The 72,089-nt window shown below is 35.2% G+C and overlaps 2 protein-coding genes across 2 annotated transcripts; both read right to left on the bottom strand.

The window, feature by feature from the left end:
- Nucleotides 1–8,597: 8,597 nt before the first annotated feature.
- On the bottom strand, nt 8,598–9,658 carry LOC131164039 (abscisic acid receptor PYL2-like). Its single transcript, XM_058120958.1, has one exon. The coding sequence runs from the start codon at nt 9,428–9,430 to the stop codon at nt 8,843–8,845; it is 588 nt and encodes a 195-aa protein (XP_057976941.1). The 5' UTR covers nt 9,431–9,658; the 3' UTR covers nt 8,598–8,842.
- Nucleotides 9,659–21,373: 11,715 nt separating this feature from the next.
- On the bottom strand, nt 21,374–28,538 carry LOC131164040 (ABC transporter C family member 8). The gene is made up of 12 exons (XM_058120959.1): nt 28,261–28,538; nt 25,783–27,734; nt 25,380–25,700; nt 25,145–25,231; nt 24,440–25,060; nt 24,171–24,335; nt 23,776–24,070; nt 23,479–23,693; nt 22,794–23,099; nt 22,579–22,642; nt 22,139–22,378; nt 21,374–21,949 (listed from the first exon to the last, which is right to left on the bottom strand). The coding sequence occupies exons 1-12, from the start codon at nt 28,283–28,285 to the stop codon at nt 21,825–21,827; spliced, it is 4,416 nt and encodes a 1,471-aa protein (XP_057976942.1). The 5' UTR covers nt 28,286–28,538; the 3' UTR covers nt 21,374–21,824.
- Between the last annotated feature and the right edge of the window lie 43,551 nt (nt 28,539–72,089).

Genomic DNA, 72,089 nt, shown 5'->3' on the forward strand with positions numbered 1-72,089 from the left:
TGGAGATTGCTGCACACCTTGGAAATCGCGATTCCCGGTCTCCTATCTCTAGTTTCTATAATAGCCACATCTCTTCCACATGGCACGGCCGACTCCCTACTGGGAACCGGAAGGTGTGAATCTCTTCTTCTGTCTTTGTTCCTCAGCTAAATTAATGTATTAAATAAACAAGTAAAAAGAAATAGTATGAAAAAAAAAATTAAGATTAATTATTAATTAATTAATTAATTAAATATTATTAGATTACCGAAGGATCAAAAGATCCTTCAGTTCAAAGTAATCCAACCCAATCTCTCGATGCCCTCTCTCCTGTGCCTCTCAGTCTCTCTTCTGCGTCCGTCCACTCCTCCGTCTCCGTCTCTCTCTCTTCTCAATTTCTTGATAGATATTCGGCTGATCGGAAAACAGAAAGAACCGTTGGGTTCTTAACTCCGCCACCGACATTTCTACTAGAGCGGATTTATCGTGAGAGCGGTGTAGGCACCACTCATGGGGAAAGGTATATTCTTCCTCTAAATCCTTAATTTCTCCTTAAGTATGTCGTTAAATCGACGATCAGACACCACCACGGGGTCTTAGTCGTGATTGTCGTCATTTTGGGGTGTGTAATTTTTCAATTGAGGTTTTTTAGGCCCCACTCCAAAGCGATAATAGAATTTGGGGAATTATGTGAATTGGTTATATTTGAGGGTATAACCATTTATTTGGAATTTATGGCCCTAGAAAATATTAAAATAGTACTTTATTTAGAGTTGATTTAATGGAGTTAGGATTTTTATTTCAGGACTCGGGTGAGCGCTTTAGGTATTTTTTCAGGGTTCCTATTGGCATAGTTCAAGAAACCAGGTAATGGGAAAAATATATATTAAATCAGAATTTTTATGAATTTAATGGAAAATGAATTGTATTACATATACGTGTATATGTCTCGGTATGGGTTTAAAATGCCAACCATTTAAATTATGTTTTTTCGAGTTTAGGGATGCTTATTAGACATATATATATGCGAAAATGAATTGATGAAAGTGGCAAAATATTTTCAAGATAATTATGTAAGAAATGAAAGGTATTTTCAGTATATAAACGTTAAATATTGGTTGGCTTATTTTATAGGCAATGTGTGACTTTTATTGCTAAATTGTGTGGCATGAGTAAATGTAAGTTCTATGCAAATGTATGTTAAATGTATGAGATGTAGGCTAAGTAAGTAAAGCATTAAGAATAAAATATGATATGAATCATGCTACTTGTGTATGTTAATGCAACCATGTAAATGTATGATAACTGAAAAATGTTGGGTAAAACAGTTCAAAGATGCTGGGTAAAACAGTTAAAAGATGCTGGGCAAACAGTTGATTAATTAATTAATTAATTAATAATAATAATAATAATAATAAAACAAATAAACTGAATAGTATTATAATGAAAAGAAAATTAAAATGGGAATAAAGATATATATATATATATATATATATAATATTGTTAGAATAGTATATATATATAAGTATAAAAGGATCCTGAAGCTTCTTCAGGATCCAATTTTCTTTCCAAAAAAAAACCCAGAGACCCCCCCATGGATTTCAACTCTCTCTCTCTCTCTCTCTCTCTCTCTCTCTCTCTCTCTCTCTCTCTCTCTCTCTCTCTCTCTCTCTCTCCTCAATTTCATGGCAAATTCTCGGCCGATTGAAGAACGAAAAATACCATTGCGTTCCATTCTTAGCCACCAACATTTTAACCGGAGTGGATTCATGATTAGGGCGTCGTAGGCACTACTCCTGAGATAAGGGTCCCGACTTCGATTCTGAGCAAGTTAATCAGAGCAAATTTTTGATTTGGGGATCCTAGACACCACTCCAAGGCTAAGGGTTTTGAGCTCCGATCGCCATAGGCATCGGTTTAGGGATGCTAGCAAACACCTTCTCAGTAAGCAGGAAAGGGGAATAAATTATATCTGTAATTTTTAGAAATTCAACCGGTTAAATTATAGTATGTGATTATTGGAATAATGTTTATAGTTTTCTCAATAATTTTTTGGGTATGAAAATTATGGTTGATTTATTAAATGTGTAATTGAGAAAAACCCTGGTATTATGTGTCTGAGAAAACCCTAGAAAAGGGTATACAATATTTTTAGAAAAATTTATATTTTTCTAGGGTAATTATTATATAAAGAATTATACTCAAATTGTGTGGCATGAGAATAACCAGCTAGAATATTCTATGATGATATATACAGTAGATTATGATTTTGTACAGAGAACAAAAAATGTTATGTATATGATTTTATATTGATTTTAGAATTTTACGAATGTGATGAAAGTATGATATGATAGTTTAGTATTGAGTTGTGAATTTATACTTAAATTATGACATGTTGAGAATAATGTGATTTATAAAAAGACAGTGTTATACCAATATGATTTATTGTTACAAAATGCACGCTGATTTACAGATAATATAATTATTGAGAAATATGAATTGATAAAATTATTACTATATCATGACTTGTGTGAAGGACCACAAAATGGGTTAATTGACCATATTATGCCTGTAGGGCCACGAAAGGGGCAAATTGGCCATGTTATATGTGAAGGGTCACGAAAGGGGTGAATTGGCTATGTTATGCGTGCAGGGCCACGAAAGGGGTGAATTGACCATTTTATGTGTGAAGGGCCACGAAAGTGATGAATTGACCATGTTATGCATGTGGGGCCATGAAATGGGTGAATTGACCATGTTATGTGTGAAGGGTCACGAAAGGGGTGAATTGACCATGTTATGCATGTAGGACCACGAAAGGGGTGAATTGGCCATGTTATGTTTTGCCGGTTAGAGACTGAGACAGTTATGTTATAACAGATGTGATATGATAGTTTAATTCTGTTTCCTGAGATGATAGACTTTGCGTTGACTTGTGAAACGTGATTTAATACCAAATTATGGAAATGACGGATTAATACCGCCTTATGAATGTGATGGTCTCATATGATTGCGTGAATGATTGGAAATTATGAAAATACTAGTATTGTTAAAGTAATTATGGAAAAAGGGTCCCGGGGGAAGGCGAGACGTAACGCCTCGATTCTTGGCGCTTAGCCTGAGGGATTACTAACGTGAGGGACGGTGAGATGTAACGCCTCAATTTCAGTGAATGTGAACTGTGAATGGATCATGTAGAGTGTAGATTTATTAAACTGCATCATATTATCTATGGTATGCTGTTATATATATAAATAAATAAATATATATATATATATATATATATATATATATATATATACTGGTAGGATTATTATGAACTACGATGATATATGTGTTATGAATTTTATAGTTAGTTACGTTTTAATTATATAGAAGTCATGTTTATTTAAGGATAACAGAAGAAATGTTTATAGATAATTGTTGCAGTAAAACTCATTTGTCACACACTGATAATAATTTATTTCGTCTTACTGAGAGGTGTCTTGCCCCAATAAATATTTCAACATTTCAGGACCGCAAGGGGATCGAGCCTAGAGCTACATGACAGGACATAGATAGTATTATTTTAAGTGTTGCTGAGATCGGTTATGTATATAGTGATATTTTTTATACATCTGGGGGTTGTATTGTAGTATTATTTTTGAAGAGAACCTCTGTAATTATGATGATATTAGTGCTCTTGTATTGTATCTGGGATATTGTGTATGATTCCGCTTGATGGTTAGATATATGTGATGGACAGGTCAGCCTGGTGCCCACTTCGGGTTCGGGATATTATAGTATGGTATCAGAGTTTAATATGTGGAAAAAAAATATATAGCAGAATTTTCAAGTCCTTATAGGCGGAGCTTCCAAATGGGAAGAAGGTGATAGGTCGCAAATGGGTATATAGGAAGAAGGAAGCAATTTCAGCAAAGGAAGGAGAGAAACTCAATGGACGGTTAGTGGCAAAACGGTACTCACAAAGAAATGGAATAGCTTATGATGAAATCTTTTCACATGTATATGTGGTCCGACACACTTCTATCAGGGTAGTGTTGGGGTTAGTAGCTCATTATGATCTACATTTGGAACAAATGGATGTGAAAACGACATTTCTAGCTCCATGGTAACTTGGAGGATAGTTGTGGTGGCTTGGGAGATTTGGAAGGAGGGAAACATAATTTTTAAGGAGCAGTCGAGCACGCTATCCGTTGTGGCCTCTAGAATTCTAAACAACCTGTTTTTTTTTAAACCAGGTAGCAATCAACTATTAGATTTAGAGTGGGGAGATTTCAAGAAGTGGATATCTATCGAGGGCAGTAGCAAGTCGTAACGACACTTCTATTATGATTTTTAGCTTGTAGAGTTTTATCAGGGAAGTTAGTTTGGGTTCTTTTGCTACTGATGTTGTACATAAGCTAGTATTTCTTGTATTATTCTTGGAACATGGGTTCTTCCATGTCAGTCGTTGTTTTGTTGTTGCTGCTATAGGAAGTGGAGTGTTCTTACCACAATTTGATGATGAAGAAGAAGAAGCACTCTATGGTATGGCTCAGAAGACGGGTGGGTGTTGAGAATTCCACTTGTGAGCTTGTCCCATATTGAAAAATTTGAGTGGATGATGGGTGCTTATATACATGGTTGGACCCAAGAACTAATAGGTTTAAACTTTTGGGTCAAGTTGGTGTTCACCTTTGTATATCAAGCCCACCCACGAGCTACTATGGTCCTAACAAGTGGTATCAGAGCCAATGGTTAGTAACTTTGGGTCAGCGACATCTTAAAAAGTCGAGATATGAAGTTGATTCTCCTGACGTGCTAATAGTTGGAGGACCAAGTGTGTGACTGAGGCCAGTAAGGATTATATAGATTGCGGATGGATCCAAATAGGGTCAAGATGTAAGAGGTAGGATTGGTTCAGAGGCACGTGGAATGCAATCCGACACACGTAAGGCGTCAGTGGTAAGGCCCACTTGAGTAACTGTTGGAGAATTGGGCGTACTCCTACAAGGGAGACAATTTCCATTCAAGGAGGAGCAGTTGGAACTCACAAATGAGGGATAGATTGTTGAGAATTCCACTTGTGAGCTTGTCCCACATTGAAAAATTTGAGTGGATGATGGGTGCTTATATACATGGTTGGACCCAAGACCCAATAGGTTTAAGCTTTTGGGTCAAGTTGGTGTTCACCCATGTATATCAAGCCCACCTGTGGGCTCCTCTGGTCCTAACATTCTATTAGCTCATGCTATAGCCGGCGTGCTACCTTTCTTCTTGTTTTAGGTGTTTCGACTTATGTTAGTTTGTGCTTGTTTATGTTGGTTTCTTTGTTGTGTTGGAGAGATGGGGAGCAGTGAGTAGGGAAGTCACATTTATTCCACTCTAGAACCTACAGAGCATGTTTAGGGATGTCGATTAGCTTTATCTATTTATTTTTATTGTTTGCTTCTTCTTTTGTAGCTTGGTCGCTGGTGTGCTTAAATCTATATGGAATTACATAGAAAAGACTATTTATCTCAAAGAGGTCTACTGAAAATTCTGAGAAAACGTTAACGACTGAGAGCTTATTTGTCAAAAAAAAAAAAAAATAGAATACGTTATAAATAATTAATTGGTCAGTTGAATATTCGGGAGCCAAAAATTCATTAATTTGAAGAGTCATTTTGAATAATTTGATTTATTGGATCTTGAATTTTGATGAACTTATATGGTGATGTGGCCTTGTTTGGTTTGGAATGTTTTTCCTATTGTGCTGGGGCTCAAGCCTCTTACTTGATTCCTATTTAGTTGATTTAATAAAATTTTCTATTTACCTGTTAAAAACAACAACAAGCTTTAAGCCCCACTTGGAGGGTCGACTACATAATTCCTTTTTATGTCAATTCATCTGATCTAGAGCATTTTTCTCTATTAGATTAAGATCTATTAAATCTTTCCTCACAACCTCATTCCAAATTATTTTAAGCTTACCCCTACCCCTTTTGATGCCAGAAACCATAACTAACTAATTCCTCCTCATAGGCACTCTGCTAGGTCTGCGTTTCAATTGTCCTAACCATTTAAGTCACTCTCCCTTATTTTATTTTCAACTAATGCAATTCCTAAATTATTGTGTATATGTGCATTTCTTACTCTATCTTTTAATGTTAAACCACTCATCCACCTTAACACATGCATATCAGTAACTTTCATTTTTTGTACATCTTGTTTCTTAGTTGTCCAACATTTTGAACCATAAAGTATAGTTAACCTAGCTTATAGTTATCTTATAAAACTCTCTTTTTTATTTTAAGGGTATTCTACGATCACGCAGAACATATGACACGCTCCCCCATTTTACCCAACCTATCTTAATTATATGTACTACATCTTCTTCAATTTCCCTTTCACCTTGCGTAATATATAGATCCAAAATATCTAAATCTGCCAGTGCTATTAATCTCTTGATTATCCAGTTTAATTTTCTCTTTGTTGCAACTCCTTATATTGTTGAAATTACATTTCATACATTAAGTTTTATTCCTACTTATCCTAACCCTCCATTTTGCTCCTACTTTCATTATTCAACACAATATCCTCAATAATTTCATCAATTACTAAAATAAAAAGATAATGACTCAAAGTAAAACCTTGATGTACACCAATTGTGATCGGAAACTCTGTAGAATCTTCGCCTATAGGCCTAACGGTAATCACTACTTTATCATACATATCCTTAATGGCCTCTATATGTCTACTGCAAACATGATTCTTTTCTAATACCCACCAAAGCACTTCCCTAGGTATTTTATCATATGCTTTCTCTAGATCAAAAAGCCATATGCAAGTCCTTTTTCTTTTCCCTAAATAACTTCTATTGTTGATCTCCCAGATATAAAACCAAATTGATTTTCTAAAATATTCATTTCTAATCTTATTCTATGTTCAATTATCCTTTCCCATAATTTTATCATATGACTCATAATTTTTATTCTACGATAGTTATTACAGTTTAAAATATCGCATTTGTTTTTATGCAAATGTACGAACGTACTTTTCCTCCATTCTTCTGACATTTTCTTGGTTTTTATAATATTATTGAATAGATTAACCAAATAATTCCTTTGACCCCTAAAAATTTCCAAACTTCAATTGGTATTTTATCTAATACTACAGATTTCCCACTTTTCATCTTTTTTAATGTCATCTTAACTTCAAGGGCTCTAATTTTGTAAATAAATCTCCTATTTTTAATCTTCACTTCGCTAATTAGTAGGACACTATTGAAAAATAAAATTAAATGAAAGATAATAAAAAAAAAAAATGCAAAAGATTTTGTGATTCAAACATATATGTCATATTTGGAAACATGAATTTTAGGTCTTGGATTTGAGTTTCGATGACTTTGAACAAATTTTGATCAAATGCAATGCAAATGTTAATCCAAACTTCTCCAAGGCTAGTCTACATCCATGGGATTGAGAAGTGTTAACATCAATATTACTTAATATTACTTAGCTCATCTACTAATATAGAGGTACAACTATGCATGCACATAGAGGACCATATAGAAAGACAATTATTTAAAGCCCCATTATACTTTTTCAAATATTTCAATTTAGAATAAAATATTTTAAAATATTTATCTTATCTCTACCTTTAAAATACTCACCCTCAAAATTATTATTATTTTTTTACTGCATTAATGTTAAAGAATGAAAAAAACCAATTGATTATATCTCAAATCTCTTTTATGCAAAACAAATGAAAATGAGTTATATAACAATACACAAGGGATATAAAATTAATACCACGTGGATGTAAAACTCTTGTTCTTTGAATATTAGGAGTGTTCATGAGGGTAATTTTGTCCAATTGAGGGAACTAAATTTTTTTTTTTTATTAAAAAAAAGGCCTTTTCACCTTTTTGAACAATAGAATAAAATAAAATAAAATGAATAATAGAAATAATAGCAAAGAACAAGATAATCAGAAAACAGATTATGTATAGATATGCAACTATAGAAATATGTACACATATATTCAAATTTATAAAAATAAAATTAATTCTTTGTATACAAATCTCATATAAATATAGTTTCTCAACTTAAGATGAAATATTTTAGAGATTTTGAATAATCAATTACCTTATAAACATCTCTAATCGTTGAAGACAATATCTAATATTGTTTGCATTTCATTTGCAAAAACCTAAAATAAATAAAATTTATTCAAACTTTAACTTTTAAACCGAATAAAATTTAATCCCTAAATTTCGGTATCCCAATGAGATTAAAATTCATTCATTTTTAATTTTAAATTTATTTTTTGATTCAAAAAATGAAAATTCATTGAAGTATATATGCACATATATATGGTATATACAATAAAAAATGAGAAGAGGTTGAATGAAAAAAAAATGGAACAAATTAAATGTCAATCTTATATATAAAAGTTTTATGTTAAAATTGGTACCCTCGACCTCCTCAATCGGGAGAACAAATTAAAAATGTGTACGTAGAACGTATTCATCACAACGTATTGTTGAGAACTTGAATCAAACTTACGCAACCTTAATTATTCTCATACCAAATTAATTATTTAATGAATAGAGTTTTATCAAGCATAGTCCCTTCACACTAATTAGATCCCACTGGATATAAACTATACCATGTATTTAATATATTTATATATAATATTATATCCACCAGCCCTAACAAAAACACCCAGCGTACCAATTAATTATAATTAATAAGAAATTTCCAATCAATATATATATATATATAATTACCCCCTACCATGCATGCATCCCGCCGATCATTTCCATCCACCACCAGCGCCATCCGGCCACCGTCCACCGTCCACAGTGGCCACTAGGTCGGTCGACCATCTGTACCGATCACTTCCCTTGATCTTGCTGAGTAGCCACGGCCACCTCCGCCAGCCTCTGGAGGTTGAGCTTCACCACCGTGTCCGCGAACATCTTGGTGTCCTCCCCTGTGTTCCCCTCCGGTATCTCCACTATGTACGACTCCAGCACCACCGTGTACGCCCTCCCACAGCCTCCGCCGTCGTCTGCGAACAGCTCGTTCACCGAGGTGACGGACTGGTAGTTGTTGAGGCGGTGCTCGCCGCCGACCACCCGGAAGCTGAGCACCAGGTTCTCGTCATCGAGGATATCGAGCCGCTCGGTGCTGGTGGAGGCGGGCAGCCCCGAGACGACCGTGAGGGCTCGGAAGCTGCCGACTGCGCCCGTGCCGCTGACCATCTGGCAGCTCTTGACGAAGTGCTTGTACTTGTGGGGGTTGGCGAAGTCGCGGACGAAGGGCCAGACGGCGGCGGCGGGGGCGTGGATGCGTTGGGCGATGAGGGAGGTGCAGGTGGTGGGGGAGGAGCGGAGGGTGTGGTGATTGCGGATCACCGAGGAGAGCTGCGCTAGTTCTTGGGGCGTGAGGTCGCCGGAGATTTGGGGGGTTGGGTCGTCCATGACTGACTGGCTGCAGGGTATGGTGGTGCTTAGGGTTTGACGCTGCTATAGCTAATTAACTATTGCTTTCGACTTGTTTGGGAGGGAGGGATGCATGTGAAGGGGTTTAATTGAAAAAGGAAGAAGAGAAAGGATGGGGAAAGGTGTGGAAATGAGGGCAAGGGAAGTGAGGCCATGCACCTTTCTTGTGAAATACGGTTTGCTTTATTATATAGTGAATATATATATATATATATATATATATATATATATATATATATATGGTTTTGTAATAATTTAATTATTTTTTAGGATAAATAATAATATATAGATGAAAAAGACACGAAGGGAGAGATGCAGAATGCAGGGAGGAGATCCATTACTGAAATCATGGGGTTTGGGAGAGGGTGCATGAATGAATGGCTGCAAGAGGGGAAAAAAAAAGTTGTGCGTGATGAAATTGCATTTCCTTGATAAGGAAAATGGCTAGTGGCTAGCTTGTCTTGTGAGTTGGACAAGATGAACCGTACATTTGACGCATATATTAATTAATGTGTGAAATTGAATACATTATATATCCAGAATGTGACCATTCATTTAAACTTGAAAAAGTCTAAAATGTCCAAAGTTTAGCTTAAAAAATGGAAACTCTATTTATATGGAGTTATGCAGGCTCTTCCATGATACAAGGGGTGGAAGCAAATTTTGTATTTTTGGAGGGTTTATCGGGATGTTGAATTATAATTGGGAGGTGTTAGATTATCACTTTACCAAAATATTTAAGCTGTTAGGTGTGCTGTGGAGAGATAAACACATGATAAATAGTAATCATAATAGGGAATGTAATAATTTTTTTAAAATTTCGGGCAACAAGACTAGAACCCAGAACCTTTGCGTAACCAACTCTGATATCATATTAGATTATCACTTTACTTAAAAGTTTAAACTGTTAGGTTGTAGGCCAACAATGTATATCAAGTTTTAACAGGAGGAAAGGATTTCTTGTAAGTATGTTATTTTGGGTATCATGTATTGAGTTTTAGTTTTGAAGATTTTAACTTTTAATGAAAGAAAGGTAATTAAGATTTTTGTATTTAAGTGGGGATGAAGAAAAGGACAAACATTATTTATGTTTAAATTAATACAGATGAACTAAGGGACTAATTTGTTAATCTAACAAACTAAACAATCAGATGCTCGTAATTTTATTGAAGAGTTCAATCAAGATGTGACAACAATCAATTTGGATAAAGATGTCTGGGGCATATATGAGTCAAGTCATATTCGAAATGTATTGTTTGGACTATTAATACTATTGTATAGTTTAAAATATTTGAGCAATACATTTACTATCACATTTAAGTATAGTATTTAATCCTATAATTGGTATTAGAGCCAAGTTGGCTCTACAAGTTCAACTCGATCTTGGTATCAATAGATAGTTACGATAAACTATAAAGTCTAAACCCAGCCCCATAGCTCGCTAGGCTTGATTCTTTGTATGTCCTAAAAAATGAATTGTATATCGCGGTGAGACACCTCTCAGTAAAAAAGAATAGATTATCATCAGTGTGTGGCTGACATGAGTTTTAGTGTAGACATAACATAACCGTTAATTTAACTTTAAAGAGACTGCGTTTATAATTGTAACTCACACCTATACGGTTTAAAATACATACTTCCATTTTCATTCATAAAATTCGGCCCCATAATTGGTCCCACTTACATATAATTTCACAATTATGAATAAAAGATCCTCCCTTTCTATATTAAAGACATATTTCACCCCCATGACGGGTTGTGCAGTCCGTAAATTGGACTTAGCCTCGCTGATTGATCAAAGCTAAATTAATTATATAATATCCTGTCTGTAAGTATGATTTGCCTACCTTAACATGGTCCGAACTCCAGGAGGGTACTCTACCCTTCTCTGAACAAATCGACTATCTCATAGCAACACTTTCACACCAGTGTGGCTACACTATACTTCCTCTAAGTAGCTACGGTACCGAACTTTCACATGCTCCGTACATCACCGTAACCATTTACTATGTATGCATTCTCTTTAAACAATTCTAGAAAACAGTGTGAAACCATAACGTTTCCGGTACAACATCATAAAAATCCCAACAAGTTTAATAAAAAAAATTAATCTCATGCCATATAGTTTAAAAGTTAAATCTTACTTTAATAAATTGCTCGGGAAATATCTATCATAGTATACTCGAATATGTTTCCCTGAAAATAAAAGTATGACCATCTCCATAGTTTAGATTAACTTAAAAATACATATTTTAAAAGGAAACGGAGATAATCAACCCTTCTCGCTTTAGTTTTCCTAGATATACGTATAATAAACCAAAAACCCTTATTTCTATATGTCTAATTCATTCAGAAAACCATGTATAATATTCATGTAATCACATACTTCATTTTAATTGGTTCATATTTCAAAACAGCTGACATATGTAATCTATTTCCCTTACCTTTTCCTGAAGATATGCCTGAAACATTCGGAAAAACAAAACCCTAGGTTGCTTCAACCTTGCAGCCAAGAGGTAACCCGGCAAGTGGAGAGGAGAGAGGGACGACTGGAGAGGGAGAGGACCACGAAGAGGGAGTTCGGTGAGAGAGAGAGAGAGAGAGAGAGAGAGAGAGAGAGAGAGAGAGAGAGAGAGAGAGAGAGCAAATTTTATGTTTTTCCCTAAACTTATAGCCTCTCGGCTGTCTAAAACCGTTGACAGTTTGGCCTGATACCAAACCAATATTTTCCGTATTCTTTTTTTTAGGTAACGTCCTATGTGTCCACGTCCGTTTTACTGTCCGTGACTAATCCCATGCCCCGTGGAGTGGCCCCACGGCACCATGAGGAGGGTAAATCAGGAGCTCAGTGGAAGAATTGAACCCGGGAGGCGCATTGCTAACCTCGTGAGAGGCACTCCCAGCATCCAACCTTAGCACTTGGTTGTTCAGGAAAATCGTCGACAGTTTTCCCTGAGCTTCTAAAATTGTCAACGGTTTGGTCCTTTGCCAAACCGTTTTCTTCTTTTTCTTTTTTTTTTTCTCTTTTCTTTTCTATTTTTTTTTCTTAGTTCGGTTCCTACACTTTTATGTAAATTCCACATAAATAAAATTTTGGTTTGGTATATAAACCTTATTTGCAAAGTAAATCATAGCCTCCTCTGCAAGCCATGTTCACTTTCTAGTAGATATAATTATAATGCATCAATTACTTGCAATTATTATATTAAAAAATAATTCTAAATAAAAAATCCAAAATCTCCTTCAATTAATTAAGTATTTCTATACGACAATATTTCCTAGTGAGGGTCCATGTTATTATATACAATGGCGTATATTTTCATCCTTATAATATATATATATATATATATATATATATTGATTTGTATTTCTATGCTAAAAGGACAAAAGTATATGTATTATAAATTTGTAGTATTTTTCAATAATGTTGTTATAGCCTTCCTTTCTTCTTTTGGGGAAAGTCCAATTTGTTTGCTTTGATCATCCGCAAAATGATGACGATTTTTTATAATGATCCTATGGAGTATTGGTCTAAATTCAAAGCTGGCTGATGACAAAGATATTTCAACCATCAACCAAGTGCATGCATGTACTATTATCAAACAAATTAAAGGTAAAATTGTGGACGCAATCGAAAACAAAAACCAAAAAGGATAAGAATATGATATATTTATATGACTCAAAAATAGTGTTTGAGAGTATAGATATTGGATCTTGAATTTGAATTTGGGTGGATTTGAATAAATTTCAATACGATTTTAGTACTACATTTTATCCAAATCCAGTATAGGTCTATGTCTCTCCAAACATAAGAAAAGGTAGGGGTGGCAAAACAGGTCAATCAATCCGAACCCGACCTATTTAATAAGTGGGCGTTTGAGTTGGATACCCGTTAGGTTACCCGTTTAATTATATATATATATATTTAAGAAGGACGGAACTTCCATTTATTTATTGATAAATTCTCACTTTTGGTAGAGAACACCGTGATTACAAAACAATCAAAGGGAGAAACAAAAGACAAAATTTTAAAGACCTCCCAAATAACAATACTAACATCCAGCAAAAATAGGATTACAAGTCCAATCAAAACAAAATAAAATAAGGACCTACAAAACAAACAAATGATAAACAACATAAAGCATAAACCAAAACCAACATGGAATCAGTTAAGCATACCTTATATAAGTCATACTCATCTTCTCCAATTTATACAACCCATTAATAACTCTAGGGAGTTGATTACTATTAGTAAACAAATTATTCATCCCCCTAACACCTTGACGAGTCAAGACATCTGTCACTTTATTTCCTTCTCTATACCAATGATTTATCGAAAAGTCTACTCCCTCCAATAAACCAAACAGCTGCTCCCAAAAATCCTATAAATACCACAAAGAGCACCTACTTGATCTTATCCAATTTACAACAATATTCGAATCACATTCCATATCAATACTAGTATGGTCCAAATGTTTGTAAATATTTATTTCTTCCAACACAGCTCTCAATTCAGCTTCATTATTTGAACAAGAATCAAAATATTTTAAAAAACCAAACACAAAAGAATATGTATGGTCTCTAAGGATGTCACCACCACCTATCGGCCTTGGGTTCCCCAAACTGCTCTCATCCAAATTTAGTTTCAACCTCCCTTGCCCCTGTTTTAGCCATCTCACACATTGTAGAGTTTTAATTATTTTATTCACAATTTGCACTTCTAGATTTTGCAATATCCGAAAATCAGCATCTCTTAACTGAGTCATTCCTATCATATTCCTGCTCAAAACTCATATTTATATATTACATTAAAAAAATATTAATTAAAGAGATGTATTATTTTCTACATTTTATGTTTTTTTTGTTAATATATTAATAAACAAAATAAAAAATGTTGTTTTTATAAAAAAATGTCACTTCATATGAAATGTTTTAAAAATTTTAAAAATAAATAAATTATATTTTTAAACAGGTCTTAACGGGTACCCGTTTATGACTTGTTTATTAAACACGCGAGCTTGGATTTATATGTTAGTCATCCATCAGTAAAAAGGATTAACCTGAACCCAAATCTATTTAATCCCTACTTGTTTATGATCCACCCAAACTTGACCCACTAACCCATTTTGCCACCCAAGAAATTTTTATTTATTTTTTTTTTTTGGGTAAAAGAGGCCGGCACCTCCAAGCTTTATTAGAAAACCTCTCACTTATGGCGGAGGAATATCGCGGTTCCAATCTTGAGACTTTGGGAAAACAAAAGCAAACTCCAAGATCCTAAAACTAACTTAACCAACATAAACCAAACCAAAAAACCAAAGACCAGCAACCAAACAAAAAAACTAAGAACTAAACAACCATAAGTGGAAAACAAACAAAGCTCTAGAAAATAATACAAAACATCATGAGTGCAAAGATGGAAAACCCAACAAATTCAATTGAATCATTTCCCTGACTTGCTAAGGAAGATCATCCTGACAACTATATGATCGAGAAATACCAGATTCAACCTGTTTGGCAAAAAAATCTGTACTTTTATTCGCCTTCCTGTAAACATGCTCCACTTTGAACTGTATGTCTCTCAATGCTAGCATAAGCTCTTCCCACAATTCCCATAAGTTCCAAACCTAACACTTCCCAGAATTTATCCATCGAACCAACAAAGTAGAGTTACATGCAATCTCCACTTGATCAAATCCGAGATCTTTGTACAGATTAATCCCTAAAATAATCGCCTTCAATTCAGCCATGTTATTTGTTCCATAACCCAATAATGAGGAAAAAGTTACTTTAAATAAACCTTTTTCATCTCTTATCACGCCTCCACCACCACAATTACCTGGATTACCTCTACAGCTCCCATCCATATTCAACTTAACCTAACTTATCCCAGGTTTACACCATCTAACTACACGAGGAAGACGAATCGTGAATTGATTCCATCCTGGCTCTACATCGACGAGTCCAAAATTTCCAAATGATGAGACTAGGTATAAGACCTACCAAAATGCCTAACTGTGAGGCCTGTCTTGCACAACTAAACCAGACATTAACTCTGCCTTTCCAAGTACTCGTTGCCATACAACTAACACCCAACGCAACTGTTGCTTTTTTTCCACACCTCCTAAGCAAAAGATCCGGTGCAAAACATATGTTCTAGAGATTCAATCTTGGCATTTGAACAACAATCACATCGAGAGGCCATCTGAACACCTACTTCTTTAATACGAGTATCAACTGAAAGACAAACGAACCAAAACTTCCACATACAAATTAACACCCTCTTTGGCAACATAGGATGCCAGATCCATTTTGCAATTGAGAATTCCTTTTTATGCTCCCTTATAATTTCCCAAGCACTTGCCATGGTCAATTTCCCATCTGTTGAAGGTTCCCAAATTACTGTATCTGGACCCACCTTGCAAGAAATAGCAGAGTTCATTACTTTCTCAGCCTGATCTTCACCCAACATATCCACTAATAAATCAACATTCCACCCATTTCTATCCCAACAATCTCGAGTTTGTAGCTTATGGTTACTGATGAACCTTAGCACAAAGGGGACCGGAGGCTAACCAACAATCAAACTAGAAAGAAGCCGACCCTTCTTTAATTCGAACACGGACATGCTCTAAAACTTCAAGAATCACACAAACAATCAATCTCCAAAATCTAGTTCCTTTATCTAGTTTCATTTCTCTCAAGTGGTGTTTCTTATACAAATACTTGGCTTTAAAGAATCGAGTCCACAGATTATCCATAGTTAACAATCTCCACACAAACTTCATATGTAATGATTTTTTTACCTCCTCCAAATCCCTAACACCTAAACCACCCTCACAAATAGGCTTACATATATTAGACCAGGAACACCAATTCCTTTTCCTTTTGTCATTTACTCCACTCCAAAAGAAATTTGATAACATAAAATTTATCTTTGTGAAGATAGTATTAGGAATGTCCAATACTGCCAATTGATGAACCACCATTGATGATAATACATGCTTAATTAAAATTAGCCGGCCCCCTTGAGAAAAAAGCTTAAATTTCCAACCCACTATCTTTTTCCTCAATTTATCAACTAGGGGCTCTAAAATACGGGCCGTAAGACGTCCTGATACCAAAGGAACACCCAAGTATGTAGCAGGGAAACCTCCTTTTGCAAACCAGTCGTCCTTAACAGAGATCTCTTCCGAGCAAAAGCAATTCTCTTTGACAAAAAAATACTTGACTTTTCTTTATTTATCAATTGATCAGACCAATCTTCATTTATCAATTGACCAGACCAATCTTCATACTTCTTCAGAATCTTAATAAGCATTCGAATGGAACTTCTCTTGCCATTGGCAAAAATAAGAATGTCATCCGCATAGAGAAGGTGAGATACCAAAGGCACCCCACGAGAATGATAGTAAGCCCCTATCTTATTCTCCATAAATAATAAATAGATAAGGAGATAGAGGATCTCTTTGGCAAAGCCCTTGAGAAGGTTTAAAGAAACTTTTATAAGTGTCATTCATCATAATGGAGAACCAAGGAGAGGAAACGCATTCCACCACTAAACCACAAAATCTTCATGAGAAACCAAGCTTTTCATAACCAAGTTAAAAAAATCTCAATCGACTCTATCATATGCCTTAGCTATGTCCACTTTGATCATTACATTTCCACCATTAGACTTCTTATACAATGAATGAACTATTTCTTGTGCCAAAGAAATATTTTCAAATATACTTGTACCAGGAATGAAAGCTCCCTTTCTAGAGAAATCAATGCAGACAATAAACCTGTCATCCTTGCAACAATATTTTTTGAAAAAAATTTGTAGATAACACTACATAGACTAATAGGCCTAAACTTGTCAAAACTTTGAGGATTCTGAACTTTTGGGATTATAACAATGTAAGATGCAGAATAAAATCTAGGAAAACGAGACCCAGCAAAAAAAAAATCTCTAGTTGCATCGATCACGTCTTCTTTTACAATCTCCCAGTAATCTTGGAAAAAAGCCAAACCAAAAGCATCCGGACCCGGGCTACTATTTCTCGGGATAGAAAGAATAGCATCCCTTACCTCCACCTCAGACAGTTCACGACAAAGATCAATATTCTCCTTTTCAGAAATCATAGGAGATATTATATCAACAAGGTTAGCTGTTCGACTGGGGCCAACATCTGTTAAGAAAGTTCAAAAATACCTTACTGCACCCTCATGAACAGCCTCCATAGAATCCAACACTTCTCCATTTGGAAGTTTCAATGAATGAATCATAGTCTTCTTCCTCCTTTGGTTCACAAATGTAAGAAAGAACTTTGTATTGTTATCCCTCGCCCCCAACCATTTATTTTTGACTAGCTGAGAAATACGAATCTCCTCTCTCTTTTCCCGTGCTTCCAATTTGAGTTTAGTAAGGAAAAAATCTTCCTCCATTTTTGGCGAATACCCTTCCTGAAATTGAGCCTCTAGAGCCTCCATACTTTCCTCCAATTTTTTAATGTTCTGTTGTACATGTCCAAAAATCTGTTTGTTCCAGTTTCAAATTGCAACTTTCGTATGTTTCAATTTACTAGCAGGTCTAACTAAACCCGAACCATGAGACTCCTCCCTCCAGGCTTCCTCCACGCAAGACTTAAAAGACTGGTGCATGCTCCACATATTCTGATACCTGAAGGGAGAAGGACTATACCGATGTAAGTTTCTATAAAATCGAATAATCAATGGGTTATGATCTGAAGTCTTCCTCTTTCCATACTCAAAATAAATATTTGGCAAAACTTGGAGAAGATTCGTATTATAGAGCACCCTATCCAGTTTTGCCCAACTCCGAGAATTATCACCGTGACCATTACACCAAGACATGTTATTGCCAATACCAATCAAATCCATAAGACCACAGTTGTCTAAGCAAGTATTAAATTCCTCCATAGCCAATAACGGCCTCATATGACCACCAACACGTTGCGAATCTGAACAGATGATATTAAAATCTCCCGCCACTAACCAAAGAAAATCATCCCTCTTTACAAACTCCAAATCATTCCAAGAAGAAAAAAAAAAAATCTCAAGGTAAAACCTTGAGATAATTTTCGTGAGAAACCAAAGCTTAGGATTTCAGTCCTTAACATCTGAATTGCTCAAAATGTTTTCATATATGCAACAAGGGGCCTAGTATAGAATAGATTATTTTAATTAAGTATATTTTAAATTCACATTGTTATTTATTTTAATTTAATTAAAAAGTATGAATAAAATGAGTGATTTAGTTCGCAAAAATAAATTCTACTTATTAAAATATTTCGAGCAATATTTTCAAGAAGGGTAAACATATTTTCAAGAACCTCATACAATATTTTATGAAGTACATATGACATCATGAAAAGAAAAAGGCAAGGTATCAAAATTCATGCACGGGCATATTTGTTCATGACCACATGAGTTAAATTTTTAGATGCAATTTTATTTTTGAACTTATTCAGAAATTTTCTTCTTGTTATTCTCTGCATACCCATTTTATTTCAATTTCACCTAAAAGATCGCTGACTCTATAAGTTAGATCTTACTGAATTTAGAGTAAGGTGGAAATTTGCAATCCTTTTGCCTCCTCTTATTTGACGCACATAATATTAAATAATTGTCTCATACATGCACCTGGGGCAAACTAATAGTGATTGTACTTTCCCCCATTGAAGTTTTCTAGAAGGCAAACATGAATGTAGATAAATTTTGAGAGTTACCCACTGAATTTATATTTAAGCTTCAATAGTGGAGTGAAGAACATGAAAAATGAAATATTAACATAATAATATGAAAGGAGCGATTAATGTCCATTTCATTCTTGTTTATGATGCATGGATGGATATTTTGACATAAAAAAAATCTCTTTCTAAGACTAAAATTGTCATTTCAACAAATTTAGACGATGGTATACTCGAGTTAATACCTCTTCGTTGATGATCAAGACATGTAAAAAGGGATGTATGCACAAAAAGAATTGAATTTCAAGAAAAGTAAATATATTTTTCAAAACCTCGAGGTGCCAATGATAAGAAATAATTCACAAATTGTCTCTACAATTTATCTTTATTCATGTATCATGCAATACATTTGATGTACTAACCTAAATCCAAATCCATTTAATCCCTACCCGTTTATGATTCGCCCAAACTCGGCCCACTAACCCATTTTGCCACCCCCAAGAAAAAGGTATTATATCCATGGAACTCCTACATCTCTCGTATTCTGTAGAATAAGATTATCTCAAGGTTTTACCTCTACTAATTACAATATAAATGGTGCATTTAAAAAATTTTCAAAATACCCTCGTACAATTGTGAGTGGATGTTGTACTTTGGCTCAAAAAAGCACAATACCTCGAGGTTCTTTAAGCCTAGCTCCACCTACCATGTGAAATTGGCCCTCCCATTTTTCGAAAACTTAGGGGTACAAATATATATATGCTATGATTTGAATGTAAGCTAGAGCTCAACAATATTTCACTTTTTAATTATTTCCTAGCTTAAATAATTAGTGGTATAATTTTGACACTTGTTATATATGCGCACACATATTATACATCTATACATATATATATATATATATATATATATATATATATATATATATATATATATATAAATCAAAGGATACAATGAAGACAAAGGCATTGATGAAGAAGGATGAGAGAAAGGCTCCATATTAGCCTTGGGTTTTGTTATAAGAAAATCTAAAAGAAAAAGACATAGGAAGCGAGAAGAGTATATAAATTATACGATTCAAAACTATGTCTACAACTATAGAACTTTTGTAAAATCTCCACTATATTGTCAATGAAAATTAGCTTAGGATCTCAGTCCTTAACATCTGAATCGCTCAAAATGTTTTCATATATGCAACAAGGGGCCTAATATAGAATAGATTATTTTAATTAAGTATATTTTAAATTCACATTGTTGTTTATTTTAATTTAATTAAAAAGTATGAATAAAATGAGTGATTTAGTTCACAAAAATAAATTCTACATATTAAAATATTTTGAGCAACAGGTTGTCAAAATAAATAATTGAAAACTAAAAAAAATATGGTTTCAATTTTATTCTTTTTTAAAACAACTAAAAACCAACAATGGAATAGAAACTAGTAACGAAATAAGTACATTATCATAATATTTTTTTACTGTACAGGAACAAAATAGAACAACTAAAAACATAAATAATACCAAACAAGGTGCTAAGCATGTTTAGTTTGCTCTTTAGACAACTACATAAGTAAAATTGACTAGTATTTATTGATTGCAGTTGCATTACTAGCGTGGCGGTCATATTTAATGAATTCAATGAAGAAGTATCAATTTGAAACAACTAGGGTAGTTGAGTTGATTGAAGGAACAAATATTTTGATCAAATTTCAAGTGTAAATGGCATGTTCTAGGTATATAAGCAAATAAATCCTTGGTTTAAAGTTTGTATCATGAGTTGCCAATACCATAATTGTTCTTGTTTTGAAATGAGACTATTAGTCTTTACAGGAGCCTGATACACATGGGTGAGCACCAACTTAATCCAAAAGTTTAAGCCTTTGGGGTCCTAGGCCCAACTATATATATATAAACACCCATCTTTTGCCATATTTTTTCAATATGAGACAAACTAACTAGTGAAATTTTCAATGTAGACTAGTTAATTATGAGCGAGAAAATGGTCCATCCGTGGGATGTATATGAAGCAACACCATGATTATAGGCATAAGGACGATGAAAGCAGTAAGAACTTCAGTTGGGAAGTTATAGAACTCCTAGCCAATAGCCTAAATCTCAATGGTCAAAATTTGAGCAAGGTATCTGTTCCTTCATTCTTCCATATAGGGCTTTGCACCATGCTCTGTGAGAGTATAAATTTCGAGTTTTGGAATTAAATTTGTGAGAAATTGGACAAAATTCAATACAATTTTTATTATATTTGGTTCAAGATTTGGCACAAATCTATATCATAATAACTTAGACCACACATTGAGGTCGCTCTTTCTCATTGCTGGGCATGAAATTTCCAATAGGATCCGAATTTGGATTGCTGCATATAATTTTACAGTAGGCAACTCTTGATGCTGATCATCAATATATCTGATATGAACTAATGAGCAAAGGGCAGCTTCTTCTTTGGATCATTAATCTATTCTACAATATTCCAAGTTGAAGCAACCAAACCTGCAAGCTAAGTACTCCAACCTTGTGAACACCGGAAAGAATGTGCCGGTGCTAGTGCCACTCACAGGTGATTATTACCTTAGAAGACTGAAGATGCCCTTTGTGTGCAGGTGTACGTGGTGGTTGCTTCCTCACCGACTCCATATTCTCAGTGCCATCATCATATATCTATTGCTAATAGTTTTTAAAATCCTGGAAGGAGTTCCTCCTGCAGCTGGCCCAATATTCAGCTACCAGCTTCGAAAATGAGGAGTTGGTCACCATCAGCTTTGAAGGTTCATCATACTCCACCAGGTTCCCTACATTTGCATAACTTGTCTTAATCTCAAAACCCTAGCATATACTTGCATATAATGTTTGTTTTAGTGTTCCCTGGTTTGCAGGGGAATGATCATGTACAGTAACACTGTTAATGGAGGTAATATCCAGTTAAGTGACTGTGAAAATGTTTGAGTGGAAGAAGGAAGGTGGGGAATTGGAAGGCATACCATAGGAGAGGACCATGACCATGTCACTGTCTATTACAGTTGGAACTCTGTGAGCTACTGTTATCACCGTGCATTCTGAGAACTCTTCCCTGATAACGCTTTGTAGCACAGCATCAGTTGCAGAATCAATGGAAGCAGTAGCTTCATCCAGCACCAAAATTCTGTTTCTCATCAAAAGAACTCTCCCAAGGCAGAACAGCTGGCGTTGCCCGGCACTCCAATTTTCGCCTTCGTCACTCACTGTCAAACCAACCAGGATGAAAAATTGAAACAATTATATTTGCTCTAAAACTCAGTTAAGAATTGATAATGGGTGCGTTTGAAGCTAGGCAGCTTCAATGAAGAAGTACTTCTAGAGTGTACTTTGAACGCTATATTATGTTCCAGTCGAGTATACAGATAGTTATCACCTTAGTTTTAACTTCTCAAATGCAACGCACCTGATGAGTCTAGCCGGTTTGGAAGACTACTGATTGTTGCCTTGAGCTGACATTTTTCTAGAGCCTGCAGATGAAATTGTAGTTAGATTTTCAATGAACTTATTGATATGAAACTATCTGATAGTTGCCTTTTTGGGTCCTGCAAATGAAGATGCGACCACATTTCAATTAAATTATTGATCAATCATTATTTCCAGTCTCATTGGGCAGCTTACCTTCCATATTTCATCATCAGAGTAGAGGCCAAGAGGGTCCAAGTTAGTTCGAACACTGCCCCTGAAAAGAGTCGGCTCTTGAGGGATGATGCTGAGCTTCATCCTCAAGTCCTTCAGACCAATCGAGCATATGTCAAGGCCATCGACTAGGATTTTCCCACTGTCGGGCTCTACTAAACGGAACAAAGCAGTTATCAGTGTTGTTTTTCCGCTTCCTGTTCTTCCAACTACTCCAACTCTTGTCCCCTCTTTGAATGTGCATGTGATTCCCTTGATAACTAGTGGGGCATTCGGACGATATTTTACCTGAAACCACCGAAGAGAGAATCATAAGGTTTAGCATTAGCCATACAGTCCCTGATTAGTACTATGCTGCTTTGGAGTGCAAAAGCAAGTGATTTCAGTGACAATGGCTTCTCAATTAGAAATGATTTGAGGGAGTGGATTCTATTTAGGAGGACCAACAGTGTCCCTTATAGTATGTTACAGCCACCACTCTGATTGCCTTTGGAATGAAATGGAATTTATGGTATGTTTCAACCATGTCTCCCAACTGTCTTTGGACTGAAATACAGAAAACTCCACTGGATAGAATTTCAGTGGCCATCAGAAATCAATCTTCCTGAAGTTTCTAAAGATCTCATCCACTAAGACCAATGAACTCAATCATAATGAACTTCCTTACCTTCAGATCCTGCAGCTCTATTCTACCCTTTGAGGGCCATGAAGATGGTGGCCTGTTGTCCTCCACAATTGCTGGAGGCTCCGATGGTATGTGCATAAACTGTTTTATTCGTTCAACAGAAATTATATAATTCGACAAGTTGCAATACCAACGAGTCACAAACACTTGGGTACCCGTTAATACCAGTGCATATGAAAGAGAAAGGCCCACCAATCCTGCAAAATCAACTTCTTTTAAGAATCCAATAATTTACTTGTAGTGAAAAGAAAAGGCATTGTGCAAACAAACTATATGTACCTGGACCTACAATACCCTTTGGCAATAATACAAGGAGAAGAGCAGCAGTGAACAGGGTCAGATTTTGAAGTGCTTCTATTCTTAAAACCAACCATTCCATGGCTGCATTGGAATGGAAGAAAAGTTTTGCATCAATGTCAACAAGGTTTAGGTAGTTTTGGAAGAACCTGTCCACCATGTTAAAAGCTCTTATCGTGATCACTCCAAGAGAAGTTTCAGCTGCATAATTCATGACGGGAGCTTTTGTTGTTCCATTAATCCTAATAAGTTCCCTCGCAGTTGCCAGGTAATACCCCTTTTAATCAAAATGAAAAAGAACAAACAATCAGTCTTTCTTTGTCTCCAATAGGGAGGAAAAGTAATTAAAGAAATTGATAAGTTTAATTTAGATTCACCTGAATGTATTTAGTACCTAACATGGCAAGAATTGCTACAATAAGAACTTGCCATGTGATTGACGCCATTATGCCGATGCTTGTCAAAAGCTCCAAGCCAGCAGCAAGAACAAATATCATGGAGAAGGGTATGTCAAAATCCAGCACACTTAAATCCGATGAAGCCTGTTTGACATGAAACAAGTGTTTGGCTTTAACAGTGCTAAACGAAGCATTTACCCGAAACATAAAATGATAGTCAGATTAACCAAAATAGAAGGTAGTCTTACTCGAGTGAAAATCCGCCCAACGGGGGTTGAGTCGAAGAAAAGCATGGGGGCCTTAAAAATTGCATTGGTGAAAGCTGAGAAAAAGGCTGTAGAAGCTTTTAATCCTAGATGGGCAGCAAAAAAAGACCTTAGATATACAAAGAAGGCACTGAATGTCGAAATTCCAGTGTATACTCCAATCAACGTGCCATTGCTGATTTTAGGAATTCGAATAGCTACTGCTAGCCAGTAAGTTGAAACTGCTTGGAGAGCAACGAAGCCACACTGGGAAAGTATACTTAAACATAGAAGAGGAGATGCCTTGGAGACTGAAAGATAATCAAAGAATGGCTTCCACCCAACATCACCAATCTCCATTTCTTCTTCCTCAGTTAGTTGCACCCCTGGCAGACCCTTCACAGATATCTCCCCTTCAGCAGTTTCTTTAGATGAGTAAGACCCATTGAACTCCTCTGGGCGATCTTTTTTCAGCCTTAGAGATTCACTTTGCTTTTCATTAGTTGAAGGTTCCAATGCTGTCATTGCATTTTTATGAGCATTCACAAGCTGTTCAAATGCCGCTCCAGCCATAAATAGTTCCTCATAGCTTCCTGATTGACTAACTTTTCCACCCTCCATGACCTACAAATGTACAAGACATATAATTTTCTCAAAGCATGCAATAGATTTGCAAGTACATTAAAGTTTACTTTCAAAAAATTTTACCAGAATTTTATCTACTTCTGAAAGAAACTCCACTTGGTGAGTTACAAGAATGACAGTTTTCTCTTTTAGAGCACCCATGACACAGTCCTGCAATTGCATCATTTAGATTGATTAAAAATACGAACTCTTTCTGCTCTATCTGTGTCTTTGTGTGCATATCTGTGTGTTTGTCTTAGTATGCGTAAGGCTGTAAATGTGGCAATATATACATTGACATTTTATTATGTAATCTTACATTAAAGAGAGTTGCAGCTGTATGTGCATCTACTGCACTGAAAGGATCATCAAGGAGATAAATATCCGCATCATTGTAGACAGCTCGAGCAAGTTGAATCCTCTGTTTCTGTCCACCACTCATGTTAAGGCCACGTTGACCGATTTCTGTGAGATCACCATGGGTGAAACTATTAATGTCCTTGTCTAGAGCACAAGCTTTTATGGTCTCCCAGTATCGGTTCTCGTCCATTGTTCTTCCATTCAGTATGTTATCACGAACTGTCCCACTTTGGATCCAGGACACTTGCGAAACATATGCAATGGATCCAAATACATCAACCTGGAGGCAAGCAACAAGACACTGACATTAGTCACTAGAATATAGTGCATAGTCAATGAAAATGGAATGTTTCTTTACTCACTGTTCCTGAAACTAGTGGTATTTCTCCAAGTACAGCATACAAGAGTGATGATTTTCCGGCTCCAACTGGTCCGCAAATTGCAATTTTATGCCCCCTTTTTATGTCAAGATTCAAATCTGTCAATGTTGGAATGGCTAATTCTGGATCCCAAATGAAATTTCCTGCTTTTATTCTTACACAGTCTCCCGTATTGTGCAGGGGGTTCATCCCTGTTCCCTCATTTTTTAGTTCATCATCAAGCAAAAAAGTGTTGAGACGGTCGAACGAGACCTTTACTTGTATCAAAATAGAAAGAGCCTCAGGTAACATTCTGACAGGCTCTCCCATACCCCGTAATGTCGCGAGGATGGTGAAAATGGTGCTGGCATTTAATGGGGCACTCTTAAAAAGGACACATCCAAGGAAGATGACTGAAGAAATTATCGTTGGAGAGCTCCAATAGAGTAGAGTGCCATAAGCCTTCTTAAACTGGGCTCTAGCTAACCATTTAAACTCCTTGTCACGGAGGGATTCAATCAAGTTCTTGAATTTTTCTTCCCATGACTGTAACTTGATAATCTTCATGCTGTTCAGAATCTCAGAGGTAGACCTGAGCCGCTCATCCTGAGCAATCATAAATTGGGATTGACACTGCTGTAATATCTTTGCAAATGGCACATTGAGAAGCCCGCAGATGAGAAGAGGAACTAAACCTGTAATGGCGCCAAGACCCACAACCCCAAAAAGGACACCAATGGACAGAAAGAGCTGCACAGCTAGACTCCATGTTGAATGGAACCACCAAGGAAATTCTCCCATTCGGTAAGCATCAATCGCGATATAGTTCACTATCTCCCCAGTCGAATGCCGCCTTCTTCCCAAACTAGAAAGTTTGAGCTGCTTTCGATATATTGCCACCATCAAAGCCGATCGCATCCTCATTCCAGACCTCCTCGAATCAAAGAACATGTGCCTCTGAGATAAAGATTCAACCACCTTGACAACTACTAAGCAGCCCACTAAAAAGAGACCATTGTATGAAGTTTCCTCGACACTATTTGAATAATTCACAAAAGCATAGAGTAATAAAGGAGAAACTACAACAGCAGCTGTCCTAAGAAGTGCACAAATTCCTACAAATACCATTTCTTTTGAGTAAACTTTCGCTACCGCCCGAATAACCAAGTTCCTACTACTGCTTGAGCCCTTCTCTCTTCGCAAGAATTCCCATGCTTCGGCAAGTTTCTCGTATGCAACATTGGCTTCATCTTCACTGGCCAGAGAAGGGATATCTTCAAGAGCCAATGATTTTGAGTAACCCAAGCCAAGTAAAGAATTAATCCAAGAAAATGTCAATTGGCTGAGAAAACCAGCATGACATAGCCCTGTTCGAGGTCTTACGGATTTATCAACTAATAGAGGCTCAGATACACTCTCATCCAGGGTTTGTTGAGGCACAAAGTGACTGAAGTTTCTGAAAGCACAGATGAGAAGCAAAAAGTTGACAGCCCAAGGCATGAGCTCTAAGATGCTGATGCTGTGTGTTTTAATTAGAACTTCAACAATTAGAGCCGAAACCAGTATGAAGAAGGACACCCACCAAAGAGATACAAGAGTTCTGATGGTTTTGGATCTTTTAACAACCAAGGACAGAGTCAAAGAAATCCAAATGAGTCCTTTAACGAGGAAAATCAACCAGTTGACATGATCAAATCCACCATTTTGGGATATTAGATCCCAAAGACCAGCAGCAAGATATGCAATACTGGTTATAGCACAGCATACCGAAGCAGCTACAGAGACCCAGTCCCTTCTAGTGTTCTCTCTGTTGTAGTGTTTTCTAGTAGAGTACTGCAGAAGTAACAAAAGATAGAAAATAGAGAGAAAGAGCAGATTTATGACATCTATGATACTTCTTTGAGTGCATGAAGAACCCAACTCAAGTTCTCCCTCGCAAATCCAAGAAAACCCTCCTGAAAATTCATTCATTAAAAAAAAAAAAACACAAACAAATAGCTGTCAGAATCATAAAACTCGTTACTCCGTCGATCCAAAATCCAAAAAGGAAAGAAAACAAAACTAACTTATGAAAGAAGAAAAGCTGAAAACACGACTTTAGAGTACCATATACTGAGTTAAAGGGAACAGCCACTAAAGAAAGACTACTCCATGCTTAGAACGGCTACTACTCAATGAGTTTTTCCAAGAGTATAACATGAGAGGAAAGAAACTACAACCTACAGATAAAAAGAAAAACCATGAACATAAACACAGGAAGAAAGATGGACAGCGATGGTAGTTCCTGTTTAGCTCCATGTTTCATTCACTATAAATCATGCAAAAACCTTGAACAGAAACCACAAAATTGAATAGCAAGAATGAAGTGTTTAAGTGATTAAGAAGAAAACGAAGAAGAAGACTCAAAATCCAATCTTAGTGAAGCAGAAAGGCAGAAAGCAGCTAGCACCACACACACACACACACACACAGAGATCATACCAAGTGGACTGCCCAAGGTAGCCATTGTTGGGAATTCTCTGGTTTGGCTTTGCAGCAAACCAGAGCTTGTACGATGAGCTTAAAACTGTTGATAACTGAGGAGAAATCTGAAAGAAGTCTATTGCTAGTCGCCAAACAAACAAACAAACAAATAAATAAATTAAGATAAACAAAAGCAAAGTCCATCACTGCATCTGCATGTTAGGTACCACGTACTAACAATAAAGTTCCCAAAGTCTGTGTTAAACATGATATGGATGGTTGGTTCACAACCTAATAGTTTAAGTTTTTAAATAAGGCAGTAATCTAACATGATATTAGTGTTGGACTTTAAGTTGCTTGACTTCTCTGTGGATTAGACTTCTCCTCGCCTCATTTCTTCCCATGGGCTCTCCTCACATCATTTCCCCCATGAGCTCGAGGGGAAGTATTAATGTACGTCCAGTCCCACATCGTCTCTATAAGCAGTTTCAAAGCCAGTATAATATCCTCTTAACCCTCTCTCCTTATTACCTAACTTTTGAGGATGAGCTCTCTAACATTGTATCAGAGTTGGTTACCAGGAGGTCCTAAGTTCTAGTTTTATTACTCGCAATTTAAAAAAAATTAATGCATTCCCTATTATGGGTGTTATTTATCATGTGTTTATCTCTCCACGTCCTGTCAGGCTGCACGTGCGGGAGAGTGTTAAAATTTGATGTATATTATTGGCCCACAACCTAACAGCTTAACCTTTTAGGTAAAGTGGTAATCTAACAATCTGCATTGGTCACTTCCAGTTCCCACATGCTATATACCTCTCTCAGTCATTTTTGTCCTCTATCTGTTTCATTTGCTCTTTCAACTTCTTCCCACCACCAAAACTTCAATTGTGAACATCAACATGAGTCATGTCACCTTTTCTATTCAAGTGTTTGGCTTATTAGAATTCTATGAATTTGAATTTGTGCCAATAGGGTTAAATTGCAATACAGAACTATATGAAGTTTTGTCAAAATCAATACAAATCCAAATTGAAACTTCTTTATGTTTCACTTGCTAAGTAATTTTAAAAAATGAGCGATTAATTATTTTCAAAAGTGGTAACCCCCGATTATTTTTACTGGGTCTCCTCTTCCTAGATTTTCTGCATCTTACATTGTTTTAATCCCAAAAGTTCAGAATTCCCACAATTTTGACAAGTTCGGGCCTATTAGTCTTTGTAGTGTTATTTACAAATTTTTTTCAAAATTATTGTTGCAAGGATGACAGATTTATTGTCTTTATTGATTTCTCCTGAGCAGAGAGCTTTCATTCCCAATAGAAATATATTTGAAAATATTACATTGACACAAGAAATGGTTCATTCTCTGCATAAGAAGTCTAATGGTGGAAATATAATGATCAAAGTAGACATAGTTAAGGCTTATGACAGGATCGACTGAGATTTTTTAAACTTGGTTCTGAAAAACTTTGGATCCTCCTAGAGATTATATGGTTTAGTAGAGGAATGTGTTTCCTTTCCTTGATTCTCCATTATGATGAATGACACTTATAAAGGTTTCTTTAAACCTTCTTGAGAGATTTGCCAAGGAGACCCTCTATGTAATAACCCGAAAAAAAATAATTAATTAAAATTAAAAGTAATTATTGATTAGTAATCGGTTAAATACTATTAAATTAATGTATTAAATAAACAAATAAAGAAAATAGAAAAAAATTATATTTAATTAAAATTATTTATTAGTAATTAATTAGTTAAATATTATTAACTTGAATTAATTAATGTAATTAAAATGGTGATTATATATATATATATATATATATATATATAAGTATATTTAAGTTAAGTTAAAGTAAAAGTAAGTTAAAAAAAAATTTGAAATAAAGATATATATATATATATATATATATATATATAAAAGGTTATTGTATAATATAAGTTAAAGTATATATATATAATATAATATTAAAATAATATATATTAAATGTAATAAGATCTCATCTTCTTCAGCCGTCTGCAACTCTCACTGTTCTCTCTCTGTCTCCGTTTCACTCTTTTGTCCTCCTCCTCTCTCTCCTCAATTTCATCGACCTAACGATCGCCGATCGGGAAACGGAAGGTGTCATTGGGTTCCTAACTCCGCCACCGATATTTCTACTAAAACAGATTTATTGTAGAAACGACTTAAGCACTGCTCCTAGGGAAAGGTAATTTTTTCTCAATTTTTCAATTTCTGGTTAAATCTACTGTTAAATCAACGATCAAGCACCACCACCGGGTCTTAATCGTCGTTGTCGTCATTTTTGGCGTAGATAATTTTTCAATTGGGATTTTCTAGGTTCTACTCCAAAACGAGAGTGAGATTCGAAAATTTTGACAATTTGACTAAATTTAAGAGTATAATTATTTATTGGGTATTTAAGAGCTTAGGAAGTATTAAAATAATATTTTATTTAGAAATAATTTATTGGAGTTAGGAATTTTTGATTCAGAGTCCGGGTAAATGCCGCAGGTATTTTTCGGAGTCCCTGTTGGCGTAGTTCAAGAAATCAAGTAATGGAAAAAATATATATTAAATCAGAATTTTTATGAATTTAATATAAAAATAAATTGTATTATATGTACGTGTATATGTTTCAGTATGGGTAAAATGTCAACTGTTTAAATTATATTTTTTCCGAGTTTAGGGCTGTTTATTAGATATGTATATGCGAAAATGAACTGATGAAAGTGGAAAATATTTTCAGGATAATTAAGTAAGAAATGAAAGGTATTTTCAGTATATAAACATTAAATGTTGGTTGGCTTATTTTACAGGCAGTGTATGAATTTTATTACTAAATTGTGTGACATAAGAATCTGTGCAAATATATGTTAAATGTATGAGATGCAAACTAAGTAAGTAAAACAATGAGAAAAAAATATGATATGAACAATGTTGTCTGTGTGTGTTAAATGCAACCATGAAAATGTAAGACAGCTGAAAGACAATCATGTTAGCAGATCTAGCACACTTCTATATAGACTAACTGATGACAGCTAAAAGGAGCTGTGTTAGCAGATCTAGCATGTTTCTACGTAGACTAACTGATGATGGCTAAAGACCAGCTGTAGTACGAAGTAATGAAATGAAATGTTATGCAATGAAATGACGATGAAATGACAATGAAATGAAATGACAAAGGTAAGTAATGTAAATGGGAAAGAGTCACTTAAAGTGAAACGAAATGCAAAGTTAAGTTATGAATAGGAATGAAATGAGAATGATTGAATAACAATGAAAATAATGATGTATTATGATATTAGAAGTATGTATGTACGTAAAACATGTTACGATTGGACGAGACGTACCTTTCTTCTAAAGGCTTGCTGAGTAAGGCGAGTGCACTAGTAGTTATAGATATAGCAGTAGCCGCATAACGTACTAGGGCAGAGAGAACCTCCTTGTATGGGCGGGTAGATTTCCCTATCCTTAGGGCCTTTGCCGGTAAGCTATTGTTGAATAGTGTGAGTACGAGATTAATTTAACACTTGAGGGCTTATGGAGTAAGGTGAGTGCCCTGGTATGCTTTAGCTGCAACCTTTGGGTTACAAAAGTATCAGAGCAGAGGGGTGCTACTTGTATGGGCGGGTAATCACCTCTATCCCTGGGTAATCTCGTGGGTTAAACATTTGCATGTGTTTGATTAGATTCAGGAAATAATTTCAGAAATTATGTTAACGATTTTCATATGTTAAATAATATGTTATATATAAACTCATGTTGGCCACACACTGTTTTAATATATTGTTTCTTCCCTTACTGAGATGTGTCTCACCCGAATATGAATTCATTTTTTTTCAGGATTTCTCAGGATCGAGCTTTGAGAGCTCGAGATTTTATAACATTTTTGGAAGATATAAGAAAAAAGGTATATTTTTATGTTAATTCTAATATTGTATATTTTATGTTTTATATCTTTATATTTTAACTTAGTTATGAAAGGATAGTTGTGAAACATACTGGTATTAAAGGATAATGTTTTGGAGACATGTATATATTTGAATACTGGTGGATGATTAATTTATTATGGTTGATAGTTAGAATTAGTAAACTCTGATATTATGTTATATGAAGATTATGGTTATTTTTCCGCTGCATATATTATGGATTATGGATTATCAAGAATTTTATCAGGTATAACGCGCTGGACCCGGGATTAAGGGTTCGGGGCGTTATATTGTCGTATCAGAGCAAATGTCCAACCGGAAGTGTGATTAGATTCACATCGCCTAGATAAGGAAATATTAGAGTATTAAGTTATGAATGATTTATACCAGAGTATAGGATTGAGTTGCGATAAGGATAGGAATTGGTATATTAAGATACCGTTAGGAATTCTGAGTTGTGTTTCGTAAGTTTGGGGGCAGAAATCTTTTGATGGTCTTCTATGTTTTTTCTGAAGAAGTAGCTAACTTTAGAAAATCATGGTAAATCCATTGATGGTGATGTTTCCGAGTAGAGAAATTCGAACTTGGGATTTGAATTCGATGGTGAAGTTAGTTGATTTTAGAGGTTATGGTATCGAGGGAAATCAATAGATACCACTAGGTAGAGGTGGACAAACACGTAGTTATACGATGGTCCTGGATGAGGCAGATGAAGCCAAGAGGGCAAGTATGAATTTATGTTAAAGATGATAATTTTATTTAATTCTTGATGATGTAAAAATTTATTTGGGAGATATATTTATTGAATGGTGTGAGGTATAGTAAATCATAGAATTATGGAGATGAAAGATTAGGTAACGAATTTCGAGGACGAAATTTTTTAAAGGAGGGAAGTATTTAATACCCAAAAAAAAATAATTAATTAATTAAAATTAAAAGTAATTATTAATTAGTTAATCGGTTAAATACTATTAATTAATGTATTAAATAAACAAATAAATAAAATAGAAAAAAAAATTATATTTAATTAAAATTATTTATAAGTAATTAATTAGTTAAATATTATTAACTTGAATTAATTAATGTAATTAAAATGGTGATTATATATATATATATATATATATATATATATATATATATATAAAAGTATATTTAAGTTAAGTTAAAGTAAAAGTAAGTTAAAAAAAAATTTGAAATAAAGATATATAAATATATATATATATATATATATATATATATATATATAAGGTTGTTGTATAATATAAGTTAAAGTATATATATATAATATAATATTAAAATAATATATATTAAATGTAATAAGATGGATTAGATTTCAATTTGAAATCCAATTCCATCGCATCTTCTTCAGCTGTCTGCAACTCTCACTATTCTCTCTCTGTCTCCCCGTTTCACTCTTCCGTCCTCCTCCTCTCTCTCCTCAATTTCGTCGGCCTAACGATCGCCGATTGGGAAACAGAAGGTGTCATTGGGTTCCTAACTCTACCACCGATATTTTTACTAGAACAGATTTGTCATAGGAACGACCTAGGTACTACTCCTAGGAAAAGGTAATTTTTTCTCAATTTCTCAATTTCTGATTAAATCTGCTGTTAAATCGACGATCATGCACCACCACCAGATCCTAATCGTCGTTGTCGTCATTTTTTACGTAAGTAATTTTTCAATTGGGATTTTTTAGGTCCTACTCCAAAGCGAGAGTGAAATTTAAAAATTTTGGCAATTTGACTAAATTTAAGAGTATAATTATTTATTGGATATTTAAGAACCTAGGAAGTATTAAAATAATATTTTATTTAGAAATAATTTATTGGAGTTAGGAATTTTTGATTCAGAATCCGGGTGAGCGCCGCAGGTATTTTTCGGAGTCCCTGTTGGCGTAGTTCAAGAAATCAAGTAATGGAAAAAATATATATTAAATCAGAATTTTTATGAATTTAATATAAAAATAAATTGTATTATATGTACGTGTATATGTTTCAGTATGGGTAAAATGTTAACTGTTTAAATTATATTTTTTCCGAGTTTAGGGCTGTTTATTAGATATGTATATACGAAAATGAACTGATGAAAGTGGAAAATATTTTCAGGATAATTAAGTAAGAAATGAAATGTATTTTCAGTATACAAACATTAAATGTTGGTTGACTTATTTTACAGGCAATGTATGAATTTTATTGCTAAATTGTGTGACATAAAAATCTGTGCAAATATATGTTAAATGTATGAGATGCAGACTAAGTAAGTAAAACAATGAGAAAAAAATATGATATGGACAATGTTGCCTATGTGTGTTAAATGCAACCATGAAAATGTAAGACAACTGAAAGACAGTCATGTTAGCAGATCTAGCACACTTCTGTGTAGACTAACTGATGACAGCTAAAAAGAGCTGTGTTAGTAGATCTAGTACGTTTCTACATAAACTAACTGATGATGGCTAAAGACCAGCTGTAGTACGAAGTAATGAAATGAAATGTTATGCAATGAAATGACAATGAAATGAAATGACAAAGATAAATAATGTAAATGGGAAAGAGTCACTTAAAGTGAAATGAAATGCAAAGTTAAGTTATGAACAGGAATGAAATGAGAATGATTGAATAACGATGGAAATAATGATGTATTATGATATTAGAAGTATGTACGTACGTAGAACATGTTACGATTGGACAAGACGTACCTTTTGCCTGAGGGTTTGCTGAGTAAGGTGAGTGCACTAGTAGTTACAGATATAGCAGTAGCCGCATAACGTACTAGGGCAGAGGGAACCTACTTGTATGGGCGGGTAGATTTCCCTATCCTTAAGGCCTTTGCCGGTAAGCTATTATTGAACAGTGTGAGTACGAGATTAATTTATCACTTGAGGGCTTACGGAGTAAGGTGAGTGCCCTGGTATGCTTTAACTGCAATCTTTGGGTTGCAAAAGTATCAAAGCAGAGGGGTGCTACTTGTATGGGCGGGTAATCACCCCTATCCCCGGGTAATCTCGTGGGTTAAACATTTTCATGTGTTTGATTAGATTCAGGAAATAATTTCAGAAATTATGTTAACGATTTTCAAATGTTAAATAATATGTCATATATAAACTCATGTTGGTCACACACTGTTTTAATATATTGTTTCTTCCCTTACTGAGATGTGTCTCACCCGAATATGAATTCATTTTTTTTTCAGGATTTCTCAGGATCGAGCTTTGAGAGCTCAAGATTTTATAACATTTTTGGAAGATATAAGAAAAAAGATATATTTTTATGTTAATTCTAATATTGTATATTTTATGTTTTATATCTTTATGTTTTAACTCAGTTATGAAAGGATAGTTGTGAAACATACTGGTATTAGTGGATGATATTTTGGAGACATGTATATATTTGAATACTGGTGGATGATTAATTTATTATGGTTGGTAGTTAGAATTAATAAACTCTGGTATTATGTTATATGAAGATTATGGTTATATTTTCCGTTGCATATATTATGGATTATGGATTATCAAGGATTTTATTAGGTATAACGCGCTAGACCCGGGATTAAGGGTTTGGGGCGTTACACTCTATCTCCTCATCTGTTTATTATTTTACAAGAACTTCTTTCTCGGCTTCTAAAGAAAAAATTTACGGAGAATAAGATAGGGGTTTGCTATCATCCTCTATGCGAATGACATTCTTATTTTTGTCAATGGTAAGAGAAGTTCCATACAAATGCTTATCAAGACTCTTAAGAAATATGAAGATTAGTCTGGCCAAATGATAAATAAAGACAAGTCAAGTATTTTTTTTGTCAAAGAGAATTGCTTATGTTCGGAAGCGATCCTTGTTAAGGATGACTGGCTTTGCAGAAGGAGGGTTCCCTGCTGCATACTTGGGTGTTCCTTTGGTATCGGGTCGTCTTACAGCCTGTAGTTTAGAGCCTCTAGTTACTAAATTGAGGAAAAAGATAGCGGGTTGGAAATTTAAGCTTTTATCTCAAGGGAGGCGCTTAGTTTTAATTAAGCATGTATTATCATCAATAGCGATTCATCAATTGGCGGTACTTGACATTCCTATTATTGTCTTCACAAAGTTAAATTCTATGTTATCAAATTTTTTTTTGGAGTGGAGTAAATGATAAAAGAAAAGGGAAATGGTGTTCCTGGCCTAATATATGTAAACCTATTTATGAGGGTGGTTTGGGTATTAGGGATTTTGAGGAAGTAAAAAAATCATTGCATATGAAGTTTGTGTAGAGATTGTTAACTATGGATAATCTGTGGACTCAAATCTTTAAACTCAAGTATTTGAATAATAGACACCACTTGAGAGAAATAAAGCCAGATAAAAGAACCAGATTTTGGAGATCGATTGCTCGTGTGATACCTGAAGTATTAGAGCATGTTCATGTTCAAATTAAAGAAGGGTCGGCCTCTTTCTGGTTTGATTGATGGTTAGCCTCCGGTCCCCTTTGTGGTAAGGTTCAGGAAATTAGAAACCATAAGCTACGAACACGAGATTGTAGGGATAGAGATGGGTGAAATGTTGATTTATTAGTGGATCTGTTGGGTGAAGAACAAGCTGAGGAAGTAATGAACTCTGCTATTTCTTGTAAGGAGGGTCCAGATACAGTAATTTGGGAACCTTCAACAAATGGGAAATTTGCCACGGCAAGTGCTTGGGAAATTATAAGGGATCGTAAAGAGGAATTCTTAGTTTCAAAATGGATCTGGCATCCGATGTTGCCAAAACGGGTGTCAATTTATATGTGGAAATCTTTGTTCGCTTGTCTTCCAGTTGATACTCGTATTCAAGAAGTGGGTGTTCAGATGGTCTCTCGGTGTGATTGTTGTTCAAATGCCAATATTGAATCTCTAAACCATGTGTTTTGCATGGGATCTTTTGCTCAAGAAGTATGGAAACCAGCAGCAGTGGCATTGGGTGTTAGTTGTATGGCAACGAATACATGGAAATTCAGAGTTAATTTCGAATTTAATTGTGCAAGACGGGCCTCATAGTTAGGCATTTTTGTAGGTCTCATACCTAGTCTCATGATTTGGAGACTTTAGACTCATCGATGTAGAGTTAGGATGGAATCAATTCATGATTCGGTGAGAACTGTGTGACTTAATATTAAATATTGGTTGAGATCTATTTCGGACAAGTTAACTAAATGTGCACTTGCTTCTTACACGATATTGCAGTCCTTCGTGCTTTGGATACTCAAGTAAAAAATGTGAAGGTTCGTCTTCCTCGTGTAGTCAGGTGATATAAACCTGGGATAGGTCGGGTTAAGTTGAATGTAGACGGAAGTTGTAGAGGTAACCCAGGTAATTGTGGTGGTGGAGGTGTGATAAGAGATGAAAGAAGATTATTTAAAGCAACTTTTTCCTCATTACTGGGTTATTGAACCAATAATATGGCTGAATTGAAAGCGATTATTATAGAGATTAATCTGTGCAAAGATTTCGGATTTGATCAAGTGGAGATTGCCTGTGATTTTGCTTTGTTGATTTAATGGATTAATTCTGAGAAGTGTTCGGTTTGGAACTTATGGGAATTGTGAGAAGAGCTTGTGTTAGCATTGAGACACATACATTACAAAGTGGAACATGTTTAGAGGGAGGCGAATCAAAGTGCAGATTTCTTTGTCAAGTAGGGTGAATCTGGTATATCTCGATCAAATAGTTATCAAGATGAGCTTCCACAGCAAGTTAGGGGAATGATTCCATTGGATTTGTTGGGATTTCCTTCTTTGCGCTCGTGATGCTTTGTACTAGTGTTTTTGAATGTTGGAATGGTTGGTTTATTCCTCGAAATCTTCCGGAGTATTGTTTGTTTTCCACTTATAGTTGTTTAGTTCTTATTTATTTGTTTGGTTGTTGGTCCTTAGTTTATTGATTTTGAATAAATTGGTTAAGTCAATTTTAGATTATTGGGGTTTGATTTTATTTTCCCCAAGTCTTAAAGTTGGAATCACGGTATTTCTCCGCTATAAGTTGGGGTTTTCTAATAAAGATAGGAGATGCCGCCCTCTTTTTCAAAAAATAAATAAAATTTAAAAAAAAAAAAAAAAAGCAGAACATGCATAAACTGTCTGCCTACTATTATTGGCTGCCCTAAATTTGGAACCTAGCCCATTGGTGCCATGCCTGCACATTTATACCCGCGGATCCACATGGGCTTGTGTCTTGATTAAAGAAAAGGGTAGCTGACACAGCATATTTCTATGGGTCTATTTGATATTATTTTTATTTTTGCATTCGGAAGAAATATATTATAAAAATGTGTTTATTTAAGTTGTCAATTTCATGTTTAGCAAAAATATTTAAAACCAGTTTTTATAGTTTTAAATTGTTTTGAAAACATGTTGTTAGAAATTTTAATATTCAAAAATAAGTTTTTTGAATTAAAATCATTTTTTACATTTAAAATTAAAATTAAATAATAAAATGAATTTAAATATAATTGAAATAAAAATATTTATAAATTTCAAAAAATAATAATAATAATAAAGTCACTTACAAAATATTTTTACTTTTTTCAATTGTCATGCCCAATAAAATTTTTATTATAAAATAAATTGTGCAAGTATAACAATTAAGGAAAATAATTATAATTATTTTTATTTTTATTATAATATTTTTTAATATGTATTATTTTGCAATTTTTTTTATTTTAATCATATTTTTTATAATATTATTTGATTTAAAAAGAAAATGAATATTTTTTTAATTTATTTTAGTTTGGTAAATATTAATCAAACAGACTACTAGTTTCTGGTTTTTAATTTCTATTTCTGATTCTTGGTTTTTATTTATGATTTTTTAGTTTTCTATTTTTTGACAGTAATACCGAATGGCCCTAAAGTTTCAACAAATTGTACTTCATTATTTGAACATCAAATTGTGACAATGTGATCCTCGTCTTATATTTGGAGCTCAAAATTTAAGTTTATATAAATTTAAGTATAATATAACAGAAATTAGTTGAATTTTATCTAAATTGAAACAAAATTAAATCCAAGATCTGAAATTCTTGTGCCATACATAATCTAAAAGTTTCAATATCATTTTGATGAGATTTCTACTAAATAAGAACTAGGTTACCAAAAATGGAACCATCACATTTATAGGCTAGTACACTTTACTAAAAATTTCATAGTTTGGAGTGTAATTTATTTTAACACCATCTTGGTGAGTTTGAAATTCAAATCTTGAACTTAAATTTATATAAATTTAGAAATATAATACAAAGTTATATTAATATTGTTTAAAATTTATACCAAATGGATGGGAGTTTTTTCGATTTTTGATTTTATTTTTTAATAAAATATTAAATAACAATCCCAAACAAATCTCGCTAGATGGTCCACTAAGATTTAAGTGACAAGCGTCAAAACATAATTGGTCTAGCCATTTAAATCTCGTTAGATGGTCCAACGAGATTTACACTGCATGCAATTTTTTTGTAAATTAAAAAATCCTAAGTATTCCATTCTCTTTTTATCTTTTTATCTTTTTAAAATTTTGAACACTTAATTTGTGTTTTAATGTGATAAAAATGAAGAAAAAAATTATTCATTAATTTGTTCAATATCTTTTTTTTTTTTTTTTGGTCAATAGCTAAATATAAAAAAGTGGATTCCTTTTCTTTTTATTTTCTTTATATTTTTCAAGCTACAAATGGGATTACTTTTTTTGCTTTATTCTAAGAAAAGTAAAAAATAAAAAAAATATAAATTTTTAAAGTTTTAAAAGTATTAATGTATCATTAATATAATTAAGAATTAAGAATTAAGAAAAATTAAATATAAATAGTATATAAAATTATATTTTCTTTGTTCTTCTTTCCTAAAAATTTTCAAGTTTTAAAGAAAGCAAAACTTTGTTACTGCTAATTTTCATCCCCGTCAAAAGAAGTCCGAAATGTGATGATAAGTGTGTGGGCCATGCTTTTTTTAGTTATTTTTTGTTGAGTTGACATCGTGTCTATTCTTGCCTATAATGTTGTTGTTACTTTGAAGGAGGAAGAGTCAAGCATTCTTATAATTGTTGAAGGGGAATGTGGATGGATTAGATTGGCATATAACTAAATGAGCATTGTTTTTTCCATTTGGTTTTCCCATGTATGTGATTTTTTTTTCCACTATTGCCAATTTAGGATCAACGCTCTCTGGGATTGCTTATGGAGTTTACTTTTTCATGACGACACTTGTAAAAAATTTATTTTAATAATTTTAAATATTAAAAAATATAATAAAAAATAATTTTTCTTTCTTGCACATTCAAAGTATTGAAAAACTGTAAAAATTTCGACAGAGTCTCCTTTTTAAAATGACCATATTCATCCAGGCACCTGTTCAAAAAGAACATTTTTCCTGAACAATCAATACCAATATGTTCACAAATTTCATTCATAACGTTCATAGACGTTCAAAGTATCGAATTACTGTAAAAACTTTGGCAGTCTCCTTTGAAAAATGATCATATCCATCAATGCACATGTTCAAAGAGAACATTTATCCTCGACAATCGATACCAGTATGTTCATGGTAAGCTCGCCAAGGCTTGGGTTCTTTACTATCAAAAATAATATTTATAAAAACTAACTAATCCCAAGTTCAGTAAAAAGTGGGGGAAGTCGGGTGTCGATCTATAGGGACTAGAAGTGCAATTATCAAACCACTTCCAAATCATTTTATTGTAACCTCATGTAAAAGAAAAGTAAAAAGGTGGTATTTTGCAATGAGTGTGCTAACGAAAGCAAATAAAATCTACATTACCCTACTCCTACAAATCGATGTTTAGATATGAATCAGACGCTGCACGCTGTGCCTCTGACTACATTCAACCAGATATACATAAGAGTACTAACCTGAGATTCTCATGCCAAAGCAGGAGAGGGTCATTCGAGGGCACAGGGTAGCAAAGGTGCACCAACCGTCCGAAGTACAGTCGGGAACTAGAGTATACCATGTCTCAACGATCACATGAACACCTCTACAGATCCGTAGCCAACTACTTCTACCTGACTGAAACTACAGTAGTGTTTATCCTTATATGCAGCCTTTCATCACACACAAAGCAAAAAATCAAAAACAATTAAATGAAAGCATTAAAAAGAAAGCAATAAAGGAGAAAGCAAGTTAAAAGATCATCTCTTTAGTATTCAAAACGTCTGTCACTAACATAGGAAGTACAAGTGAATGATCGTGTAATATACACGAAAAGCACATAAACGCCGCTGGTTGTCACAGGCCGTCAAACACTTCATGCATAAACCGAAAACAAGAATTGAAATCTAATCTACTCTTACTCTAACTTGGCTCTCAATGACGTCTTAGGTCTCTCACTAACCTAAAAGAGGCCAAAAAGGAACCTAGAGCTCATGTTCGTAGCAAACACTTAAAGGCTCTAGGGTTTAAAAAATTTGCTTCACAGTTTAGGAAAGTCTACAGCATATTTCGCATAGAAGATCGTCATTGTCAACCAAGTCACTCCTATGCTCCCCATGCATGCGCCCTGGTCTAGACTCATGGGAAATAAGGAATTCGAATCTTCATTGTCTTTGACTAAGTCACACTTCAGGGTCTTGTGGGTCAAGTTCTTGATCGAGATTTGCAGGATCTTGATCTTCAGGAATTCTCAGGAACTCAACATAGTCGCCCCTTAAGGTCTCTTGGTCAATCACTTGTTTGATGCTCTCGGTATTTTTAGGCTCAGAAGACTTCAGTATCTCGCCTTAGTCGCCCTTGAGGGTCACATGGTCGAAAATTTGGTTGACCCTTGCAGCATTTCAATCTTAGTTTGAACTTTGGAGTCTGCAGTGGAAGACAAGGTTGCTCCTTGTGTTGCTAGTCGCATCACTTGGTCAAACAAAGACTTCCTTTTCTCTGATGATCTAAGGCTTTGAGAGTTTGGTTGAACATTTGACTTCAAGCTTTGTGTACTCCAAATACTCTGTAAGCTTCTCGTATGCCTAACTCTTTGGTTTTAACCTTTTTTCTTGAATAGACCAACAAATTTTGCATAGCTCCGAACAATGATAACAGTGGGTAAATACTCGATAAAATAAGGATAAACAAAAGTAAATGAGGGTCTAAAATCATGCATTTCAGGGACTCATCACAACCCCCAACTTACAATTTGCTAGTCCTCGAGCAAAGAAAAAACTAAGAAAACTCTAAAATTCTATTTACCTCCTCTTTCACGAGAAACACGGTTGCATTTACCATATACAACAAGGCTTTAAACCTCTAGGTTGATCCTAGTGGACGAGTTCTAGTCTCATGAAGGTTTCTAGGTCGTTACCCACAAACACTAATTCCAATAATCATTAAAGACGTATGCAGCCCTGTCACACCCTTTCATATACAAATATATCACATATTTACACATAGACACTTTCACACATGACTCTACCACGCTCACAACTCCAAAGCAAATCACCCATGCAAGTATTAGCACAATATAATTGTCAGGAAAAGCTTGACTCACAAATAATCAGCCAGTAATTGCAATTCAGGGTTAATAGAGTCATGTAAATCTAAGTGTAGATAGGTAATATCACAAGGCATGTGTAACGTGCATGATCTATCACACTCAAGATACCCTTGGGCACCTACAGAACGGTCGTTTTGACTCAGTCTCACTGGTATACCCTCAAAAACACTCTAGAAGATGGGTTCACTTGTTATATAGAAAGAGGAGTGTCATGATCAAACATCCCAGATACTTTAAGGAACAAACATTAAAAATATGGAGTGAACTAGTCCTAAAAGGAATCCAACTGTAACGACCTAAAAAAAAATTATTGTCATTAATTAAGAAAATTAATTAAATTAAGAAATTTGAGGATAGCGGGTATATATATAAGTATACATAAAGTTATTATATAAAAAGTATAAAGTAAGGATAAAGGAAAGAAAAAAAAAAAGGAAAACTTAGTGCTTAAGTTTCCTGAAGCAAGCAAGAAGAGAAAAGAAGAAGAAAAAAAAAAACTTCTTCTCACGCACAGAACATGAAAGAAATGGAAAAAAAAAAAAAATTCTCTTAGTTCACGCTCTCCACTCATTCTCTCTCTACGATTTCATGGCGGATTCTCGTCCAATTGAAAATCCGAAAATATCACCGAACTCCATTCTCCACGTGTCACCATGCTACCCACCAAAGTGTACAAATTTTTCCTCATATGACCCTTCATTGCTACTAGTGAACCTCTAGCCACTTTCAGCACACCATCCCTAACTGAAAAAGAGAAACCAATACTGTCCAAAGAGTCTAAGGAAATCATATTCTTTTATAGATCTAAAACATGCCTCACATCCCTGATGATTCTAACCACACCATCAAACATCCTGATTCTGACCGTTCCAATACCAGGAATACCACAGGAAGCATCATTACCCATCAACATCGTCCCTCCAGAGATTAGTTCATATGAGTCAAATCAGTCCCTGTATGGACACATGATATGAGCACACCGAATCCAAAGTCCAGGTATCGGCTAAGTAACGGGAACCTGTAGTAATAGCCAAAAAATCCCCATCAAAAACTAATGAACTGCTCTCCACTACAGTAGCCTGCTCAATCTTCTTCCTATTCTTTTCTCTAAATCTCTTTTCTTCCTTAAACCGTCCTTCTTCATACGCCTTTCTTTACCATAATAAAAACAACCACTCCTTTAGTTCCCACTCTTACCCCTGGACTTGGATCAAGATTTCCCTCGATTCCAATTACCCCTACTAGAACTCCTGCCCCGCTGTTGGCTAAACTCACCCTTAGCCACCAACCCTTCTCCATGTCTTGGATGATCTGGTTTGTGAAAATTCTCACTCTCCAGAATGACAGTAGTCACCTCAACAACTGTAAAAGTCTCCTTACCTAGCAGTAGTGTGATTTTCAAAGTATCAAGTGAACTGAGAAGTGAATACAACAGAATCAATGTTTTCTCTTCCTCCTCAATTTTTACGTCAATACTTAGTGATTGCGTGATTATCTTAATGAAATAATTGAGGTAGTCTCTAACTTCTGTGCCCTCAGTCATCCTCAATTGATACAACTGTTTCTTCAAATACAGTCTATTAACTAAGGACTTGGACATATAAATATTCTCCAATTTTTTCCAAAGCTTAGCTAGTGATGTTTCATTCAACACACTGTATTTAATTTCTGAAACTAAACTTAAGTGAATGGTACTTACCACTTTCATTTCCAGCTCCTCCCACTAATCATCTGACATGGTCTCCGGCTTCTTGTCTTTCACATACAGTTCCTTAATCAGTCCCTGTTGGACCAACACATCCTTCGCAGTGCTCTGCTACAGACTGAAATTATTTTTCCCATTTAAGGGCTCCACCTCGAACTTGGTCGTTGAAGTACTCGCCACTAAATTTTTTTTTCTTCTCTCCTCTGACGTCAGCACCTGTCAGGATGACGTCAGCAACGGCGCTTATGTCAGCGTGACGTCAGCACTCCACGTGGAGGATCCGCTCCTCTACCCGTGCTCCAACCCGATTTTGAATTTGGATCTATCACCCAATTCTGGCACTGTCCATCATGTTCTTCATCCACGAATTTTTTTTTTCCTTCCGAATTTTTTTTGTACACTTTCATTTGAAAAATGATCCTCCTTCAATTGAAAATTTTCAAAATAATTTTCCGGCACCTAATCTAAATCTTCGCATACCTTAATCCGATATGAACAAATCGCTCTAATCTTGAGCACTCCCACGAAAAAACTTTAGATCCAAAAAAAAAAGTTCTTTTGATCTAATCTAATCTATCAAATATGCACCCAATCGAAACCGTGCTCTGATACCACTTGTTGACGTGCAACGATTTTAATCTCCCAATCAATAAAATAAATCACAGAAAGAACATTCATAGAAAATTGGAGATGAGAGATTTTACGTGGTTCGGTAAGGTTGCCTATGTCCACGGAGCATGCACCTGGAGAAAAATCCACTATGAAATGATGACAGTACAAAATCTGATGAGTTTTTCCCTAATCCCAGATCCCCTGACCACCCTCTCACCCTCAACTCGTTGAAGAAAAGTTCTTCTTAAAGATAACTCCTCTCTACCTCTACTTGCACAAAATGACAAGCAATTCCTATATTTTTCCATGATTTACAAACGTATATATGACACCACACAATCGTTGGATTTAGAAACGATCCAACGACTGTGATAAAAGCCACAATATATAAATAAAAATAAACATATTTTTTAACAATTAAGATCAAATTTTTGTTCATTGATTTGATATATCTATCAATAACAAAAGAAATGAGACTTAAACATACACATTTATAACAAAACAACATTTAAATACAACTACATTTACCCTAAATTATTAGTTACATTTAAATGTAAATTATTAGTTAATTCAATATATTTATTGCTAAAAAATAATATGATTATACATTTATGTCAATGATAATAATCTTAAGTAAATTAGCAATTTTAACTAATATTTCAATGAACATAATTTAGGTTATTAGTTTTTCAAAATAAAAATAATTTATTACAATACGTAATAAAAGTAATATATGGTTATTATTTTGCACCAATATTAGTATTATTACCTGAATTAAATTATTTTCTAAACAATGTAATTCATCATTATTGTCTTGTAGTTAACAATATTATTAATTTTTGTTAATGGTATTTTTAATTAAATTAGGAGTTTTAATTATTATTTTCTACTTAATATAATTCACTTTATCACTTTCTAATTAACAACAATACATATCATATAGTGAATTAACATATGATTACGAATTTTTTTAATAATATTTCAGTAGTTTTAATTATTATTTTATAGTTAATATAATTCATATTGTTATTTTTTAATTAAAAATAACATATTATGATGCATATGTTTTAAATTAAAATGTACTAAAAATTTTTCTGCTCCTATAAAGATTTGGAGATAAGAATTTTCAATCAAATCATCAAATATATTCACCTAAATTAGAGTTCCAAATCATCAAATATATACAGCCCTAACTTCAAAATTATCTAACAGCAAATTAACCAACAATATTTACACATTAAATATACAACAATTTCAATTCAGCCAAATACAAATAATGGAATGAAACCCTAACCTCAAATTGAGGGTTTTCGGATGCAACTTCCAATCATAAAATCGAAAACATTGAATACTTTTTTATAAATCCAAAATAACAAATCTTCAAATTTTTCAAATTAATCTTGAATGAAACCAACAACTCTCAATAAAACCAAAATAGTTTTAGGATAAGAAAAATACATACCTCATTTCCCCTTTCTATAGCTTACTTTCCAACGATCTCGTCCACTCTCAAACGGTCATATGCTACGAGTTGTCGAACGGTCACCTGCGAATAGACCTGCTGCTACTGCTGCTGCTGCTGTTGCTTTCCTCTCCTCTATGCAACTCTATGCTCTTTGATCTCTCTGCTCTATGCGTTCGCAAGGAAAATGAAGGAGAAATGAGACTTGAAGAGTCGAAACAAATCTCATTAGATGGTTCAGCGAGATTTGTTTATCATGCATCAACACATAAATGGTCTAACCATTTAAAACTTGTTAGACCATTCAACAAAATTACATAAGCATCAAAATGAGAAAAATTTTCCCATTCACACTATTATTTAATATTTTATTAAAAAATAAAATCAGAAATGGAAAAAACTCAAATGACTGTCACTAGAATTTGTCTTGAACGTTGTGCCTAACTTAATGATGGTTTTGATTCTTACAAAATAATCATTGAGCAAAATGCAATGATGATTAGCCTGTTTGGATTCCTCACATGGCGTGGGTAAAATGGTTTTTCAAAAGGTGAATTGCTTTTAAAATGCTTTAGAAATGCTTTCACCACATGCATGTTAATATATCCAATTAATAAATAAGTAGTTTTGGAAATTTCAACGTTTTAATAACTGTACTTTATTCCTTTATAATTGGTGCTCTGCACATGACACATTGTTTTGACATTTATTCCGTATTATTATTTTATTGATGGACTTAGGAAAAGCATTAGTACAATATTTGGAACTTGAAAAATTTTAGAGAAAGTAAATAGCAATATGAAAGAATTCAATTTTTCATATTTCTTTATCGAGGAAAGTAAGAAAGAAAATAAAAAATATTTCAAATCAATGAACAAAAATTTGATCTTAATTGTTAAAAAATATGTTTATTTTTTTTATATATATTGTGGCTTTTATCACAGCCGTTGGATCGTCTCTAAATCCAACGGTTGTGTGGTGTCATATATACGTTTGTAAGTCATGGGAAAATATAGAGATTGTTTGTCATTTTGTGCAAGTAGAGGTAGAGAGGAGTTCTCTTTAAGAAGAACTTTTCTTCAACGAGTTGAGGGTGAAGGGGTGGTCAGGGGATCTGGGATTGAGGAAAAACTGATCAGATCTTATACTCTCATTATTTCATAGTGGATTTTTCTCCAGGTGCACGCTCTGTGGACATAGGCAACCTTGTCGAATCATGTAAAATCTCCCATCTCCATTTTTCTATGAATATTCTTTGTGTGATTTATTTAATTGATAAGGAGCTTAAAATTGTTGTGCATCAACAAGTGGTATTAGAGCATGGTTTCGATTAGGTGCAAATCTGATAGATCAGATATAATCAAAAGAAATTTTTTTCTTTTTTTATCTAAAGTTTTTCCGTGGGAGTGCTCAAGATTAGAGCGGTTCGTTCATATCGGATTGAGGTACGTGAAGAATCAGATGAGGTGCTAGAAAATTATTTGGAAATTTTTCAATTGAAAGAGGATCATTTTTCAAATGAAAGTGTACAAAAAAAAATTCGGAAGGAAAAAAAAAATTCGCGGATGAAGAACATGATGAATAATGCCAAAATTGGGTGACAGACCCGGATTCAAAATCTGGTCGGAGCACGGGTCGAGGCGCAGATCCTCCTTGTGGAGCGCTGACATCACACTGATGCAGGTGCCGTTGCTAACGTCATCCTAACAGGTGCTGACATCAGAGGAGAGAAGAAAGAAAAAATTAGTGGCGAGTACTTCGACGACCAAGTTCGAGGTGGAGTCCTTTAATGGGAAAAATAATTTCAGTTTGTGGCAAAGCACTGCGAACGATGTGTTGGTCCAATAGGGACTGATTAAGGCACTGTATGTGAAAGACAAGAAGGCAGAGACTAGATCAGATGATCAATGAGAGGAGCTGGAAATGAAAGTGGTAAGTACTATTCGCTTAAGTTTAGTTTCAGAAATTAAATACAGTGTGTTGAATGAAACATCACCAGCTGAGCTTTGGAAAAAATTGGAGAATATTTATATGTCCAAGTCCCTAGTTAATAGACTGTATTTGAAGAAACAGTTGTATCAGTTAAGAATGACTAAGGACACAGAAGTCAAAGACCACCTCAATTATTTCATTAAGATAATCACGCAGTTGCTAAGTATTGAGGTAAAAATTGAGGAGGAAGATAAAGTACTGATTCTGTTGTATTCGCTTCTCAATTCACTTGTTACTTTGAAAACCACACTATTGTTAGGTACGGAGACTTTTACAGTTGATGAGGTGACTACTACCAGTCTAGAGAGTGAGAATTTTCACAATCCAGATCATCTAGGACATGGAGAAGGGTTGGTGGCTAAGGGTGAGTCTAGCCAACAGCGGGCAGGAGTTCTAGTAGGAGTAATTGGAATTGAGGGAAATCTTTATCCAAGTCTAGGGGTAAGAGTGGGAACTAGCGGAGTGGTTGTTTTTATTGTCGTAAAGAAATTCATATGAAGAAGGACTGTCTAAGGAGGAAAAGAGATTTAGAGGAAAAGAACAGGAAGAAGACTGAGCAGGATACTGTAGTGGAGAGCAGTTCATCAGTTTTTGATGGGGATTTTTTGGCTATTACTACAGGTTCCAGTTACTTAGCCGATACCAGGACTTTGGATTCGGCACGCTCATATCATATGTGTCCATACAGGGACTGGTTTGACTCCTATGAACCAATCTCTAGAGGGACTATGTTGATGGGTAATAATGCTTCCTATGGTATTCTTGGTATTGGAACGGTCAGAATCAAGATGTTTGATGGTGTGGTCAGAACCATCAAGGATGTGAGACATGTTCCAAATCTGAAAAAAAAAAAAAAAAAAAATATGATTTCCTTAGACCCTTTGGACAGTAATGGTTTCTCTTTGTGAGCTAGGGATGGTGTGCTGAAAATGGCTAGAGGTTCACTGGTAGAAATGAAGGGTCATCTGAGGAACAATTTGTACACTCTGGTGGGTAGCACGGTGACAAGTGGAGCTGCAGCTAGTACCTCTTCAGATATAGATATAGATGATAATACTCTGTGGCATATGAGGTTGGATCACATGAGTGAGCGTGGTTTGCAGGAGCTACACAGGAGGAACTTACTGGGAGGTAATTCTTGTTGTAAGCTTAAGTTTTGTAAATACTGTTTGTTTAGTAAACAGCGTAAGGTGAGTTTCAGAACAGGAAAGCATATGAGCAAGGAGGTGCTAGAGTACATTCATTCAAAATGTATGGCGTCCTATGCAAGTACAGTCTCATAGTGGTGCTATTTATTTTATCTTATTTATTGATGACTTTTCCAGGAAAGTAGTGTGATGACGTGCTTAATTTCCACATTTTTTCCATAATATAATAAAATCAAAATCACAGAACCCAGAAGATCATAATCCACCTGGACCCATGGGTACCAGGGATACATCAAAACATATAACGGAAGCGCAGGAAACATACAATCATTTACATCTCATTATACCGTATATCACAATACCAAAGTTACTACAATCACTGTATTTATATACACACAGTACACAACCCAAAAGATATATTAGGGTCATCCCACAAAATACATCCAACCCTATCAAAACACTTACCCTTTTGGAAAGGCAGATCAATCGTACTAGATCAGCGGGGCTTTACCCGCTCTCCTATCAGGGGCTCCTGAAATGTTTATGAAATTCGAGGTGAGACACCTCTTAGTAAGGGAAATAAACTAATACTAGTGTATGGCAACATGAGTATTCCGTTTTATACACATATCATATAGAAACATATTTAATAAACTGTCATGTCATATCTGGGAAAACGTATATATCATCATAGCATGGCAGAAAATAATGCATTTTCACAATGATATTACATCTTATTAAATATAATACAAAAACATCCTTGGTAGGTTAGCTGGTTGTTGTCATGTATTATCCCAACATGACTGGGTTGTGTGGCTCAAAGGCGGGACTTGACAATGGTTGGCCGACCACTACCAAGTCAAAAGTATAGTCTGTAAGTCTGATGGGTTTGTCAGACCTAGTTCGTACACCAGTGGCGCTCACACACTTCTTAAAAACCACATCGACCATCCAATCTCACACCACTCTGTATAGCGGCGTTAACACAAATATCATGATCATGATGACCATGGACACATAGTAATGGTACCGTGCAAATGCTAGCCTAGACCAAGCCAACCATGTTCTGATATCATATAACATATACTAAAACTGTGATACATGGATATTTCATATCATTAATTATCAAATCAATCATATCATTTTACATATATACGTATATCATGAAAATCATCGGCTCGTACGACGGTATTTCACATTTTACCATAGCTCGGCCCGTACGCCAGAAAATCATATCCATAGCACAACCCGTACACTGGAAAATTGTTTTCATAGCTTGGCCTATACGCCGACAAATCATACACATAGCATAGCCCGTACGCTGGCAAATCATTTCCATAGCTCAACCCGTACGCCGGCAAATCATACACATAGCTTGGCTCATACGCCAGCAAGCATATATAAAAATCTCAGCCCATACGCCAATTTTTCATTATAAAAATCTGTATCATAACCACATTCTCAGAAAACAGTATTTCATAACAATTTCTACTCATGCCACACTAAATAGGTTTTTCATATATTTAACATACCATCATTTTCAACAATATTTTTTAAATATAAATCATATATAAATATATTTATTTCCCTGAAATCAAATGATATAATAATATACATACTTTCCATAAAAATACTAGTTTAATTTATTCCCTTACCTGAGTCCTGAAAAGTCCCTAAGAGAAATACTCCTGCACCCTCAGCGTTTCCCGCTCAACACCCTAAAAACAACATTCCCCAGAACTAAAGTTCAGTATTTTTATACATACTACACTTTCTACAACTGTCAAATAACCAAATACTGAGTAGAAAGTCTTACCCTGGATTTGGGATAGTTTCCAACTCAGCCCCACCAACAATCCACTCCGGCAGACTTGCCGAAAACTTTCCCAAGAGCGTCGTGGTAACTTCAGATCGTCAAACCGGAAAAAAAAAATCAGCCCAAGATCTTAGAGAGAAGGAGGAGAAACTGAAGGATGAGAGAGAGAGATATTCTGCGTAGAAAATTTTGGCCAAAAATGGATTTTAGACCTATTTAAACTGTGGCCTTCATCGACGAGCCACATCATCTCGTCAACGAGGTCATGAAGAAGACTCGTCGATGAAATTTCTCCTCGCCGACGAAATTCAGAATCACTCAAACCCTTGCACGGTATTTTCCCGTCGACGAATTCGGTCCTCGTCAACGAGCTCCTCTTATACCCTCTTCAACGAATCCCTTGTGTTCGTCGACGAGGCCTGGAGAATTTCTTGGGGTTATCCCATCTAAAATGCAATGTCATCAACAAAGTCGGCTACCTCTTTCTGTTCCTGTTTCCATTTTTCTTTTATTTTTATTATTTGAAATATCATTATTCTTTGTGTCGTTACAGTATGGGTGTATTTTTTGAAGCACGAAAGTCAGGTATTCAGTAAGTTCAAGGAATGGAAAGCTCAGGTAGAGAAGCAAACAGGGAAACAGGTGAAGTTTTTGAGATCTAACAATGGACTGGAGTACAAAAACAGCTAGTTTATTGACTTTTGTAAGGAAGAGGGGGTCACTAGGCACTGTACCAGTAGATTACTTTGTGTTGAGAATATTTGGTTGTCCATCGTATGTGCATGTGCAAGAACAGTATAGATCAAAGTTGGACTCTAAGTCCAAATCGTGCGTATTTCTTGGTTTTCAAATAGGAGTGAAGGGATACCGGTTGTGGGACCCTATAGCACAGAAGGTGGTCATTAGCAGGGATGTGGTCTTCGATAAGGAAGGCATGTTGAAGGAGAATGCTGATAAGAAGGTGGAGTCTGATTCAGCGAGAGTACCTATTTAGGTGAAGTTGTACAGTATTCAGAATTCATGTATAGGTAATACTCAGACTACTGTTGTTGATTCTATTGCACAGGATACAGTGAGACAGGCAACAATTCTTGGGAAATTCCTCAGATAGGTGATAGACATGAGCATACAGGGCTAGCCACTGGCGGAGAAAGGAGGAATGTTAAGCATCCGGTCAGGTATGGGTTTGAGGACTTAGTTGCATTTGCTCTAATCACTAATAGTTGATATCCTTCTAATTTTCAAGAAGCAGTTCAGAGTTCTAAAAAAGATAGTTGACTTGCAGCCATGGTTGAGGAGATGGAGTCTCTTCATAAGAATGACACTTAAGTGTTGGTTCAGAAGTCCAAGGACAGGAAGCTTATTGGTTGTAAGTGCAAAAAGAAAGAACCTACTTCAGAATTAGAAGGGATAAAATATAAGGCCATGTTAGTAGCAAAAGGATACAAATAGGAAGAAGGTGTAGATTATAATGAAATATTTTCTCTTGTTGTTAAGCATGCTTCTATTAGATCCTTGTTAGCATTGGTTGTCATGCATGATTTAGATCTTGAACAGATGGATGTAAAGACAACTTTTCTTCATGGTGAGTTGGAGGATGATACCTTTATGGAGCAACCGGAGGGGTTTGTGGAATAAGGTAAAAAGCACCTGGTATGTAAGTTGAATAGGTCTCTTTATGGTTTAAAGCAATCCCTTAGGCAATGGTATAATAGGTTTGATTCTTATATGTTGAGGATTGGGCATGTTAGAAGTAGTTATGATAGTTGTGTTTACTTCAGATTACTTAACAGTGGTGTATATGTGATCCTTATGCTATATGTGAATGACATGTTGATTGCCTCTAACAGTACTAATGAGTTGAATGTGTTGAAAGTCAGGTTACAGGATGAGTTTGAGATGAAGAACTTTGGTGCAGCTAAAAAGATCCTTGTCATAGAGATCAAGAGGGACAGACAACAAAAGAAGTTGTGGTTGTCACAGGGTAAGTATATTAAGAAAGTGTTGGAAAGGTTTAACATAGATAAGGCTAAACCGGTAAGTACAACTCTCGCTGCTCATTTTCAGTTGTCTGCTAAACTGTTTCCTTCTACTGATGATGATAAGTTGGATATGGCTAGTGTGCCTTATGCCAGTGCAGTAGGGAGTCTGATGTATGCTATGGTATGTAGTAAACTAGACTTGTCATATGTAGTTAGTTTGGTAAGAAAATATATGGCTAATTCAAGTAGAATACATTGGAATACGGTAAAGTGGATTTTCAGATATTTGCATGGCACTTCTGATTATGGTATCCTGTTTGAAAGTACTGATGATTGTAATGTTCAAGGTTATGTGGACTCCGATTATGCATGTGATTTGGATAAGAGGAGGTCTACTTCTGACTTCAATTTTACCATGGATGGTGGTTCCATTAATTGGAAGGCTATGTTGCAACCTACTACAACTTTGTCTGCTACAGAAGTTGAATACATAGCTTTGGCAGAGGCAGGTAAAAAGGCTTTATGGTTAAATGGATTAATTCAAGAACTTGGTGTTATGCAGGATAGGTTACATGTATTCTGTGATAGTCAGAGTGTGATCCACTTGGCAAGGAATCGGGTTTACCACTCTCGCACGAAGCATATTGACGTGCGGTACCATGCAGTTAGAGGTTGGGTTGAAAGTGGTAAGATCCAGTTATTGAAGATCCACAAAGATGGAAATGCTACAAATATACTCACAAAGCCTATTACATTAGCTAAGTTCAAGCGTTGTCTGGACTTAATTAATGTAGTTTCTTGTTGATTGTTGACAGAGCATTCCAGAGCATGGGGATGGAATATTGTGTTTGGCTATGATTAAAAATCAAGGTGGAGATTGTTACAAAATATGTTATGTTTATTTTTATTTATTTATTGTGACTTTTATCACAGTTGTTGGATCGTCTCTAAATCCAATGATTGTGTGGTGTCATATATATGTTTGTAAGTCATGAGAAAATATAAGGATTGCTTGTCATTTTGTGCAAAGATAGTTAGAGAGGGGTTCTCTCTAGGAAGAACTTTTCTTCAACGAGCTGAAGGTGAAGGGGTGTACAGGAGATATGGGATTGAGGAGAGACTGACTAGATCTTATGCTGTCATTGTTTCATTGGGGATTTTTCTTCATGTGCACGCTCCTCGAATGTAGGCAACCTTGTCAAACCACGTAAAATCTCTCATCTTCATTTTTTCTCGTAAAATACGAGAGATTTTATTTTAAGAGATGAAAAAAAAAAAACTTGGGAATATATTCAAACAAATTATAAAATTTCACTCCACATAAATTATTTTCACATTTTGAAAATCTCCAAAGAAAGATAAAAGGGATCATTGCTTTTCTATTTTGAAGGTATCCAAAGAAAGACGACATGATTCCAAACAGTGCAGTGATTGGTTGGTGAGAAAATGGAATTTGAAGGTCACTTTCACTTGGCTAGTTACTATTCAAAGGGAGATTTTATATATATATATAGGTTGGTTGGTATAGAAACAAACATAGTAATGAAGACCCCAGTGCACAGCGAAACGATGGTACCAATTAATGTGCAGTTGTTTTCCTTCTCATTTATTTAGCATGTGTTGCAGCATTACAGTTGTGTGGACCTTGTCTTTTCATTTCTTTCTTGGAATATAATAAGATGCGTAAACTATATTACAATTTTTTTTTTCAAATTTTAATGATTTATAGTTCATTTCTGAAGCTTTAGTTGTGAAATGTACTTAAGTCATATTTAAATTTTAAAAAATCATAAAGAAAGAAAGGAAACATAAAATAATTAACTTTTTCATGGTTGTTATGAATAAAAATGAAAAAAATAAATAAAAAAATAAATAAAAAATACATATAATGAATGAACATATAAAATTTTGGTTTACACATCCGCCGCATTTAATTTTTTCGAATTGAGCTGCAATTCTAAAAATGACATGCCTTGAAATGAGTTCGCTTTAATGGCTCCAAGTCGAGTCAAATAGCACATAAAATGGCTGAGGTTGAGCTAATAAAATCATATGCACAAGGTAGGTGACCCAAAATACTCTTGAACAAAAAAATTTAGTTCAAAAACTCGGAAGTTAAAAAAAGGGAGCAACCGATATAGCCAAGATTAATGGGGCATGTTAATAAGAGACCACAATCAAGAGACCACCATTTCTCCCCAACATAAATACACTTAAATTAATTTATAAACCCCCATAAACAAAATAATTCACTCATAAATACTAAATTAAATAAGGGCATGCCTCCACAACTCTAAAATGGGTACTCTGAGAAGAGGTAAGCATCTCATTCTTATCTATTCTTTCTTACTATTGCAATCTTATCCTCCCACACTCCCTGACTTAGGTATCGAAGCAATCCCCCCGAGCACACACTGGGTCCTTCAAGCCTATCATGTTCGATTTCTTACATGTACGTAGTCAAGGTCAGAGATCCGTCTACATTAACTAGCCAATTTTTGGCAGCAATACTATTAAAAATAAAATTTTGTAAATAAAATTTTATTCTTGTACAATAAATAAAAATCAAGTGTTAATAATACATAAAATTAAAATATTATTTATGCATATATATTTTATTTTATTTTCAATAACCAAACACGAAAATACAAATTTGATTTTTCGCATTTTCTTTTTCCTTTCTTAATGTTGTCAAGTTTCAAACAAAGTCTTAGAACTCTAATTTACAACTTTAATGAGATTCTTAAATTATAAGAACTCGAAACCAAATTAGATATGAAACTTGAAATTGAACAATCTCAATTTAAACTTTAGAGTAAAGTGGATGGGATGAGATCCTTACGATTGAAAGTCTCAGGATAATGCCCTATTATGCATGTGATATCCTATGGCATAAGGACGATAGAACAATATTTTGTAAAAATTTGTAGGAGAGAGGTGATTTGGCTTAAATAATAAAAGGGAAAAAAGAAATAGAATAGAATTGGGTAGATCATGATAAAAGAAGTATTAAGAGAGAGCTAGAGAAGGATAAAACGGCTCTACAGGTTGCTTGGCATTAGGCTAATTATATTGATATGGTGAATTGGTTGAAGGTCTTACCATACTAGAAATTACACGTATTTATATACCCTCTAGATCAAACATTCATTAATTCTACGGTTACAAATTAAAAATTCAAGGCATTAATCTTAATAATAAGTCTGTGATGTTTCTAAACATTAACCGTAATCATAAAAATTTGAATCGTTAAAGTACCTAATTATTTTAGTTAATAAAACTTTCATGTGACAAATGGTTATGTTCAATGTTTAACTGCTCTTTTACCTAGATGACTTCTTATTTTAATATCTCAATTGGATGATTATCATCGTATTTTAAATAAGGATGCAAATAAGTCGACCTGTGGCGAGCTCAAGCTCGGCTCATTTATTTATAAGCGAGTTTGAGCTGAGCACAAACTCAGCTCGAGTTTAAAGTTTTCTATTTAAATTCAACTCATTTAACATATATAAATATAATTCAATCTCGATTTAACTAAATCTTGTTTCAAATATAAACAAGTTGAGCTCGAGTTGGAGGTCAAACTCAACTCGAATGAAAGTCGTTTCAAACTAATAAATGAATTAAGCCATTAAGCTTATTAAATTAACTAATAATTATTAAATATAATTTTAAATGTATATATTTTAAAGTAAAAAAATTAAAATTAAATATTTAATATGATTAATATTAAGTTTGTTAACGAATCTAAAATCAAGTTAGTTCACGAATTACTAACAAACTAGTAAATGAGATGGCTCACGAGTTGTTAAGCAAGTAAGCTTGCGGGTCTAATAAGTCGAGTATTAACGAGTTCAAACTCAAGTAGTTTAGTTGATGAGTTTAAATTTGAGTTTAAATTTAACTCGTTCAACTTTATAAATGAGTTCGAGCAAGTCATTATCAAATTAAGCACCAAATATCTAAGGATCAATTCGGCTCATTTGCGGTCCTAATTCTATGGGCGTGTACAAATATTGCCCACGCTCCGGTTAATAGCAGACTGGCAGTTCCCAGCTGGAATGGCAGCTCATCTCTCTGTTTTCAAAAACATTTCCACTTGCCAATGAGTTGTTTGTCTCAAACTTCGTATTCTGCAAATGAAATGGCTTTCGCCATCTCTTTCCATATATCATTCTATATATATGCGTTCATAGTTCATTTTACACCGCTGAATCTGTAATGATTATAGGCCACACTTTTCATGCATAATCCAGAGAACTCTACGCCCTCCATCACAAGTTGGCGCCACAGCTAGCTGACAACACCTTTTTCTCATGTTCTTATTTTTGTTTTAGTTTTTAATTTTGCAGCAGTCATGCTGTGTGAATTACATTATGTGAATGCAGCAGCTGGCAGCTGCCCTTTAGTTAGTGCAGTCATGAGGATCAAATTATTATTACGATTAATGGAAAAGTTGAACTCAAGTTGGACACGTCTCCCTCCAGCAGACCCGTGTTGCAGTGCGTGAATTTGTTCTCTCTCTCTCTCTGTCTTTTGTGAATGAGTAACAAAAGGGTTAGGGTTGCCCGATGAAATTGCTTTTTTGCTGAAAGGAAATATACATTTTTATAAATTTCTCGTGTCAGAAAAAGAGGCCATGCGAATCCACACGGATACTCTCCAGATCCACACAAATCTCTTCTCACTGAGAACTCCCATCCTGATAAAATGTCAATCATGCACTGCCAGTGTATATAATATATCTATATATATATAACAAGATTGAAGGCCAGCCCAAGAGAAAAGCACGATTTGTGATTTTTACAGATTCAATTCTCCCTGAGATATTATATTGATGAATTTTAAGGGTGACATGTGTGGCTTCCATCCATTTAAATTTGATGTCGCATCATAATATCCAAAGTGGTACGATAGTAGTTAGACTTCCAGATTATCAAAAAGACTAAAGGTATAAAATGTAATTTATATAATATGAGGAGAAATTTTGAAAATCAGATAGACTTAATAATTAAAAAGTAAACAGCACTTGTATATTTTAATACTTTGGATCTATTATGAAAGTAGGATAAATTGAAGAGGATGTGGTATATATAGTTAAAGCATATTGAGTGAAATGGAAGAGTGTTTCAAGCATGTTATTGTTGGGAGAGATATAAATAAATAATCATAGCGGAATAATTCTTCTCCCTATATACAAGCAAATATAGTGTATCTTTACTTTTATACGTGCTAAAAATAATAAGAGAAATAATCAATCACACCAAGCCACAAGAACACAAGCAGTTTTAACATGAAAAACTTCCCCGGTGTGAGGAAGAAAAACCACGGGACCTAATCCAGTTAAAATCTCCACTATCAATCAAATAATAGGTACACAAAGTCTTCTCTAATCGTAATTAGAGGATACAAAAATCTCTCATCAAGATATCTATAATCTTGACAAATACAAAGAGAATTGGAAGGAATATACCAAATTCGCGGTTACTGTTTACGGGCAAAAACTCCAACTCCCGAGCTTCAAATCCAATCTCCACCGTTCAGATTGTAGCTCCTTGAGTCGTGAACCTCTCCTCCAAATTTCAGCTCAATCAGACCACAGACGAAGCATGATCGGAGTCTTGATGAAATCTGGGCAGCATGAGAAAAAACCACGTTTTTCTCTCTTTCTTTTGAGAAGTGATGGCTCCTCTCTTCTCCCCTCTCTTTTTACAACTTCCTTTAGGTTTTCCACACTAAAAGGGCTGGGCTTTAGTCTTTTAATAAAGCCCACTTGGGCTTTCCTCCACATGGAAGGAAATAACCCAATAAATCTCCCCCTTTCCGACTATGTGGAGGGAATCGTCATCCCGGCGATCGAACAACAAACTTCAAGCTTCTCCCTTGATAGTGTCTTTGTCAACATATCAGAACCATTATCATCAGTGTGAACCTTCTTAAGTTCCAATAACTTATCGTTCAATGCATTTCTGATCCAATGGTATCGTACATCAATGTGCTTCGATCTTGCATAGAAACTGGAATTCTTAGCAAGATGAATAGCACTCTAGCTATCACAAAACAACACATACCTCTGCTACTCGAAACCAAGTTCTCTCAAGAACTTCTTTGCCCATAACAACTCTTTAGTCGCTTCTGTTGTTACAATGAACTCTGTCTCTGTCGTAGAAAGAGTAATGCACTTCTGAAGTCTCGATTGCCAAGCTATAGCCCCACTTGCAAAAGTTATCAAATAACCCGAAGTAGACTTACGAGTGTCCACATCCCCAGCCATATCTGCATCTGTGTAGCCAACTAACAATGGTTGTCTATTTCCCAAACCAAATATCAAACTGGAAGTGCCTCGAAGATACCTCATGATCCACTTCACTGCATTCCAGTGCTCTCTTCCCCGATTTGACAAGAATCGGCTAACTACACCAACTTCAAAGGCTATATCTAGTCTTGTCCAAACCATTGCATACATCAAACCTCCTATTGCTGAGGCGTAAGGAACTCTTTCCATGTCTTCCTTTTCCTTATCTTTAGAAGGACATTCCTTTGTACTTAGTTTGAAGTGGGTAGCAAGAGGAGAGCTAACCACTTTAGCTTTGTCCATATTGAACCTCTGAAGCACTTTCTCAATGAACTCCTCCTATGACAAATACAATTTCTTAGCACTCCTGTCATGACTAATTCTTATGCCAAGAATTTTCTTTGCTGGCCCCAAGTCCTTCATAGCAAATGACTTACTCAATTGCTTCTTCAACTGGTCAATCCTTGAAGCATTCCTGCCAACAATTAGCATGTCATCCACATAAAGCAGTAAGAAAATAAAATCATCATCAGAGAATTTCTGAACAAATACACAGTGATCTGAAGTTGTCTTCTTGTAGCCTTGCTCCTCCATAACAAACTCAAACTTCTTATACCACTGTCTCGGTGCTTGTTTCAAACCATATAGGCTTTTTTTCAGCTTGCACACATAATCCTCTTTCCCTTTCGCTCTGAAACCCTCTGACTGCTTCATATAAATCTCTTCCTCCAAATCACCATGAAGGAAGGCAGTTTTCACATCCATCTGCTCAACTTCCAAGTCAAGACTAGCTGCTAAGCCGAATACTGTACAGATCGATGACATCTTTACAATTGGAGAGAAGATCTCATCAAAATCAATACCTTTTCTCTGACCAAACCCTTTGACAACCAATCTAACTTTGTACCGTAGTCTTGAAGAGAACTCATTTGGCTTCTTCTTGTAAATCCACTTGTTCTCCAAAACTCTTTTTCCTTTAGGCAGCTTCACTAACTCAAAGGTTTGGTTATCATACAATGACTACATCTCATCTTGCATGGCCTCAACCCACTCTGTCTTGTGTTCATCTTCCATGGCTTCGGCAAAACACTGGGGCTCTCCCCCGTTAGTCAATAACACATATTGTTCTGCTGAATACCGAGTGGAAGGATGTCGGTCTCTGGCTGACCTCCTGAATGGAATCTCTGGTGGAGTCTCTGGCACTATCAATTGCTCATCAATCTCAACATCTCCCTGAACCTGTAAGGGAACATCCACATCACCTCTACCCTGGTGGTCATCTTGAACATCATCCTCAACTTGAGAAGAAAAATTCTTCAAAGGAACTAGATCCACATCAGTTAAACTGTCACCCTGCTCAGACATAGGTTTCTCTGCCTTCTCAATATCCTGAATCGTCTTATCTTCTACAAACACGACATCTCTGCTTCTCACAATTTTCTTCTCAACTGGATCATAAAGCTTGTATCAAAATTCATCTTAACCGTAGCCAAGTAATATACACTGTCGCGTTTTCTCATTAAGTTTGGACCTTTCATCTTTTGGAATATGCACAAATGCTTTGTACCCAAAAACACGTAAATGATTATAGGAAACATCCTTACCTATCCAAACTCGGTCTGGCACGTCAAACTATAGAGGAACACAGGGTGTAAGATTCAACACATGAACTACAGTGCTCAATGCCTCCCCCCAAAAGGATTTTGGCAACCGGGCTTGTGAAAGCAAACATCTCACTCTCTCAAGCAGTGTTTTGTTCGTTCTTTCTGCTATGCCAGTCAATTGAGGAGTTTTTGGAGGAGTCTTTTGATGCCAAATACTTTGCTGTCTGCAATACTCATCAAATGGACCAGAATACTCTCCACCGTTGTCAGTCCGGATGCACCTCAGTTTCTTCCCAGTCTGTCTCTCAACTAGGGCTTGAAATTTCTTGAACTCAACCAACACTTGGTCTTTTGACTTCAAGATATATACCCACAACTTCCTTGAATGATCATCTATGAAGGTCACAAAGTATATGGAGCCACCAAGTGTTCTCGTCTTCATAAGGCCACACACATCCGAATGTACTAAATCCAATATCTCTGACTTTCTCGAATGAGGGGAATTCTTGAAGGAAAAGTCCACATAGTAGACTTTTCTTCCCAAGTAGAGCTAATCCTTTCTCACTCATATGAGCCAATCTCTTGTGCCACAACTTGCTATACCATTATCCTCCATCGCATTAATAATGTCGTTGGAGATCTTTGCTTGCAGAATGTACAATGCAGAGTGCTTCATGCCTCGAGCCACAACCATAGCACCCCTGGTGAGCTTCCACTAGCCATCACTAAAAGTGCTGCAGTACCCTTCGTCATCAAGTTTACCTGCAGAAATCAAATTCAAACGAATGTGAGGAATATGCTTCACATCTCTAAAAGCTAAACTCGTGCCATTATTTGTCTTCAGATACACATCCCCAATTCCAATGACTTTAACCAAGCCATCGTTTCCCATCTTTACTGTTCCAAAGTCACTAGATCTATAGGATGTAAAGAAATCCTTCCGAAATGTAGTATGAATGGAGGCACCACTGTCAATCACCCAACTGGTCTCATGATATGCAACATTCATCATCTCATCATCATAAACAATGAGGAATTCTGCAGGAGTGGTAGTAGCAACTCTATCATCACCATCTTTGTCATCGCCATTCTTCATTCCCTTCCCTTTCTCATTCTTGTTTTCTCTCTTCAATTGCCTGCAATATTTCTTGATGTGTCCCTTTTTCCCGCAATGATGACACTCAACATTTGCAAACTTGTTGGACTTGCTTCTGCTGTTATCTCTGTTCTTCGGACCTCTACTCTTACTTCTCCCCCTCTTTTCTGTAACCAAGATCTCTGACTGTGAAGAGGATCCCTGTGTTTTTCTTCTCATCTCTTCATTTAGCAAACAGCTCTTGGCCATATCCATTGTGATTACACCTTCTGAAGCAGAGTTAGACAATGAAGTTCTAAGCGTCTCCCACGAGTCCGGTAATGAACCAAGCAACCATAACCCTTGTATCTCATCATCAAACTTAATACCCATTCCACCCAACTGATTAATAATTCCTTAGAATGTATTCAGGTGATCAGATAAAGGAGTCCCATCTTGGTACCTCAAAGTCATCATTTGTTTAATCAGAAACAACTTATTATTTCTAGTCTTTCTAGCATATAACTGTTCAAGCTTATTCCATAGAGAACGTGCATTTGTTTATCCACTAATATGGTTCAAAACATTATCATCTACCCATTGCCTGATATACCCACACACCTGTCGATGTAACAAAGTCCATTCCGCATCAGACTTTTTTTCTAATTTTTTAGCACTAAATACCGGTAGGTAATAATCTTTCACATAAAGAAGATCCTCCATTTTTCCTTTCCATATGTGATAATTTAAACCATTGAGATTAATCATTCTACTAGTATTTACTTCCATAACTCGAACTGCCAACCTGACAATCTGGAAACCGTGCTCTGATACCACTTTGTTGGAAGAGATACCAATAAACAATCACAGTAGAATAATTCTTCTCCCTATATGCAAGCAAATATAGTGTATCTTTACTTTTATACGTGCTGAAAATAATAAGAGAAATAATTAATCACACCAAACCACAAGAACACAAGCAATTTTTACGTGGAAAACTTCCCCGGTGTGAGGAAGAAAAATCACGGGACCTAGTCCAGTTAAAATCTCCACTATCAATCAAATAATTGGTACACAAAGTCTTCTCTAATCGTAATTAGAGGATACAAAAATCTCTCATCAAGATATCTACAATCTTGGCAAATACAAAGAGAATTGGAGAGAATATACCAAATTCGCGGTTACTGTTCAAGGGCAAAAACCCCAACTCCTGAACTTCAAATCCAATCTCCACCGTTCAGATTGTAGCTCCTTGAGTCGTGAACCTCTCCTCCAAATTTCAGCTCGATCAGACCACAGACAAAGTGGGATCGCAGTCTTGATGAAATCTGGGCAGTATGAGAAAAAACCACATTTTTCTCTCTTTCTTTTGAGAAGTGACGGCTCCTCTCTTCTTCCCTCTCTTTTTACAACTTCCTTTAGGTTTTTCACACTAAAAGGACTGGGCTTTGGTCTTTTAATAAAGCCCACTTGGGCTTTCCTCCACATGGAAGGAAATAACCCAATAGTTATGTGATCGTAAGATACTAGTAAAGTCTAAAGGAAAGTTCTATAAGATGATTATAAGATTATTTCTTTGTGTGTGTGTGTGTGTGTGTGTGTGTGTGTGTGTGAGAGAGAGAGAGAGAGAGAGAGAGAGAGAGAGAGAGAGAGAGAGAATGGCACTAGCTCATTTAGTGCTATTCTATGCAAATCTAAATAAAAGGCTTGAAATTCATTCTCCCAAACAAAGGGTTAATGTTTGTAAAATATTATAGTGAACTTTTACTCCTTTCTTTTTCCAATTTCTACTTTATTTGAAGTGTATCTAAGGTATACAGTGGTGATACATGTCTTGGTTGACCGTTGACTCACTCGAAGCCTTATCTTGCAACCATAGATTAATATGCACTCTTTATTGTCTTTGCCTTGTTGTGTCATCGAGCTTTCCTTCAGTTTGTTAAGGGCAATTATCCTTTGCTTACACCATTGCTCAGGCTTGCCTGGGTCGATACCTTACTTGCTCGTTCTTACTAGCTAGAGAGTTGGCTAATTGTTAAGATGATAACTTGCTTAGACAAACTCAAGTTAGCTCGATTTTCTTCCCCCCATCTGGGATATCATCTATCTTTGGGAGCAAACCACCAAAGCTAGAAGGTAAAAAAAAAAAGTATATTAAAATCAAAATTTTTGAGTCAAACAATATCAAAATAAAGACAAGTTAAAACAATTTCATATCTTTCTCCCAACTTGACACAACAACTTAATTTGTATATTGACTAATCAGTCCTAAAAATAAGTGTTTACACAGTACATGTAAATTGCTATTAATAATATAAATTTCATTGACTAATTAATTAATTGGTCATTATGAATAATTAGAACACTACCTAGCTAGGGTTACCCACTTAACCCTCAAACCTAGTCGACAAGACCCATCAAGAAAAACAATAAACTATTACTAATTCAAGGGGTCTCAACCAGGCTGAACTTGCAGGTCAGAGTACCAAAAGATAAGATTCCATTTTTTTTTAATTGTCTAGTAGTGCTTTCGATATATGAATGCTACTTCTGTCAAAGTACATAGCTGTACTAAAAGCTTTAATATATTTGAAGGACAACGTGGGGTTTGTTGGAGATGTGTAGCAAGGCAGTGTTTGTCAATTCTTACCTTAAAAGATTATTAGTGAAAGGCCATTACTATCAAAATTGATGTATAAGAGTTTGGGTAACTGTTAATCTTTCCTTGCATGTAAAATTGATTCAATAAAGAAAAAAAGAATATATTAATTAGGGTTTTAGTCGAGAGCTGGAAAATCAATTAATCAAACTAAATCGGATTAGAAGATTTGATTCTTTTAACTCATATATTTTTTGAAATATCTGAACATTTAATTAAGTTTTATTCTAAAAAATTAGTAATCACAAAATATTTGATTTGATTTTTAGTTATAAATAAACTCAACATAAGTATACTCGTTTTCTATCTAGAATGAAACTGAACTAAACCAAGTTAAATAAAATTTTATTTGGTCCAAATTAACCAAATCAATTGAACTCTATTAAAATTTTAAAATAAAATTACATTTTCCAAGTGTAAGACTTGAACTCTTGTTTTTTTCTTTTTTCTTTTTTACCAAACTGGGGTAAAATATATTGATCAAAAGTATACTTACAAATATACTGGGCATTCCCAGGTCCAAACAATATACATCAAAATCGGGCATAATTGGGGACCAGATATGGCAAATCCTAGGTACTTGCTATAACACTCCAAAACCTCCTTACAAGTCAATCAAACAAGATACATATCAAATTTAGCAAAAATAGCCCTATAAACATATTTTTTTATCACATTAACCAATTCTATAGGGGAGATTACAGTATTTTTAAATCTACATCTATTCCTAAAGTGCCAAATAAAGTACACCCTCATAGCAAGAGCAATTCTTTTCCCTGCCGCATGGACACCATTTCCTTTCGCCTCTTTATGAATCCATTTGGTAGCAGCCTTAATGGTAGACATAGTTCGCCTAAGGCCCACCCACCCTTTAATTTCTCTCCACACTTCTTCCAAAATTTTGCATTTGAAGAACAAGTGATCCTAAGTCTCCACCTCATCCTTACAAAACACACATCTTAGCTCAATTCCTTCCACATGCAACCTATCACAAGTAGGAAGTTTTCCTTTAACTCCAAACCATAGGCAAAAGGCATGTTTAGGTAAGCTTCCATTGAACCACACCCATTTCACCCATGGAGCTCTATGATTTTTTTCCCTCCAGAACTCATATATTTGTTTGGCTTTATTTCCCCAATTATTCATCAACTCAATAGCAAGATCAGTGCTACCAACTCTCAGTACAATCTGGTTTTTCAACTCCACTAACTTCTTGAAGAGGAATGAATCACCCTTGTTTGGGGAAGAATCCCATATTTCAGATTCCTTCAAGTGGAAGTGGTGTACCCATTTTGTCCACAAGCTATCCTTTTTTGAGTGAATATTCCAAAGAGTCTTTGTTAAGAAGGTGTTGTTCCAATTTTTTAAATCCAGGATACCCAAACCACCTTTAGCTTTCGGCACACAAACCTCCTTCCAGGCCACAAGAGATCTTTTGTTTCCACCCCATAAGAAAACTCTGCAAAGTTTAACCACATGATTCAAAATATTTAGGGGAATCGGGAATATCGCAAGCCAAAAGCATTCCATGCGCTGCACCACAGAATTAATGATCTCAAGCCTGCGAGCATAAGATAACGTGTGACCTGGCCAACACTTGAACAGATTGCATATGTTGTCGATGAGGGGTCTAAAGTGAACTACATTCAGCCTTGAGGACAGCAAAGGAATGCCCAAGTATCTAAAAGGAAAATCCCCCAATTTCATAACAAAAAACCTCAGCACCTCCTTCAGATCCAAGCTTTTCAAACCTGCTAGGTAGAGATTTGATTTATTTAGATTGACTGATAACCCTGAGCAGCAGGAAAAATCATTGAGGCAGTTCATCAGATATTTGATAGAAGCCAGGTCCCCACGAGAGAACAGCATTAAATTGTCTGCGAAGGCGAGATGAGTTGGCCCCAAATTTTCACATTTCGGGTGGAATTTAAAATCATTCTTATTCTGTATGAAGTGAATAAGCCTCGATAGGTATTCAACGCACAGCACAAACAACAGTGGAGAAAGGGGATCCCCTTGTCTCAAGCCTTTTCTCCTAAGGAAGAAGCCCTTGAACCTCCCATTCACCACAATAGAGTACGAAGCAGTTGTCACACACTCCATAATCCAGGAAATCATAACCTTTGGGAATTCCAACAGCTCCAGTAAATCTTTGAGGAAGCCCCAAGAAACGGAATCATAAGCTTTCTTTAAATCCACTTTGATCATGCATCGTGGAGAAATTCTTTTCCTAGCATAACCCCTAACCAGCTCTTGGACAAGGTTGAGTTTCAATTGCAACCATTTAAACCCAATATATTTTATATGTTTATATATATATATATATATATATATATATATATATATATATATATATTGCATAAATTAATTAGATCTATTGGAACCTAAAATCTTAACCATGGTATCTTAAGGAATGAGGCTGGATGTGGTGTTTCCTTTCTCTCCTTTTACTTTGTATCACAATCGCGTGATTAAATTATGCATTAGAATTCGGTGAGAAAATCTTAGAGGGTTCTCATCCGACCGCATAAATTAAATTTATGACGAATATAATTTTTTTCTGGAATATTAGGGGGTTGGGCAAGTCTAGAGGCAGGTTAAAGATGCTAATTAAAAAGTTTAATGTTGGGTTGTTTACTATTTCAGAACTGTTCGTGGCTGAGGAGCGGATGGTAATGCTGGATAATTTTTTGAATTTCCACCATTTTATATCTAATGAAAATCAGGGAGGTAAATTGTGGCAATTTTGGAAGGATATAGATGCCTTTGAGGTGACTTCAATCACAACTCAGAAGATTTCTGGGTGGTTTTTTAAGGATGGACAAAGAATTTTGGTGAGTTTTGTCTATGCCAAATGTTCTTATGTTGAAAGAAGAGAGTTATGGGGGCAACTAAAGGAATGCCAATTAGATTTTCCTTGGTTAGTCATGGGTGATTTTAATGTGATTCGAACGGATACTGAAAGAATTGGTGGAAATCCAAGACCACTGTTACCTATGATGGAGTTTAATAACTGCTTACATCATTGTGGTCTCTTTGATTTATCAAACACAGGCTCACGAATGTTGTGGTGCAATGGCCATGAAGGGGTGGCTCGTAGTTGGGCTAAACTTGATTGTGTTCTTATTAATAGTGGTTTTTCCAACCTATATGGTTCGGCTCAATTCAAATATCTGAGTCGGAAATCATCAGAACATAGCCTTATGGTGGTGTATACAAATACATCTTTCTCCCGATATGGAACATAGCCTTATGGTGGTGTATACAAATACATCTTCCTCCCGATATGGCCCTACCCTATTTCGGTTCTTAAATATGTGGATCTCGCATGATATGTTTTTGTCGTACGTTAAAGATGTCTGGATCAAGAATGACTTGGCCTCGGGTCTTTTGAAACTTGTTATTCGCCTTAAGAGAACTAAAGTTGCATTACGTGCATGGAATAAAAATGTCTTTCGGTGAGTGGAAGAACATTTAAAAGCTCTTGAGGAAAGGATGGAATATCTAGAAAATCAACAAGAAGTAGGGTTTTCTAAGGACGTCGAAGCTGATTACTTGACTACTAAGGTGGAGATTCAGGTATGGGAGAAGAGGGAAGCATCTTGCTTAGGACAAATTGCCAAAAAAAAAAATGGTTGACTGAGGGGGATCAAAACTCTAAATTCTTTCATTCAGTTATCAATCAAAAGCGGAATAAGAGTCATATGGACCGTATGGTTCTAAACGATGGGAGGATATTGGAGGGTGCGAAAGCAATTCATAATGAGGCAACTATTTTTTTCCAGAATTTTCTTTCAGAGTCTTCAGCGATTGAACCATGCGATCTCTTTGAGTTAATTCAAAGGCAAATTTCATATGTTGATAATAATTTACTCTACGTGATCCGACAGAAGAAGAAGTAAAAAGAGCGGTGTTCTCTATTCCTAAAGAAAGCAGTCCGGGACCAGATGGATTTGGATCTGAATTTTATCAATCTTGCTAGGACATTGTAAAAAAATATCTCTTAGATGCGACAATGGATTTTTTTCAAGGCACTAATCTTTCCAAGTTTTTTTCCTCTTCATTTATTGTTTTAATTCCGAAGGTGAATAATCCTTCTAGATTTGATAAATTCCGGCCTATTAGTTTATGCTTTGTGACTAATAAATTTTTTTCCAAGATTCTTGTTTTTAGACTAACCGAGGTTGTTAATAAGTTGGTCTCACATGAACAAGGCTCTTTTATTCCTAGGTGAAGTATTTTTGAAAATATTGTACTGGCTCAAGAAATGGTTTAGTCTTTGTACAAAAAAACAGTTGGCGGCAATGTGATGATAAAACTAGATATGCCTAAGGCTTACGATAAAGTGAATTGGAATTTTCTTCTGGAGGTACTTAAGGCTTTTGGTTTCTCTGAGAGGTTTTGCAAGCTCATAAAAAATTGTGTGAAGTCTCCTTGGTTTTCTGTTTTGATGAACAGAACCTTTAAGGGGTTTATTCAATCTACGAGAGGCTTACAGCAAGGGGATCCATTATCCCCTTATTTATTCATCATAATGGAAAAGGTTTTGATAAGGTTGCTTAGGAAAAACTATGAAATTAGTCGGATTGGTAAATTTAATCATCCGATTGGGACTACATTGGTTTCACATTTGTTATATGCGGATGATATTCTTATTTTTGCGAACGGTGGGAAGAGGTCTATGAGAAATTTAGTTTACGCTCTGGAAAGGTATGAGAAGTAGTCAGGTCAAAAAATCAGTGAGACTAAGTCAGCGTTATTCCTCTCAAAATACATCACTCCTACTAGGAAGCGTGATTTATTGAGAATCACGGGTTTCACGGAAGGTATATTCCCTATTTCATATTTGGGTGCGCCTTTGGTGTCTGGAAAATTGTCTTCCAAGACATTGGAGCCTATTGTGGAGGAGATTAAAAAGAAAATTGCAAGGTGGAAATCTAAGTTGCTCTCGCAAGGTGGAAGATTGATTTTATTAAGACATGTGTTGTCTAGCATGCCTATTCATTTAATGTGTGTATTAAGATTTCACAGGTCACATATTCTCACATTAACTCTCTTCTTTCAAATTTTTTATAGGGAGAGGTGAAAGATAAAAGGAAGATTCACTGACGCTCTTGGGGGAAAATTTGTAAACCTACCTTGGAAGGGGGTCCAGGCCTGAGAGATCTTAAAAAAGTTCAGAAATCTCTTCTCATGAAATTTGCCTTCAGATTGCTCACTTCTAACAATCTGTGGGCAGATTTTTTCAGAACTAAATGTTGCAGAAATGAGAAATGATCATTTACTAATAAGGAATGAGAGACCAAATGACTCTCGATTTTGGAAATCAATTATGGTCACCATTCCAGAAGTTATGGATAATGTTAAAATTTTGGTGAGAGATGGGAACTCTTCTTTTTGGTTCAACAGGTGGTTGTCATCAGGCCCGTTATCTGTGAGTACTGAGGATATTTTGAACAAGAAACTGTGTATTAAGGATTGTTGGCTAAATAATAATTGGAACTCTGATTTAGTACGGGAATTGGTTGGTGCTAATAAAACAAGGGAAATTTTGCAACAGATGCCGGCGGGTAAAAGTGGGCAGGATATTTTTGTCTGGAAGCTTGCCCCAGATGGTAATTTTTCTACAAAAACGGCTTGGGAGGCATTGAGGAGCAGAAATGATAATTTTTTTGTGGAATGACTGGGTTTGGCATTCTTTATTGTCCATAAAAATATCAATATGTTTATGGAGAGCCTGGTTTAGATGCTTGACTGTTGATGACAGAATTCTGACCAAAGGAATATCGATGGCTTCAGCTTGTGATTGCTGCGTTCAGAGAAGCCAGGCAAACATTGATCATATTCTTTCTTTAGGAGAGGTGGCTTCAGAGGTTTGGCATCGAACTAGTGTGGCATTGGGGATTCCTTTCCAACTTTCTTTTTCTTGGAAAAATAAAATGGCAAATTGGTTCCATTATGCAAAAAAAAAAATCGTCTATTAAAGGTATTTTAATCAGGCTTATTCCATATTTGATTACGTGGTGCCTTTGGAATCGAAGATGTAAAGCGAGAATGGAAGGAGTTTATCAAAGTGCAGATCAAATATGGAGAAGTGTTCGATTCTGGGTTAGTTTTATTACTGAGAGCACCATTTCTTTTAAAAAATTAAATAAGTCGGACATAAAGATTTTGAATGAGTTTCAAATTAAGCATCAGGGAGTTTGCGATAGGCTTGGAAAAATTATTTCATGGGTTAAACCTCCAGTAGGGTGGATAAAACTTAATTGTGATGGGAGTTGTAGGGGTAATCAGGGTACTTCAAGAGGTGGAGGAATTATTCGGGATTGTCATGGCATGATAAAAGCGGCTTTTTCAAGTTATTTTGGCAATGGTACGAATAATAGTGCGGAATTAAAAGCAATCAGGGAAAGAATTCGTTTGTGTAAATGTTTGCATTATGTTAATGTGATTATTGAAAGTGACTCACAAATTGTAGTTGATTGGCTTTGGAAAGGTAGATGTACTTTGTGGTATCTTTGGGAATTTTGGGAGGAGCTCGTGGCAGAGTTAGAAGGAGTGAATGTCATGGTGATACATCAATATAAAGAAGGCAATAGTGCGGCTGATTTTCTTGCTAAAGAATGAGAAATGGGAAACAATATAATTTACGAAAAACGACACCTTCTACCAAGTTATCTAAAAGGTATCCTTCGGATGGATAGGTGGGGTCTTACTTCTGTTCGTCGTTAGTTCATCTCTAGAATTTTGTTTAGTGTATTTCGTTTTGTTTTTAGTTGTTTTTATGTTTTTATCTGTTTTGTTAGTTATGTTTAATTTTGTTTGTCCTAGTTTGGTTTGTTGGTTTTAACTTGTAACCACGGTATTCCTCCGCCAAAAGTAAGGGTTTATTAATAAATAAATGGAGGTGCCGCCCTCTTTTACCAAAAATAAATAAAAATTATGCATTAGAAACTTGGAACGTCTTTAAATTATTAGAAACCCATAAAACAAATGTTTAAACTCAAGTAACAAAACATTTCCTTTTATGACAAAAATTTGCCCTAACCATACATCTACATGGTTAGT

The sequence above is a fragment of the Malania oleifera genome, chromosome 9 (genome assembly GCF_029873635.1).
Source record: "Malania oleifera isolate guangnan ecotype guangnan chromosome 9, ASM2987363v1, whole genome shotgun sequence".
In the NCBI taxonomy this organism is placed as follows: domain Eukaryota; kingdom Viridiplantae; phylum Streptophyta; class Magnoliopsida; order Santalales; family Ximeniaceae; genus Malania; species Malania oleifera.

Bases quoted from the DNA above. Each gene is read 5' to 3' on its own strand.
- LOC131164040 (XM_058120959.1), bottom strand. From the start codon at position 28,285: ATGGCTACCTTGGGCAGTCCACTTG. The intron at 23,100-23,478 runs GTAAGGAAGTTC...CGGTGGTTTCAG, and splicing joins TAGAGCTGCAGGATCTGAAG to GTAAAATATCGTCCGAATGC. The intron at 22,643-22,793 runs GTAAGCTGCCCA...TTTCATCTGCAG, and splicing joins CTGATGATGAAATATGGAAG to GCTCTAGAAAAATGTCAGCT.
- LOC131164039 (XM_058120958.1), bottom strand. From the start codon at position 9,430: ATGGACGACCCAACCCCCCAAATCTCCGGCGACCTCACGCCCCAAGAA.